General features: G+C 42.7%; 4 protein-coding genes across 8 annotated transcripts in view; 1 reads left to right on the top strand and 3 right to left on the bottom strand.

Moving 5' to 3' along the window:
• The window catches only part of scinlb (scinderin like b), a gene marked incomplete at its 3' end in the record, with an annotated part of 25,614 nt that extends 19,788 nt beyond the window's left edge, over positions 1-5,826 (bottom strand). Inside the window, exons 1-3 of one of the 2 annotated variants that reach the window (XM_079488989.1) lie at positions 5,696-5,826; positions 2,117-2,337; positions 1-73 (exon numbers count right to left, since the gene is read on the bottom strand). The exon at positions 1-73 is cut by the window's left edge and continues 82 nt beyond it. In XM_079488989.1, coding sequence (XP_079345115.1) covers positions 1-73; positions 2,117-2,297 — 254 coding nt within the window. In that variant the 5' untranslated portion in view covers positions 2,298-2,337; positions 5,696-5,826. Of the gene's footprint in view, positions 74-2,055; positions 2,074-2,116; positions 2,338-5,695 lie in introns of those variants that run through there. The other variant, XM_079488990.1, reaches the window with a different exon arrangement.
• A 7,790-nt stretch (positions 5,827-13,616) lies between these two features.
• ccdc18 (coiled-coil domain containing 18) lies at positions 13,617-48,389 on the bottom strand. 4 transcript variants are annotated; one of them, XM_079529124.1, is made up of 27 exons: positions 47,820-48,389; positions 45,092-45,293; positions 44,340-44,531; positions 43,743-43,852; positions 43,437-43,565; positions 42,927-43,023; positions 42,703-42,824; positions 42,211-42,499; positions 41,997-42,084; positions 41,647-41,680; positions 41,463-41,550; positions 40,817-40,927; positions 39,731-39,862; positions 39,127-39,261; positions 37,299-37,376; positions 35,885-36,001; positions 34,517-34,684; positions 30,505-30,647; positions 28,242-28,405; positions 27,543-27,756; positions 25,064-25,163; positions 24,772-24,888; positions 23,424-23,561; positions 21,773-21,910; positions 17,647-18,132; positions 15,863-16,627; positions 13,617-14,123 (listed from the first exon to the last, which is right to left on the bottom strand). In XM_079529124.1, exons 1-27 carry the CDS (start codon positions 47,918-47,920, stop codon positions 14,103-14,105), a joined length of 4,479 nt encoding a protein of 1,492 aa, XP_079385250.1. In that variant the 5' UTR covers positions 47,921-48,389; the 3' UTR covers positions 13,617-14,102. The 4 variants fall into 4 exon arrangements, with proteins under 4 accessions (XP_079385250.1, XP_079385248.1, XP_079385249.1 ...); XM_079529122.1 differs by having other exon boundaries at positions 41,463-41,680; XM_079529123.1 differs by lacking the exon at positions 47,820-48,389 and adding an exon at positions 46,259-46,505 and having other exon boundaries at positions 41,463-41,680.
• Positions 48,390-50,315: 1,926 nt separating this feature from the next.
• Positions 50,316-55,621, bottom strand: LOC306943277 (uncharacterized protein). The gene is made up of 3 exons (XM_079529511.1): positions 55,525-55,621; positions 52,696-53,070; positions 50,316-51,492 (listed from the first exon to the last, which is right to left on the bottom strand). Exons 1-3 carry the CDS (start codon positions 55,589-55,591, stop codon positions 50,729-50,731), a joined length of 1,206 nt encoding a protein of 401 aa, XP_079385637.1. The 5' UTR covers positions 55,592-55,621; the 3' UTR covers positions 50,316-50,728.
• Positions 55,622-58,613: 2,992 nt separating this feature from the next.
• Positions 58,614-66,081, top strand: LOC306943501 (uncharacterized protein). The gene is made up of 5 exons (XM_079529883.1): positions 58,614-59,226; positions 62,201-62,270; positions 64,421-64,530; positions 65,549-65,608; positions 65,796-66,081. Exons 1-5 carry the CDS (start codon positions 58,826-58,828, stop codon positions 66,058-66,060), a joined length of 906 nt encoding a protein of 301 aa, XP_079386009.1. The 5' UTR covers positions 58,614-58,825; the 3' UTR covers positions 66,061-66,081.
• The last annotated feature ends 6,008 nt before the right edge of the window (positions 66,082-72,089 follow it).

The raw sequence follows: 72,089 nt of genomic DNA, 5'->3' as shown, positions 1-72,089 counted from the left end.
CCGCCAAGAAAATCATCCAGCTGCATGGCAAATATGGCAGCTGCCCCACTCTCATCCTGAGAACACTCGTCCCCTGGAGAACACAACAGAGAACAGAGCCGAGTCTTCCTGTGAGAATGTATTCCAAAGAAAATTGTGAACGCTATCAAGATGCCAACTCAGCACTGCACATGTGTTGTACATAAAGATAATGTACCCTATTGTGCTGATTGCTGATTGTTTTTTTCCAATGGAAATATCCTAAAAAATGGGCTCGTATTATAATCGAGGACTAGACTATTTGACATTTAATATTCTTTTTCCACAAATGAGTCTTGAAAAATGGGGGTCGTCTTATAATCAGAGTCGGCACAATACGGTAAGTTGATTTCAAACTGCAGAGAGCATTGGTCCAAAATATACCCAAGATGACTTTATCTTCACCCTTGGAACAACAAGTTGGGTTATTAAACAGTAAATTGTAGCTAGACCGGTCTCAATGACCGGTCCTAAAGATTCGCTGCAATAAAAGCCCCTATAAAAGTCACCCTTCATGAACCCTGACACAGACACCTTGAACAAAAGTCAACAGCTCTAGGCTGGAGACACGTTACATCCATCATCTACCCTACTGAGATGCAACAGAATGTGGACTAAATTCTTCCAGAATATTCTGTGACTAACATTTGCCCCCGACAGAGGGATTAATTATGTCTGCACAGTTTCCACAGCAACAACAAATTGACAGACACATTGCAGCAAAGAACAGGGGCCTGTTCGCTTGGTGGCACCGGGGAGAGGCACTGTAGACGGGAACGACATATAAACATGTTGGGACTGGTGCCTTTTTCTTGTGGCTTATGATCTCCATATAATGACTAGCCTTCCAGCAGGATTCCAGATGTGTGTGACAGTGTGTACTGCCAGAATTATGTAACTTCTAAATGAGAGGTTTCAGTGCTGGAAGGAGGGCATTAGAGTGAATTAAATTGGAATGGCAGAGAGAGGCCCAGGGCAAATGAGGACAAGGTGGCATGGAAAAAACGTTTGCCAGGCCTGGGAAAATAATTTGGCTGATTGATTTAGTAAAGCTTGAGTTTCCCAACTCGTGATACTCGGGACCCAGAATACTGCTAGTTTTTTATTCCAGCCATCTAATCAGTGACACATTTAGACGTGGGAATGGGATGCCAGGTGAAAGCAATTAGCTACCTGGTTAAAAAGATAGAATCTGTCTGCAGTATAACCACTGCTTTTCATTGCATTCTCTATACAGTATACTGTATCCGAAGAGAGTGAACAGATCACAGGAGTGTCTCTTCATGGCAGATTGAAGATGTTTTTTTTTAACATAAACATTTATCTGTTCCCACAATTACAACCTTTGTAGTAGCCCTTTTACAACCTTTCCAGTAGTTCCTTTTGTCTTTGAGGATATGCTGAATGCTGATACAGAGAAGAATTTAACACACTGCTGTGAATTATCTAGCGGAAAGTTACACCAGCCTAGTAGTTAAGTGATGCAAACTGCTAGCCACTTCCTAAACTGAAATAGGTATATGTGGCAAGGAAGTCAACTTCCACTTCTCAGTATGAGCAAACACATTGCAAAAATGAAACAATGATAGCGCCTCACACCCCAGGTGAGATGCTGACTTATGGCAAGAGGTCAGCATCTCGTCTATCAGGCCAACAGCCATCTGTAGTGTGTAGTATAGCGTTTTATGGGATACCTATAATAACCCATTTTCTGTAATACCGAGATCAGCCTCTGTAGTCTATAGTATACAATATATTGTATATTGCATATTGTACAGTATAGCTCACAGCTTCTGTCTTTATACTTATCTTGATCTTGAGAATGGAATGATTAAATATGTTACTTAATACTCATAACATCACAAGACAGATTCTTTGTATGTGCAATAATACTGTACAATTGTGTATCTTAACACATCCACATGTGTTGTCAAATCTATAAAGTGACACAATTTTTTTTTAATCTATTCAACACACCAAAATGCAAAAGGGTGTGCTTGCATCTGAGTTGTGTGTACTGTATGTTACTTGTCTTACCCAGCCACATGTGGATGTAATTGGTGTGTACTGTACATGTACAGTATGTTACATGTCTTACCCAGCCACATGTGGATGTAGTGGGAAGGTGCTGCGGTGGTGTAGAGCAGTACGTAGGCATCTCCGGTGTAGAAGTTGCCGTACAGATTCTTGGGAACCGGTTTCAGGTCCATGTTCTCGATACGCCACACCTGCAGACCCGGCTCGCTCCCAGCGCCCACAAACTCCTTATGGGACACCATGGTGGCTCGGAGAGGCACGGAGGGGCTAAGATAGATGGAGCTGGGGTTGGGAGCGAGGGAGGGAGATATTACAATATTACAATAGGTGGGGAAAGACAGGAATGCAGATCTACAAGCTCATAACACTCATTTTCAGGATTTTCTTAAACAAACTTTGAGTATACAATTATTAAATATGTGTAGGAGTCGTATATGGTACAAAGGTAACTGGATTGTAAGGCCAGATACCTTGTCTCGTATGAGTTGAGGTGTTGTATTTTTTTAACTTTGTTTTTATTTCAGTTTAGGCAACTTCACAGAATTAAAAGCATACATTTTTCTTACAACTGCTTTTTTCTATTTTTTCACAACCTCAGCTGTTTCATACTTTCACAGAAAGTTATACCCTCATACACACAAACAACTTCACATACATTTACAAGTATTCACAATAAAACAAGGAAATAAAATACTACAAGTATTCACCATAAAACAAGGAAATAAAATACAAGTAGTGAGACAAAAACAACAGAGCGTCGACAACAATGGGAAGTGAACAATACTGAGGACAGACATGACTGGAGACAGAGGAAAGCGTATGAGCACATCAGAAGGTCTGGGGAGAAGTGTATTTGGTGAGTTGTTACTCGAGATTCCGAAACCTGCTATCTCATTAGTAGAGGCAGTACAGGACTCCACCTTTTACTAAATATGTTTGGTTGAAGCCTCAGGGCATATGTAATTTGTTCAGTTGAGGTGTTTTTGATCATAAACGCTACTGAAGGTCTTGAAAGTAGAGTCTCGAAGAGGACTGTGTCCCGTGTCCTGTGTCTTATAAACGTTTCGGCTATCCAGCCTTCATCAGTGTGATGAAGGCTGGATAGCCGAAACGTTTGTCCCTGTTCAAAATATTTTGAACTGAAGTCTTGGTGTGTGCGACCCATGATCGTATAACAGCCCTAAATTAAATATGGAGGTGGAAAAAACAAGATGTACAGTAGAACGATGGTGAGCAAACAGAGACAGGGAGAGAGGGAGGAAGTCGATACGACTACAGAGTGTGCTCAGTGTGATATTCAAATGTAGTTTACACCCCATAAACAAATCTGCGCTGCAATTCTAATACTGAAATATGACAAAGAGTAAAGAGAGAGAGAGAGAAAATAGTCCGGCAGCCAACAGGCTTCTTTTGTTTAAAGTGGGAAATTTGGTTTATAGTCTTTTCTGTTGGCCTAAAATATTGTCTATATACATACATTCATGAATGAACGGCCATAGACGTCATGACAAATGTGATGAGGTCAGCACAAAATGTGATGAGGTCAGCACATTTTGGGCAAGTGGCTATGGCTGTTTTTAGCCCAAGGAGTGTTTTTTGTGCCAAGCTAATGCTTGGAATGGATTCAGAATCATGAAAACCCCCTAGTGTGACATGTCACATCATGCTACTTAAAGCAAAAGGAAAGTTTGACATTTTTGCCTGCCATAGGATGGGGTCACAAGAAACCCCTATAAAAAAATGCCCAATACCGACAGCCGGTCAGCAAGTGGATTCACGAATGTATGTATATAGACAATATTTTAGGCCAATAAAAAAGACTATATACCAAATTTCCCACCCGTCAACACCCCAACAGCGATGAGAGTTGTAAAGTTGTCACAGATAGGCGGTATAAATACATGTGTTATCTTGACCAGGGGAAGCCTACCATATAAGGAAATGAGTGTGTAAGTAATGATTGCCACAACTACACAGGCTGGTTAATTCATTCATTATTTGTCACATATTGTCATGTTTTTTACGTCTACAAATTATAACTGTCTTGATATGTACGTAGGTTATGGCTTACGTGGCTTCCTTCTTGAAACAATACATGTACAGTAAGTTGGTAATAATACATGTCAATGTCTAGACAGTTCAATATTAATAACATTGACTGACTTTGACATCAAGAAAATGTGGATATGAGCTAATGCAAAATAAAGAAATAAATCCAAATATCTACAGCTTTAAAAATCTACATTAGGCCTAGTTGTATGGCTGTCGAGGGAATTGTAGGAAACCAACTGTTTGTTGTTGATAATTGTAGGTGAGCTAGTTAACACAGTTGAACACAACACAGCAATCCCTATAATCACCACATGCTTACATAGTCACTTGGCACAGTTGCAACTTGCATATGGCTGAATTATTCACTATTGATAGGCTACATGGGTGTCAATAGTAATCAGTAATCTAGAATAATAAATCTAGATTTTAGACAATGACGTAGGCCTATAGTAATTCATAACTGACGATATGAATAGCTAGCCCAAGATTTAGAGTGACTCTCGTAGAGTTTTTTTTCGATTCTGACGAACGTCAGAATCGAAAACAAACTCTACAAGAGTCTAAATTTTGGGCTAATGAATAGCCATGAAGGTAACTTATCGCTGTAACTTATGAATGTGAAATATAGGAGGGAGTTTAATAGCCTCAAATTGTGTCAACCCTCTTCCAAAAACCAAAACATTGACACTGCTATTTCATATTCACTATTTGAAAGATGTTACATCAATAGGCTAAGTGACAGCACAATTAAGCCTGCTAATAGCCAACCTTGTATAATATTTTTATGAAAATAAGTTTGGTTCACACGTTTAGGCCTACTCTTGAAAATGTATAATTTGGCAAATGCAGCGATAGGTTCTGCCAACCCATAAAGCTAACATTAATTAAGTTTGCCTCAGCTGTGGTTTTTGCTCTAGAAGGCAGAAGCAGCAATTTGTTCGTACTCTAAATTTGGCTTTCAGCTTTGTGGCGGTCGTCTGCTTGCAGAGCAAACTAACCTCAAAACTGAAACCTGCGGAAGATATAATGGAATAGAGAATAGAATAGATTTAGAATAGCCTAATAAAGTGCATAGCTGCTCTGCTCTACAATTTGAACTCTCGTTCGCTTTTCTTCAGAACCCTCCCATGGCTGAAATTACGTAATCAATCCAAACGTGTTGTAGTTGTAGTTATCGCAATTATCATTCTGCAAATGAGACATTAAAATGTTCAAACAGAAAAAAACGTATTATCTCCCACAAGACCATTTTAAGTAATTATAAAGATAACGTTTCTTATTTTCCCTATGTTTCCGCTCTTCTATGCGAAAGTGCTGGATGAATCAGCGTAATGAATGCAAGGCTGGCACAGCTGGAAATTAAATCATTTCACATTTCTTCAACTTTTAACCAGAATCGTATATATGCACAACACACGCACACCATATAGGACTATCCGTTATCTTTTTCCAACGTTTATGAAAACGATGAGGTTGCGTATTTGGTGAAGATTATAAAAGACATTGCTGCAAGCAGATTTTTCGAGATAAAGTATACTATTACTGAAAAGTCCCAAAGAAATGCGTTTTATAAACAGACATAACTCACAGGTTTAGAAGATGTTTTGCAGAGTTAGCGGCGGAGGGCAGGTTTTGAGGTGGAAGACGGCAGATGTGGAAGTGCCTTTGGGCTATGCTGTCTTGTGTTGGCTACTGGACAGAAGGGGGAGTGTTCAGTCAGTCTATGGGTCTGTCTAATGGAGGAATATAGCATTGATTGGTCGATTGTATCTTTGAAGATGCATCTAACCAGCAATACGGACAGAAAAGGAGAAGAGACAAAAGCTATAATGAATGATCTTGTTTGGTCTTGTCCATATATAGACTAGAGTCGACTCTGCCTAGACAGGAATGAATGACTAGTGAACAGTGAATTGAGTTTATGCATTGGTGAGAGAAAGTGAGTTTAAGAGCTAGCTCAATAGTAGGCCAGGCCTAGTATATTGTAGTCTATACTATACTACAGTTCAAAACTATTTGGACACCTATGCTGAGAACCATTTTCAGAGACCAGAGTATAGGCCTAGCCTATGTTTGTGTGAGCCCAGACAGCTGAATTATCTAATAGAAGAGATGCTAAACATTACAGTGTACAGCCTATCTAATTACTCAGTCCAAACACATAATTTGAATGGCTAATAGCAGCATGGGCCCACATCAACATCAATTCACAGTTTGACTCACACAGAGTAGGCTAATCCATAAACAAACCTAAAGGCAAGCTTGTACAAGTCACGCCCTCGCTTACCTTTCTTCTACCCTGGGACTCAGTGGGAGAGATTGTTTGCAGAACACGTCACGTACCTGCGAGACTAATGTGAATACAGTGTGCTGTCCTGATTATTATCACTGCAGTGGAGGAGCCCACACACACACACACACTTTATTAGATGTGTTTATATTCAAAGATACTGTATAATACCTGTATCCCTGCATGCCGTTCTACCTGTACTGTACATACTGTACATTTTATTTAATCTGAATCTTTTTTTTGTACTTCATTAAGCATTATCATTTTATTATCTTCTTAGCTGAGTATAGGCTTGTCGGCTGTGCCCAGGAAAAATGTACTAATGCAAAACAGCTTATTCTGTTGTTTCTATTGACTTGTGTTGAGTGACATAAAGTAAAGTAAAGTTCTTTGTTTACCCAGGGTGAATGGACTAAGCTCGAGATGCTTGTTTACAGCCAGACCCTCTACATCCTATAAGGGAGACACAGAGCCCAGGTGGTCTTGCTGTCCCCCTCTCTGGGGAAAAACCTCCATAAAAATAGGGACTCAGGGCAGCAGTTGTATGGGGAAAAAAATACATAAATACCATAATAAGGTATGGCGCAGAGTAAAAACTAATTTAACTATCTCAACCTCACGTCTAATTCATGGTGTTCACTGTTCACATGGCCGAATAGTAATTATACATAATACAAATAGGACTAGGAGATACAAGCGTGATGATAGTGATGATGCTGCAGGAAGTCTGTGAAGTCAGACGGCAGGAGGGCTGACTTCACACACACAGACTTCAGTCTGTGTGGGGGAAGGTAGCGGTCCTTCACAATGAAAGAGGCCCTACATACACAGCATGTCTGGAAGATGTCCACGATAGAGGGGAGAGAGACCTCTATGATTATTTTAACCATCCTCACAATTTTTTTGCAGGGTCATGCGTTCAGAGGCCTTGCAGTTTTCAAATGACACAGTGATACAGCCAGCCAAGGTGCTCTCATACAGATTCTTCTCATTCCTGGCTCTGAAGCTGTGGAATGACCCCCCCCCCCCCCCCCCAACAGTCTTGCAGACTCACTTATCATCGGAAAACGTGCCCCTTCAGACTCTTCACTCTACTCTGCCATTTACTCTAATCTTGCACTTTGTAAGTCGCTATGGATGATGGATCAGAGCATTTGCTAAATGCATGAATGAAATGCATTAGGAGAAATTAGCATAAGTCCGAAACAGAACTCAAATGATGTTGTAAGCATGCAGACAATAGGGCAGGAAACTCTCTGCACACTGATCTAAAACTCAAGACTGATAGCAATGGCTGCATTGGCTGATGGTTCTTACGCAGTGCCCAGTCAGCCTCACCCTTCTCTCTCTGACCTCGTCTGTGACCTGTGGGAGGTACCAGTAGAGGTCCACGTTTCTGATGTGGTCCTAAAACCTTTATTAGCATGCATGGTTGAATGGACTGAAAAGCCAATGTTTGAACTGTGAAGTGTGAACCCGTCTTCATCAGGGCATATACTAATGGCAAACAGGTAAGGCCTCGCCTCAACCCCTTTACAAAGCAGAAGCAATATAAACCATAGCTTATGTATTGTACTTCTCTTAGAGAGGAGTCCAATAAAGTAGAGAACAATAAAGTAGAGAAGTTCCAAAATGAAAGGAGCAGAAGTAAATACAGTAGAAAACCACAAGTATAGTTCATGTGTTGGTTGCTGATAAGGAGAGCTTCCCACCAGCTCACAGCACAGCACAACCGGAAGTTAACCGCCACATTGTGTGAAGCTTCTGAAAATCTGCCTCCTACACAGTCCATTTTGATCTAACAGACATGCCCCGTTTCCGAAATTAATAATAAATAAATAAATGTGAACCAGATGATTCCTTATAAGGAATCGGTTATCACATTTATTTTGTTCCTTTTTTCATCAGTTCATCACATAAAAACATGTTTTTATTTATGATCTCACATACACATTTATTATATTACTGGACATGGACACTGGAGAATCTAATTCCATCGACTACCTAATTCAAACCCTATGCTTAAAATTGTCCCTTGAAAAGTTATGCCCAGTAAAACATTCTCTTTCCAGGATATTACTCGTCATCATCTTGTGGGCATCCCTGGCTTGGACAATATGTCACAGTGTGCATGCAAATGTGCATTTCACATATTATGTAAACACATTTCAACTAAAAATATACCCAGTGGAAGGCTGACTGTGCAGCAGACCGCTGAGTAGAAGACAGGGGAAACATCTGTGGTGCACTGGTGCAAAAGGTGTGCTGCATCCGGCTGGCTTGGTAGGAATCCAAAATATCTATTTGGTCTTAGCTGTGTCACTGTGTAGATTGCCTGGAGCTGTCTGAGAGGTAAACATAGTGTCTGATGGTGCACGCATCGAATAGGGTGTGGCCTGACTGGCCTCCATTATGGCTCCATACAGCCATTGAACTGGGCTTCCTGGGAGCCAAAGTGGCACTTCTGCATGGGTTCAATCGATTCGAAAATAGAATTCCCAAAATAGAAACCATGAAATTACATTCTCACCGTTTCCAAATTTAACAAAACCTTCATCCAAATGTATTTAGCATGTGAAATCAGGGAAGTTTGGATCGTTTTAAACCACAAGGAAACCCTGATTATATACATATTCACTCATAACATGATTCAAAACATATTTTCATATAATACATTTTGCTCCATTCAGACTTAATATTGTTTGGTTTGATGAGTTCAAAGTGACTTATGATTTTGATTATAGAAGCATAATTGTTGGAAGGATGGTTGGAATTGCCAAATTGCTTTTATCTTTCTCTCCAGCACTTTGTGCTTTTTCAATCGAACAGAAACTCAAGCCCATTATGCTGCAATTGAGCCAGCATTACAAACTCTGCCAGCTTTTTTTTGCTCCTCAGTTGAAGGCAGCTCACCGTATCTGGGGCCAGATTGAGAGAAAGGGGTGACAGGGTGACATCATTCACACACCCACACAACAGGGTGAGGAATGCCAGTCTTCTGCCACTCTGGAACTCAGTGATACCGACCCAGAGAGAGGACACAATACAACTAGCACACACAATGGATCCAACTTTAATCACCACAGGCTCACACTGTGAATACCAGGGGCATCAGCAGGTTGCATTCACAGGAGCAAATGAAGCGCAAAGCTTTAGTTCAGTTACATTTGACGTGATAACATGATATGAGAAGTTGTAAAACTGTAACAAAATGAAAGGTAAAACCAAGTGCCTTAGAGTTTGGAATAGGAACTAGCCTACTTTTTTATGGCGCATACAGTTTAGAATAGGAACTAGACTACTTTTCATGGTCATACCTATTAGCTATCCACCCAAGTAAATAATATATGGTAAGAAATACTTCAATATCCAGTATGACATACTGAGATATGCATTTACCATGTCTCCATTTACAAACCTAACAATAAAACTGTACCTGTACTTGTGTGTATTGTGCATTTGTACTGTATGTAATGTTACACGTGTGTATTTCTATACAAATTCGGTATTGTATATGTGATGTTTTACTTATGTGTACAGGACCCCCTCTAAAATGAGATGCTGCATCTCAAGGTGCCATTGTGAATTCAGAATCTGTAGTTGGATGTTCAGAAAACATAATATACAGAAATGAGGAAAGACAACAATCCACAAACATGTGTCAACAAAGTAACTCTATAGCCTCAAGACTTGAGCCTATAGGTCAACAGATGGAAAAATAAACCTTCAAGGTATGTAAACAGGAGACAACAGGAGTGTCTTTTTTTTTTTAAATCCTCGACACCATCCTCTCAAGTAGGCTGCCATAAGCATGCCATAAGCATGCCATAAGCATTTTCAGCAACTATAACAAAGTTGTTGAACTTGAAAAGCAGCACAAGTCAGAGGTTAATAATATAGCGAAGCAACCAGTTTCCATGTTGTGGCATTCTTCTCAGGCATCCCTTATAAATACAAAGTAAAAAAAAAAGAAAGAAAAAACTCTAATACCAATGCAGCATATGCAAACTAGGCAAGGCAAATTTATTTGTATAGCACATTTCAACAAGGCAAGTCAAAGTGCTTTTCACAAACATATTAAAAGACAGAGCATCAAGATGATGTAAAAGAAACGGATGATAAACACATTTGAATTTAAAAATACAAAGTAGCGAGTAAAATAAATCACAAAACATAACCAATATACTACTTCAAGCAAGCCAGAGGAACGATATCTCTCCTCCGGGCAGAGAAGCAAACTCACTACTGTGAGCTGTCATAGAAACTGTTGCTGGGATGCAGGCTTGAAACCTTTTTCTATACAAAAGGTCAGTTGAACAAGGGAAAGGTTGGTAGTGGCACTCATGAGCCGAAGCTTGGAGATTGTAGAGTGGAATGGGAGGAGATTAAAATGAACTTGTCAAACATTAAAGGTTGTGTCAACCTTAGTTGTGTCCCTATTTCGGGTATGTCATTACAGGCAATCGGCTATTTTCAAATATCTTTGAATGTAGTATAAAAAAGTAATAAGTTGTTAGACCATACGGACTTGCTGAACAACCTTGCTTAAACCTATTTGTTTCCGTTGATAAAAATGACACTATGATTATTACATTATAAAGTTTAAATATGGTATGTATAATACGTATATTAAACAAAAGGTATAACGTGTATATAAGTACCATCTTTACCAAGTGCCAATTGCGTGTTAAAAAAAAACAAAAACAATCAAAGATGTTGTTTCTACCAGTTGTCCAATATTCATTTGGATCAGTTCAGATATACAGTATATCAATTTGGTCCATTAACATTGTTGTGGCGACATGCCGCAAAATCTCCCGGCACATACCGTTTGTCTATTTACTATGCTGGTAACATGGATGCTGTTGAAAACACTAACAGCCAAACTGTTCATTTATGGCTCTCATCAGCTGGCACAGATTGGTGTGGAGCTCAAAGGACATATAGAGGCTATGTCATATAGGCATTGTTAGGGCCCCATGGGTGCATGTCCAGTGATAAGACCTCATTGACCATTTCCATTGCACTCAGTTGCAGATAGCATGGCTCCACGATGACCATGACCTCCATATCACAGAAACATGACGACTCAAGAGTCTAAAGACAGAACAGGAATGATGAAGATTCGGCGACCAACCTTCTGCGCTGTTCATAATGTCTTTGTACTCCCACAATGTGATAATAAACCTGTTAAACACAGCTACCCAATGCCTTGGCACCTGTGGTACGCTGGCATATAAAGCACAGACAGCTCTAGACCTGAAATACCACCTTTTTCAGGGCAGACATCGGCATGCACAACTACCTGTAAAAATACAAACACCCTTCAGAAAGCAGATACATTTGGTGATGAGGAACCTGGTGATACCGACCCAGAGGAACCTAACAATAAGGAACCTAATCAGCTTTCATAGTTTGTCTATGTGACATACTGCAGGCTGCGAAAGTACACCACATCCTTTGTACCCATGTAAGCACAAATACACGCACGCACGCACACGCACACGCACACACACACACACACACACACACACACACACACCACAAAAGAGAAGATGGAAGTCTTGTGCAATCATTTACAAGCTTAAAAATGTTTGGATTTTTGTCAGAATCGCGGAAAGTTTGAATATTTGACGGTCCCGTTTTCATTTTTCACTGCACTGCAGTGCACTACAATACTTCACCTGTTACGCTATAAAAAAAATGCATAAAATGTAACCATGTGTACATTCCCTATTAATGCATGAAGCAATGGCGACATAAAAGTGGTTTGCTTTAGGGGTTGTCATTAGGATTAGTTATGCCCGACTTAAAATACCAGATCTACAAGCTTCCAATGTGCAGGAGTCATGATGATGATCCCTCCCTATGAGTGAAAGAGAAACAGCTGAATGAAAAGGACTACGCTTCTAACATGCTACATTTCCCAACCCAGAAACACCGAGTGAAGTGTTTGACACTAGTCATGGAGGGATTCCCCCCATAGTCTATGATTCCCCCTCCCTCCTAAACCTACAGGACAAAGTTAAGCAGGCTGGTCGGTTGCTAACAGCAAAGTATGCAGGGTAGACTACAAGAGGGAGGAATTGCGAATGGGCCTTTGTCGCAAGTGTCAAGAGAACACACACACACACACACACACACACACACACACACACACACACACACACACACACACACACACACACACACACACACACACACACACACACACACACACACACACACACACACACACACACACACACACACACACACACACACACACACACACACACACACACACACACACCAGAACCTTGCTCCAACACTGGATTGGATATTGTATATTGACAATGTGATAAAATTTCATCCACAACCATAAACTGATCCAACTGAACATATCTGACAGTAAGAACAAAGAGATTCAATTGAACTGTTACTACTCATTCTCTGATTTCTCTCGAGTCATAAATGAGTACCAACAGGCTACAGCAACATAACCAAATTATTCTCTCTCCCAGTCTCCTTCGATCTCCATTTCCCAGTTTAAGCATGGAATTACTGTCAGCTAGCTGAGGGATGTTTTCAAGCAGAGTGCATCCATATGAATTACTAAGTGCATAGTGCAGATATAAAAGACATATATTAATCTATCAAAAGTGGACCAGTAGCTGCAATGTAAAGGTTTGACAGAGATATAGAAAATACAATCTAGTAATAATACCCTTGTTGACAATCCCATGCTCACATGTTCACTAATGTCCTCTATGGTGTCTTTATCACCACAATACCACAGATTCTTTTCAACAAGCACAAGATACATGAGGGGTAAAACATTCAGCACATTGGATCTTCCAATGTGACTTTCATCACAAACGCAACAATTCTGTAGCCGAGCAAGAAGACATTTATGAACCCCTGACCTAGACTGTTGTGGTTATATGTCAACCATCCTCCTCAGTGTGTCCAAATCCAACCCAGTCAGCTTGGTTGTCATAATAGATTCATTCCACTTGACCTCATCTAGAGCTCTGACCATGAATTCCTTTTCTCAGATTGGAAACTCCTGGTTGCTCTGGTAACACAACTCCCACAGTCCCCAACAGACCAGGCAACAAGAATAAACCCACATTGGGTTCTGAATCATCCTCCAACTATCCTCGGGAGAATAAGTACAGTAGTAACCCTGATGGACCAAACACAACACAACACAACACGTACACAGAAAATATTTTGATAAAAAAACTATTTTATTCTATTAAAAAAAACTTAGCTTAAAATCATGTACAATTACTTACAAATATATAAAAAACATACAACATAAAATGCTACAAAAACAACAACTCTAAAATAGACTGTAGGTCATTCAGAGACTGATAGTCAAATCATCAGTAGTAGTTTGAGTCTGAGTGACAGGTATCCCAGACAGACAACAATGTTTGGCCTGTAGCTTTAATGTAAACCACACACATTAAAAGACCCAAATATAGCATGGAAAGTTAATAAATCCTAGGGCTATAAAATCTCAATCGCTCTCTCTCTTTACACACACACACACACACACACAGTGCGGCCACACACACACACACACACACACACACACACACACACACACACACACACACACACACACACAGTATTTTATGGTTCCTTGGTAGTAAAGGAAGTCCTTTCGCACACCTTTAAAACAGGAACACATACATGGTCTCTCGGTAGAACAGCTTCAGGTCTCATTGAGGTTCTTCTGAAAGTGAAACAAATGAAATGTACAGCAGTGAGTGAGACAGGAAGTTGTACGTCGTTTCCTTTCCACCAATGCTCCCCTCCGCTGTAATCGGCATGCAATCGTTGCACAAGGCTGTGGTCGGTGCAAAGTGACGTTTCTCAATAAATACCTCGAAGACAACCAGCCCTGCCATCACAGTCCTTTCTCCTATCTAAAGCCATCACCATCAATCACAATATATTTGTAAAGCTGCTGGCCTACACTGGGGGGGGGGGGGGGGGTTATCATCACTGGTGTACCAAGTCTCTGATGCCCACACCCTTTGAATTCCTCTCTTATCATCTGTTTAACTCATTGTTGTTCTTATAGACTTCAAAGGTAATTTGATAAGAAAATCACGAGTAAAACTCAGTGAGCTTTCGCCAAAGAATAATATACCGTGATTTGATCCATTGAATGTTTAACATTTTTGTTAGAAAAAAGGTATACATGTAACCATGTGTATTTCAATGTGGATCCATAGTGTGGATCTCGGACTTCATGAGCCAGTCTATGACACCAGTCGTTTTTGTCAAAAACGACTGGTTTTTGGCTGGGGACCCCCGGAAATGCTAAAAAACCCCCCATCATAAATACTGAAACCAGATATGATCGTTAAGGAAAGTGTATGCATGTATGTAGTGTACTATGTAAACTCTTAATTACCATTTTCCAACCATTTAGGTGTTTCTTTTCTGGGGACCTCCAAAATAATTTGGTGACCCCCCCCCCCCCCCCAGGTTGAGAACCCCCTGGTCTATGATGTCATTCCCCTAGAACACATCTATGACATATGAATCCAAATCTGGGCAAGGTTGCAGCCCTATCACTGCCCCATTGACTTTCATCATTATAAAATGAAAGATAAAGATTTAAAAAAGTATAAATAAAACGTGTGAAAGAAAAAGTGGGCCCAAGAAATGTGTTGCTGATCGGTCCAGTGGTTTGTGCGATTACCGTTTTATAGATGTCTAGTCTCACTGCCCTACTAGGCAGATTAAGTCTGGCTCCTTTCAATTGTGGGAGGACTTAACGGCAAAAAGTGGTGACGAGCCAACCAGATTCGTCTGGAACCAGGCTATAACCAACCCAGTATGCAAATATGGGGCGGGATATTGCAGAAAAAAGATCAAATGCTGAGAGGGACGAGACTAATATCCGTGATATATCCGTATATCCGTATCCAGTGATATAAGCCTATCTCACAGAATTTCCCCGCCCCCCTAAATACGCCCCCTTTCGGGGTTAGTGGTGATAGCGTGACGTCACTCCATAGACGCTCCATGTTAACAGAGGTAATTTAAGAAGTCTACAACTTTTGTTTTCTCAAGGTAAGGTTTGTTCTATCTGTTCGACCTGATTTACCATCTTGTTTGCTTCATAATAATATTGGTCTGTCACATTTTTACATTAGGAAATGTACTTAGATTCTCCAGAGAAAAAAACGTGTAAATGCTCATGTTAAAGACACCACTATTTAAGTGGGCGTGGAAAGCGGGCTGTGAGATAGGCCTATTGTGGGAGGACTTAACGGCCAAAGTGGTGACGAGCCAACCAGATTCGTCTGGAACCAGGCTATAACCAACCCAGTATGCAAATATGGGGCGGGATATTGCAGAAAAAAATCAAATGCTGAGAGGGACGAGACTAATATCCGTGATATATCCGTATATCCGTATCCAGTGATATTAGTAACACTACGTGAGGCTAGATCTTACCTGTAGTGTGAGGTTGCCTGTGGGTTGTGACTGCCCTGTGGAGCTCCACAGGGATGCGTTATCCTGCATGGCCAGGGTGTGGTTAACAAACCTCAGCATGCCCGCCAGAGAGCCCACCTCAGACTCCTCCTTCTCCCCCTCGCCCGATATCCGCCCCGACGCAGCCTCACGCTCAGGGTTCCATTCCTCCTCCTCCTCCTCCTCCTGGTCGTCTGCTTTCTCCACCATGTACGTGAGCGGGTTGAAGGAGGAGTTGGTGGTGCCGCTGGCGTCCAGGGCGCTCAGTCCCTGCCAGCCGCTGTCCGTCGCCGTGTGTGTGAAGGGTGAGATGGCGAGGGACGAGGACTCCCAGGACTGCTGCTGGTCCAGGGATTCCCTCAGGTTCTCGGGGAGATCCAGGGAGGAGTCGGTGCTGCTGCCGCCGCCGGACGGCAGCCACTCGAGGGAGCGACGGGCCTGGCTTGGCGGCTGATGAGGGCCGAGGTCGGGCAGGAGAGGAGGCTGGAGGTGAACGCAAGCGGTCGGCGAGGGGAGCGGTTGCTGGCCGAGAGAGCGCGTCGAGGGGAAGTGTGTGGTGGGAGAGGGGCTGGATCCGGGGGAGCGAGTTGGTGAGTGGGCAGGGGAGCGGGCGCGCGAGTGCTGAGCAGGGAATGAGTGTGTGCGCACATACGGGGGCAGAGGGGTGGTGGGAAGGGTGGAGTTGTGACGGTCTGAGGCTCTCTCCAAACTGGAGATCCTGGCCTGGAGACGGGTCACCTCAGACTCCTGCAGAGAGATATAGACATTATTAAACCCATTTAGGACGGGAACCCCTTTTGGGGCTTTTACCCTTCCAAGACGGGAACCCATTTTTGGGTTCTTGTTGCTATGTACAGCATATAGTAGGGATCGACCGATTATCGGCAACGGCCATATATATTTTATTAATATCGGTACAAAAAAAATTATAATCAGCCATGGAAAAAACAAACATATCGGTCGATCACTAGTATATAGCAACATAACATTTTTGTAATTTTTGAATAAATATTAGAAGCTTTTCAGAAAACCTACTGTAGTGCAGGTCAGGATTTAGAAGGCGTTTTTTAGAATCAGTACTAAATGGGTTAACAAAAGCAATACCTAGAGCACTGCTATCAGGTAAAACGGACAACTAGGAGCTGAAAAAGATAAGTGGATGTTTTCTTAATTCAGTGGGTTGTTGAAATTATACAGTGGGCTTTGAATTGGTTCCATGGGCCACGGGGTCATGAAACCTTATGAGGTGACAGGGATGTATTGTGTAAATATGAAAAACAGCCACAAAAGTTCAAAGGGTTTCCATTTTATGCTCCTGCAATAATCCTATAGTAAAATAATAGGACACCTTGTGGCCAGAAGCTGCTACTGCAGTCATGGATACCTGCAATCAATGGAAACTCGGCCTCAGCTGGTTTCACTTTTTGACTTTTCACCGTCTCCTTTTCAAGTTTCCATGAGAGAAACGTTCTACATCTTGCTCACATAATAGATTTAATAGTAAATCCTGTTCTTTCTATCGTCTCAATGTCTGTCCCAAAACTGTCTGCTGTAGCAACCAATTTTCCCTTCAGGGGATCATTCAAGCGGCCTGGAAATTTGGCTTGCAATAGTACTAAAGCATATCGTCACTGTCAGGCAGAAATTTTAAATATATATATAAATTATTGCCCTAACCCTATTTCATACTTGGTCGTACGAGCGTTGCGTAAAAAGTAGCGAAAATAGCCGATCTACAAGCTCGCAAGACATTATCAGACCTGTACCTTGATGAGCAGGGTCTCGTTGGCCGTCTCCAGGACTTTCTCCGTGCCATGCAGCTGGCTCTGGAGCTGAGACAGCTGGGCTCGGCTCTGATCCAACTGGGCCCGACACACCTCCAACTGGGCCTGGAGATGACCGTTCTGGGTCCTGGCCTGCTCGTACAGAGTCCCGACCTGCTCCAGCTGACTTCTGGTCTGAAGGAGCTGGGCTCGGCTCTGATCCAGCTCCGTTTGGAGTTCGGCGACGCGGGCCCGGGAATGCTCCGACTGCTTCCGGGTCTGGTCCAGGTGGCTCATGGTCTGGTCGACTTGGGCCTGGAGCTGCGTGGCGTGGGTCTTGGCCTGACGGCACTGGGCCTCGGCCTGGTCCAGCTGGGTCTGGCTCTGCTGGAGCTTTGCGGTGAGCTGCTCCTGGGAGGAGCGCATGGTGGAGGAGATCTGCTCCGAGACCTTCAGCAGCTGGCCTCGGGTCTGCTGTAGAGACTCCAGCTGGGGGGGGAAGGGGTGTGCAATGAGTGTCAGAGCAGTGGTTCCCAAACTTTGTCATGTCAAGGACCCCTAAAATGACACTCATTAGCCCCACGGACTCCCATTTGGAAATATATGCCAGGGACCCCCCCATAAGAGAAGATGTTTGCAGCTCTAGCGGTGATTCTCAACCTGTTTAATTTCAAGGACCCTCGGTTTGATATGCATTAGTCTACAGAGCCCCCCCCCCCCCCCCCCCCCATTTAATGGCATTTATCTCTGAGACCCCAATTTATATTGTAAAATCAATGTTAAATTTAACTCTGAGAGTGTACAAATGGGTTCCATTTGTACACTCTGAGAATTACAGACCCATAAGGGTCCATTTGGTTTAGCTGGGGACCCCCTGGAACTCCCTCAAGGACCCCTGGGGGTCCCCAAACCCCACTTTGGGAACCACTGTGGTGGAGAAGGAAAAGGTCTGTTCAGAAAGCCAGAGCAGCCTTTCAGGAGAGGTCCAGCAGAGAGGGATTGGATCTGTCATTCAGGAGAGGTCCAGCTAAGAGGGATTGGATCTGTCATTCCACCAACCAGGAAATGACGTACAGTACATGGTGCACTGATCTGTCATTCCACCAACCAGGAAATGACATACCTGTACATGGTGCACTGATCTGTCATTCCACCAACCAGGAAATGACATACCTGTACATGGTCCACTGTGACAAACACACTACCCTGTTGTTGTGTGATACACCACTTAAGCCCCATATACTTTGTTGAATGACAAATAGCGAGAATAGCTGATCTACAAGTTTGTTTTACAATGCAAGCGTGTAGATATCACAATTCCACCATTTGGAAATAGGAAATAGTAGGCTATAAAGAAAGAAGAGGAGGAAATTAGCTCTGGTCCATAGCTCTAATGCGTTGCATTTAGAGCTATGTTACTCTCAACTTCCGCCGCTTGCATGAATGCAGACCAGCCTCTCCTCTTTAGCGTAAATAAAAAGAACGTTTTTGCTACTCACCAAAACAAAGGCGGGTTGTGTCATTAGAAAGCCTACTTTCCTTAGTGGACGCACTCTGAGCCCCCCACCACACGTATAAACTGTACTTTTTGGCCAGAAAGGGATTTTTTTTTCACCGGAGGAAAAATATTCTCTATGAGGCAATTCTCTGGGCAATATCGGTAGAAGGCGCAATGGAGTAACTAAAAGTGATTTTCTTCCCGGTGGAAACAAAATCCCCTTTTGGCCAAAAAGTACAGTTTATACGTGTGGTGGGGGGCTCAGAGTGCGTCCACTAAGGAAAGTAGGCTTCCTAATGACACAACCCGCATTTGTTTTGGTGAGTAGCAAAAACGTTCTTTTTATTTACGCTAAAGAGGAGAGGCTGGTCTGCATTCATGCGAGCGGCGGACGTTGAGAGTAACATAGCTCTAAATGCAACGCATTAGAGCTATGGACCAGAGCTAGGAGGAAATAAGATTGTAAATGGAAGGAAGGGAGGATGATATCATGGGACTGGTGGATGAGTGAATGAGGTGAGGACTGGTGGATGAGTGAATGAGGTGAGGACTGGTGGATGAGTGAATGAGGTGAGGACTGGTGGATGAGTGAATGAGGTGAGGACTGGTGGATGAGTGAATGAGGTGAGGACTGGTGGGTGAGTTAATGAGGTGAGGACTGGTGGATGAGTGAATGAGGTGAGGACTGGTGGATGAGTGAATGAGGTGAGGACTGGTGGATGAGTGAATGAGGTGAGGACTGGTGGATGAGTGAATGAGGTGAGGACTGGTGGATGAGTGAATGGGGTGAGGACTGGTGGATGAGTGAATGAGGTGAGGACTGGTGGATGAGTGAATGAGGTGAGGACTGGTGGAGTGAATGAGGTGAGGACTGGTGGATGAGTGAATGAGGTGAGGACTGAGGACTGGTGGATAAGTGAATGGGGAAGGGAAATTGAAGTAAAGAAAGAGAAGTAAAACTATTAGTCAGGGCCAAGAAAATAGGGAAGTAAAGGCTGAAGTGAGGTTAACAACAGGCTAAGATAGTGTATCAGTTGAAATCAACAGTTGAGATTAGAAGACAGACATTGAATAGAATAGAAAAGCTAACATAACGTGGTTATAGATGAACAAAGAACACAATCTGATATATCAGCTTGTGGCAATTAAAACTGTCATGACTCTTGCATCTTACCAAAGTTATAAATATATACCGTATATATACGCCTGTGTAAAACTCAAGAGTTAAATTAAGATGCCTTTCTTCTAACCAAAGTAGTGGATTGACTAATGCACTCTTACAGGCACAAACAATCCAACTGTAAACAAAAACAAAAACAAACATGAACTAACTACTAGGCTTCTAATAAAAACTGCTGTATGAAATAACATCCTTTGAACACCGTTTCAGAGACATAGCAAATGTAATTCTTATTAATCTATTACATTTGTGTGTAAATATAATCCTGACCGGAGTTGCTCATTGTGGCTGCAATGAGCCAATGAGTTTCTAATGATCTAATAATTTAACTAGGCTATTGCATCAGGCAGACCGCTGTCAGATAGGGAAGGGGTGGTGTCGCTAAACTGTATTGTTTGGGCCTTTCATCAATCAAATAAAATAATAACATTTGTTAAGATTATTGAACCAACTGATGCACATTTCCCTCTTTACGTAGTGCCCGCCGGCAGTTGTGATTCCATAGCCTGAGAGGACGTTCGGTTGACTAAAGGTCGTTTCAGTCGGGAAGCGACTGACGCCCCTTGGTAATCCATTTTCAATGAGAGGAGTTGAGGGGCATTGATACGAGCGTGTGGTCATGATTCCATACACGCGCCTAGACCAGGGGTTCTCAACGTTTTTGGCCGGGGACCCCCGGAAATGCTTTGGCAATGTCTCGGGACCCCCGCCCCGCCCCCTCCCGACCCCCAATATAAATTGACTGCTACAATAACCTTAAACCATTTTGGGCGGGAACCCCTTTTGGTGTTTTAAGCATTGTTATAATTTAGCTATTGAAAAATAGCAGATCTACAAGCTCATAGCGCGCCACAAAGTGGCGCGCTACGAGCTTGTAGGTCTGCTATTTTTGAAAAATCGTGAAAATATATTTTTTTATTTTCTTTGAAAATAATTTGGGGACCCCCTAAAATAATTTGGGGACCCCCTAAAATAATTTGGCGACCCCCCGAGGGGTCGCGACCCACGGGTTGAGAACCCCTGGTCTAGACCTGGATTATGATCAGCCTTTTCTTTTCACGCTATGCGGCCCACGCCCCTCATGTGCAGATGCGTTGCTGATCCAAGCGAGAACGCCTGCGTCGGTCACTCACTCACCATCTGAAACAGCCTTAATTCAGTCACTCAGTGACTCTCACGCCCTCTCAGAGTATGAGAAGGCAATGGGGAGTGGCGGACTCCCCATTGGCTTAAGTCACTACAAGCGCAGTGACTGAATATATACCATACAAAGAGGCAGTCCATGCTGAAATAAGATCAGTAGTAGTAGGGAACACAGGTTCTTCCTCATAATATGAGGAAGAACCTACTACTACTACTACTACAATATATATTATATATTGTACTGATGTTTGATTTTGTCTGCCTTGCCCATGGAATAAAATAATGTCATCGCAATGCAGTCATCATACCTCGTTACTGTGTTGTTCTCTCTCCAGCTCCAGCTCCTGCTGGAGGGAGGCGACGCTGCCCTGCAGCCTGGCATCGGCCTGCCTCCAGCGGGCCTCCTTCACAGCCAACTCCTCCTGCACCACACGCAACTGACGCTCCTAGCAGGAGGGGAGAGATGGCAGCGTGTTTACCGTGACAAATGATAGACTACTGGTATAACGTAAGGAAAATAATGTCTTTACGTATGACTGTCGGGCAGAAACCCGGGAACATGGCGGCGCGACCGACGCTTGCTGCGGCCACTCCTCACAGAGACAGACAGACAGTGCAAAATAGGGTATCAGACTTGACATCAGGGTTGCGTACCGAGTCCCCTATTGTTCACTCTGCTTACACATGACTGCAGGGCCAGGTTCAGAAGCAACCACATAATAAAGTTTGCTGATGACACCACCGTGGTCGGCCTCATAACAAAGGGGGATGAAGCTGCCTACAGAGAGGAGGTCGAACAGTTGGCAGCTTGGTGCAAGGCGCACAATCTTTCCCTCAACAACAAAAAGACCAAGGAAATGATTGTCGACTTCAGGACGAGAACCAGGCCACAACACCATCCTATGACCATCGATGGCTCAGACGTAGAGAGGGTAGCAAGCACTATATTCTTGGGAGTGCTGCTGACGGACAACCTGGCCCCGAGCAGCAACACCACTGCCATCATTAAAAAGGCCCAGCAGCGTCTCTACCCCCTCCGTCAGCTGAAGAGAGTCGACCTGCCTGTCCCAGCCCTGACCATGTTCTATAGAGGCACCATTGAGAGCATTCTCACCTACTGTTTTACCTCCTGGTATGGAAACAGCACAGCTGAGGAGAGAAAACAGCTGGACAGGACGGTGAGAACAGCTAGTAAAATCATCTGTACCTCGCTGCCCTCCCTGGCAGACATATACAAGCAGAGGTGCATGAGGAGAGCAAATGGCATCATTGAGGATGCCACCCACCCCTCTCACAGCCTGATCTCCCTTATGCCATCTGGGAAACGGTACAGGAGCATCAGTGCCAGGACGGAAAGGATGCGGAGCAGTTTCTTTCCCCAGGCAATCAGACTCTTGAACTCTAGTATCCCTGGCAGATAGACCATGAACTGATGACATGAACTCTATGTTCAGTTTTTAAATGTTTTTCTTATTCTATTTATCTTTTTTATGGACTCCTGTAGTTTTTTAGGACTTATTTATATATATATGTCTTGCACTTGATATATTTATTATTGTATGAGCCTGTGCTGTCTCTTAACTAGGAGAAACGTAATTTAGTTTTGTTCTGCTGCTGCAGTTGGAAAGAATGACAAATAAAGCAATCTTGAATCTTGATGACTGAGAGACTGCTTTAGACTAGGGAATGATAGAGTAATGCAATTAACATGTGGATAAAGTGTGACAGAGTTGATTTGATAAATACGTTTTTTGTTAGTAAAAACATTTTCTTTTTTTGGGTCTACTTTAGACCAAATGGCCAAGAGGCCATAGCCGGTAGTGTCCATTAATATAGTGAGGAATTCTACATCATACTGTATCTATAGATTGTTTTCAATGTATTGCAAATAATGAATGTGTAGTTGGTGTGGTGACTGTATACGGTTAGTTGATGATATAACTGTGCATTTGCCTCTACCTTCTCCTTGACCAGTTGTTGACTTGTTTCCAGGTCTTCGGCCACAGTCTCACTGTGAAACTGGTCTTCTTGCAGCTCCTGAGACACAACCTGAAGCTTCTCCTGACACACATGCAGCTGCTGACTCAACTCCTGACACTGAAACACACACACACACACACACACAGTTAGCTATTGTGTTATTTTTTTAGGGCTGCATATTTATTTATTTTAGCCATTTGTTTTTCTCGTATCATTTTTATCCCACGAATTTGCAACCTATTTTTTCACCCGGTGTCAATTATCTAATGTAATTCTTGGGCGCTACACTTCCTCTGCCAACCTGGGGGGGGGGGGGCAGCGGACCTGACCTCATGCTTCCTTCTATGCATGAGGAGTCCAAGGTGCTTCTTTTCCCCCAGTGTTGATTTCGTCAACTAAAACTAAGACGAAAAATGTTCGTCGACTACCTTTTTTTCTCTGACGAAAACTAAATGGAAACTAAATTTAAACTAAGCTATGATGAGTGACTTAAACTAAGACTAAATATACTGACAATTGTCAACAAATACAAACTTGACTAAAATGTTAAGGAGGGACTAGTGGACAAGAGATCCAGTCATTTTACACTTGGTTGCATGCTGAAAATAGCAGATCTACAAGCTCACAACGCGTCACAAGCTTGTAGATCGGCTATTTTCAGCAAGTGTAAAATCAGTCATTTCGACAGCATCAAGGCCCGCCAAAATACATTTGTTATTTTACTAAAATCTTATGATATTTAGTCAACTAAAACTAGACTAACACTAAGTCATTCCAGGTGACTAAAATGTGACTAAGACTAAATTAAAACTTTTCAAGAGACTATGACTAAAGCTAAAATCTAAATGTACTGCCAAAAACAACACTGGTTTAGTGGTTCCCACAGGCGCCCCCGGCTGGCCAGGGGGAGGTGTGGGAGGGGAATATTTTATATTTTAGCCTTTTGGACAGTGGTTCTCAACATGGGGGTCACCAAATTATTTTGGGACGGTCCCCAGATGATTATTTTCTCAGTCAACAGTACAAGGGCATCTGCACATTTATAAAGTGACAGAAACATCTGCTGCAGCCTGTTTAATGCAGTACCATTTCTTTTAATTGATTTCCAATGAAAGAAATAACATACTTTCGCATAAAGCCAGCATATCTTTCCACTCCCATGCTAACCTATTTGCGATAAATTGTGCGATTAAGTAGATAAATCATTTCATCGTTGGACAGCACTAGTTATTTTGTTCTCACGTGTTTTGGCTGCTGTGTGTGTACTAAGCGTATAAAACAACCAGCTTGATTTGGTCCAAGTTGTGCGGACGACCTGGCTCCTAACCTTCAGGTTCTTGTCTCTTAGCTCAGCCTCTCTGGCCTCCAGATTCGTCTGGAGACACTCAACCTTCCTCTCCATCTCCAGCTTGTGGTCTCTGATGGCCGCGTCCAGCTGGCCCAGCTGAGGCAGAGAGAGAAAGGTGGTGGTGCGGAAGAGGACGGTGAGGTTGCAGAGAGTCGAGGACAACATGCGGAGAGAAGGGAGGGAAATATATTTAGCCATTTCGTTATATTATGCATACGTTTGTGAATATACAAGCGTGTGTGTGTATGTGTAATGGGCGTGTGCCTTGTACCAGCTTGGCTCTCTCTTGTAGCTCCCCCTGTCTTTCCTTGAGGGCATTGTCCATGTCCAAGACCTCATGGGTTCTTTCCTCCAACTCCCTCTTGCTCTCCCTGTGCAAGCACACGCACACACACACACACACACACACACACACACACACACACACACACACACGCTCTCACACACACACACACGCACACACACACACACACGCTCTCACACACACACACACACACACACGCACACACACTATAGTGAATTGCGGACTATAGTGAAATAGTCAAACTGCAATAACTGGCAGGGACGATTTAACAGAGCCCCTGTGCGGTTCATCTGGTGGGGATAGCAGTCTGTTCGGGGAGTGTGTTATTCGTCAAAGAGGGGAATGTTCAGGTCACAGTGTGACCAAAACGGATTACATTTGTTTGCTTATTGCACGTATACAACTAGTACTAGATATTAGACTGTTCTGGAATAGACTGGCGTCTGAGTAGACAGCTGACATGCTGCTCCTATTGGCTGTGTGCCCTGAGAGAAGGTACAAGACAACCCATAAACGGGAACTAATAGATAAGCTCTGCTAAACTAACTAACTGATTCATATTAAGTTATGAGAGATACGCCATGGGCGGTTCTGTTCCACTTAGTTAATCCAACACTGAGGCTTTCGCTGTGTGGAACTTCCCCACCTCGGGTGCTTGTTGTACTGTACTTGTACCACAGTGTGACAGTGTTTATGGCAACATGTATTGAAACACAAAGACGTTTTGACATGAGCCATGGTAAGGCATTTATGAAGAGAATTCAAGTGCCCACAAAATTATTAACAGCAAATATAGCACATGAGATAGAAATGAAAATGATTAGCCGACATTATAAAAAATCGGAACCGGAAAAAAACATTAGTTCACAGATACAGTTTCCATTTTGTAGATTTATGATAACCCATTAACATTCTCCAACATAATACAGCACGGTCTAGACTAAGCATAGAACTTGCTGTTTAAGTGGGACGCTGAACAGTGATCACAATTTAGTATGCATGTATGCACTTTGACTTATGGCCTATTCATCATAGTCCAGTTTTTGGTGAAGAGGTGACCACCGAAACGGTGGTTAGTAAAAACAGAGAGGTGTTGTGTGAGCGGTGACCACCGCAGCGTGACGTGCTATAGTTTTCGGTGGTTACCTCTTCACCAAAGACTGGGCTATGAAAAGGCCTTTATGCTACATGCACGCTATACATGTTTGACCTGCAAGACATGGGTTCCCAAAGTGGGGTCCGGGGACCCCTGGGGGTACTTGAGGGAGTTCCAGGGGGTACCTAGCTCAATTATAGATTAACTATCTATAATGAACCAAATGGACCCTTATTGGTCTGTAACTCAGAGAGTGTACAAATGGAACCAAATGGTCCATTTGGTTCCATTTGTACACTCTCAGAGTTAAATTAACAGTATTAAACAGTACAAATTGGGGTACCAGAGATATAAATGCCATTAAATGGGGATCCGTAGCATAATGCGTGTGAAACTGGGGGTGGGGGGGGGGGGGGGGGGTCCATGAAATTAATGTTTCGGAATCACTGCTGGAGCCGTAAAAATCCTCCCTTATCGGGGTCACTGGCAGAATGTTTTCAAATGGGGGGTCCGTGGCCTAATAAAGTTGATTTGGGGGTCCTTGACACGAAAAAGTTTGGGAACCACTGCTGTAAGACCATGGGCGTCCCTGAGGATGTTTGATGTAAATATACAACACGTGCATCGTTTTCTTTTTAATGATAAATAGTTTAAGAAGTGTAGTGTTGGAAGCGAGTTACTCTTCACAGACGGTGAGCCTCTCGTCACCTTAAAGGGATAGTTCAGATTTTTTTAACTTAAGTTGTATGAAATACTTGCCATTAATATAGTGGTTGCAACTGTATTAATTGATTGCCCGAGTTCTGCTCTGGTTTTGGTCAATATTATGTAGTTCCGGTCATTTTGGGGGGGGGGGGGGCACTGGGGCCACGCAGTAAAAGTAAATGAATCCACAAAACGAACGTAATTTGTATTGTTGACCTATTTCTAAAATATTAGCGCGACTTTCGTTCAACTTTGACCCCTTTATCACATGGAACTATTTTTTGGGCGTAGTGATATGGACACAAAAAACATAGTTCTGTGTGACAGAGGGGTAAAAAAATAACGAAAGTTGCACTAATATTTTAGAAATAGGTCAACAATACAAATTACGTTAGTTTTGTGGATTAATTTACTTTTACTGCGTGGCCCCCAGTGCCCCCCACAAAATGACCGGAACTACTTGATATTTCACCAAAACCAGAGCAGAACTCCCACCATGGGACTCGGGCAATCAATTAATACAGTTGCAACCACTATATTAATGGCAAGTATTTCATACAACTTAAGTTCAAAAAATCTGAACTATCCCTTTAAGTGTGCATAATATCCGGGCAGATTTCAGTGTTCGGCGGCGTGTTCCCTCACCTAAGCTCCGCCGCCGTCTTCTCCAGCGAGGCTTGCCGCTCGTCGGCAGTGGTTTGGGTCCTCTGCAGCATGTCCCTCAGCTCCTGGAGGTGTTCCAGCGTTCCAGACAGCTCGGCGCGCACCGCCTGCAGTTGTCCGTCCAGAACCTGGGCCTGCTGGGCGGTGTTCCGTCTCTCGGCCTCGCTTCGGAGGAGCCTCTCCTCGAGATCCTCCACTGGGGGGGTGGGGGGGGGGGGGGGGACTTTAATCACTTGATTTAACCCATTAAGACCGGATTCTACAAAATGTCTTCTAAATCATGATGCTGTTTCTATATCAGTGGTGCTCAAACTATTTCATGTCAACCCCCAAAAATTATATGAAATTGGTCACCGACCCCCCCATCTCAAAATATGTTGTACCAGGGACCCCCCCCCCCAGAAGCAAAGATAGGAGTTAAAACATTATAATAGCAGATCTACAAGCTCATAGAGCCATGTAGATCTATGCACTTGTAGATTTTGCTGCTATTTTTCAACAGCAGAAGTATAAAATCATGGTTAAAGTGGAAAACAATGGTGGTTAAAAAGTTATGGCGACACAAGATGCGTCCTCAGGTCTAAATGGGTCCTCTCAGCAAGACTGGTGGTGTCTCGTGCATCAGCGGTCTCTCTACTAAACGTCCCCCCCCCCCCCCCCCCCCCCCCCGCGGCCGCGTACCCATGTCCTTCTTCTTGTCCAGCAGGCTCTGCGTGTGCTGCAGGCTCCGCTCCATGCAGCTGATCTGAGAGGCCTTGCCGCCCGTCTCGCTCCTGAGACGACGCAGCTCCGACTCCATAGAGGACAGCTCGCCGCGACAGTCCGTCACCTCCGACGTCAGCTTGCTGCAGCAGAGGAGAGAGAGGGCGCCCAAAAAGGACGTACGCAATACCGTTATGGCAAAAGAGAGTCAACAATGCGCGTGTCTGAAATCACTTCAGGTGAACGGGGGTGAAACATGCAGCACAATATGCATACCACTCCGGGAGTGTGACAGTGCAGGATGTGTACACACACACACACACACACACACACACACACACATTAGGGCATTCACTTCTAGTCATTTTTACTAGTTGACTAGTTGCCTAGTTTATTATGTAAAAAATAAAATAAATTAAAATAATAAACTATATATATTTTTTTTAAATAAATATTTGTACATTGAAAAACTGTGTACATGGTGACTATAACTATAATCTACCTGATCTTGAGGCCTACAAAATCGGGGAAAAAATACAAAATAAAATAAATAAACTTTGTTTTCTTTTTTTTTTATCAACTAGTCAACTAGTACCAACAAGGTCGACTAGTGGATTTACTAGTCGACTAGTAAACTAGTCGACTAGTTGCTTAATGCCCTAACACACATTGCACAATGTAATCCATGACCACTGGGATATAATAATACTATATGCCACACCATCTTCAATACCCACCTAAGAGTGAACATGGCTCCCATTGTAGTCGCCCTAGTAGAGCAATGTTGCTGCACAAAGAGAAACCCCGGGAGAAGTACTACCGTCCGTCCTACAGGCACAATGGAATAGGCTAAGAATAGATGCCCTTTAATGGCTTCCCCCAGACAATTTATTTAAAATAAACTATAGTAACACTAAGCCAGGGGTCTTTAAGAATGAAGTATAGCTTCCCCAACAACACAGGCTCACTAGTAGTAAATCTGAGAACAACAGATACAAATTTATACGCCGCTGTATGGAGTGGAGGGATGGGCTAGTTGAAGAGACACAGAGACCTAAGAACACACATGTGCTAAAACCACACAAAGTGCCAGTCATAAGATTGTCTCACGGGCACGGGCCATGCCCACAGGGTGGCATCGCAGCATTTAATTGCCTGGGTCACAGGCTGGGAAGTTATAGAACATTGAATAGTCACTCCAGTGTCAGTTAAAATCCCCTTTCACTCTGTGCCGATTGTTTTAATAGTAAATGGTCAGAAGGCAGCAGGCAATTATGCAGGCAATGTATGAACAATCACCCCTTTCAACAATACCTCCACACGCATCCACAACCTAGGTGTCATCTTCGACCCTACCCTCTCATTCCTCCCCCACGTAAACCACGTCACAAAAACAGCATTCTTTCACCTCAAAAACATCGCCCGTCTCCGCCCCTCCCCGACACCCTCAGCTGCCGAAACCCTCATTCACGCCTTTATCTCATCCCGACTGGATGAGAATATTGCAACAGCATCCTCTATGGCATCACCGCAAAAACCTTCAACAAACTACAATACGTCCAAAACTCTCAGCCGCCCGCCTGCTCACCTCCCTCCAGTCCTCCGTGACTCCACTGGCTCCCCGTTAAACACAGAATTGAATTCAAAGTACTCCGCAGCATCTGCAAGTCACTGCACAACCTGGCTCCCCCTACCTCTCCGCTCTCCTCGAGCCACACGCCCCCATCCCGCTCCCTCAGGTCCAGCGACGCCGGCCTCCTTGTGATCCCCAAGAAGATCAGGCTCAAAACCTGGGGCGACAGGGCCTTCTCTGTGGCCACCCCTACCCTCAGGAATGCTCTACCCAAACACATCCGAGATGCCCCCTCACTCCCCACCTTCAAAACCGCACTGAAAACCCGCCTGTTCAGAACTGCATTCCCTAGCTGATGTGTTTTCAACTTGTTACATGTACTGTTGTATTGGGTTTTATTCGTTTTACTCGTTTTACTAATAAAGTTGTCCTTTTCTTATGCTCTTTATCCAGAGAGACTTAAAGTGACTTATCGTGTCTTCTGTCGCAAACTTTGATAAAAGCTGTAAAATCAAATCACCACCACTATGCACGTCACAAGCCTACGATTCCCTCCACTGCAGTATGTCCGTACGTTTGTTTTTGATCGCAGGTTGCAAGCTGAGCTCTGGTCAATGTCGTGTCAACTCTACCGATATCCCCGGCGGGCACAGTTTAGTTTACACTTACGTGACGGACTCAGAGAGCTGTTCGCTTAGCCGCTTCTTCTCCTGAACGTCCCTGTCATTCTCCTGGGCCTCCGTCTCCCTCCTCCTTACCCCCTCCTCCAGGGAGGTCCGCGCACGCTCCAGTTCCTGCTCCAGAGCCGACACCTTTAGGAGAGAAACACAACTTGCTCACAGACACGCCTTCCTATAGCGCACGTCTATGTCACTGGACTTCAGTCAAAATTAAAGTGAAATGAAAATATGAAACTTATCTAGGTAAGAAAAAAAATCACACCCGTGTGAAGTGAGTGGTGCAACTCCGTGTGGGGGTTCCTGGGGGGGGGGGGGGGGGGGGGGGGTCTGCGATTCATATCAGATTCCGAATGCCGAGAAACATCCTATTTCAAATGCAAGTTCGTGTTTCATTCAATGCATAATATAAATAACCAGTGTTACATAATCAAACGGTGAAATACAAACCTTAACCCATTTTGGGCGGGAACCCCTTTTGGTGTTTTAAACATTATGTTGTAATTTAGCTATTGAAAACCTACGAGCTCGTAGTGGCGCGCTATGAGCTTGTAGATCTGCTATTTCTGAAAAATCGAAGAACGACTGACATAGAAACATAGCTTTTTTAGAATCTGATCTCAGGTCAAAAAAATAGAGCCTCATCTGTGAGTTCACCAGTCTCTTATCCAAAGCAGATCTTTATAGACAGGCCAGAGAACCTGGCCCCAGGCCACTGTTCTTGCATTGGCTCGAGCCAGTGAATGGAGATTATTGTGCTTTGTTTTTTTCCATAAATGGGGCACTTCAGAAATAAAGCACAACCAGCAGCCAAAAATATGGCGTCCTCCCATATCATTGAAATCACAAGCTATAATTACTCCAGCTGACTTCACTAAATATTCTCTTTATTTTTATTGATTAATCATGTGTCTTTGCTAATTTGAGAATGATTTGACTTTCATGCGACTAATCTCCTCCCCCCAGGCTATCGGACAGGAGGGGAAGATAATAATAATACAACAAATCATTATGTATATGTTCAAAACAGATTTCTGTTACTATGCCTAATAAATATGCTGTATGTATCACAGTATCGGCACCTAATTCTGGTTAATTGCATGTGTCCGTTTGTTCCAGGGGTCATCAACATGTCCGTACAAGACTGGCAAGACTTGTCCATGTCTGTGACATTTTTTTATGTTGGTTATAATGTCTACAATATATCAAAATATTTAAATAATTAGTTTGAATTATTTTGGTGACTGGTGAAGTGTCGGGATGACATGCTCATTAATGTCAGGTGAGGATGCAAGACAAGACAGACAGCTAGAAGTAATGTTTGCTAATAGCTGCCTTTCATTGTTGCTCTTTCATTGTTCCACTGGCATAATTCCTTACATCACACCACCTACCGGTGCGCATGTTCTAAGACTCTCATCAACATTGAATACTTTACCTTAACGGAAACCACTACTACTCTTGGGAGTAGTGGGATTGGGATAGAGTGAATTAACACAGGATTGACCTGTTTATTAAGCTACTACTAATGAGTCAAGACATCAGTTAAATGAGTTTGGGAACAGACGACACAAAAGACATATTGACATAGTGTATAAAGGGAACTTGGTGGCAAACCATAAATCATTTGACTAGAACTTTCCAGCAAACAGAGAACTGAGAACAAGAAATAAAGAACTGAAATCTCAGCCATATGTATTTGTGTACCATACATGGAACTGGATAGAGCTCTCTCATCATTAAAACCACTTTTCCGTGTGAAAATGCACAAATGTGCGTGCATGAGGTGTGTGCACGCGCATTTTGCGGCTCGCGCACGCACGCGCATTTTGCGGCGTGCGCGCTCTTACACATGCGCACCCCCTCCTAAACGTTCAGCACCTCCTACTGTAAATACCTTCCCGCGGCCCTGGCGACTAATGGACCCCAATCAGATATACACTCTCACTGTGCATAATCCGATTGGGGTTGGGGTGCTGCTAAGCAATGCTCTGAGATAAGTTCTTAGTTGGTAAAGAAGAGGCAGTCTGGTAATCAGGTCACCGGTCCATCTCTCGACCTGTGGTCTATGTGCTGAAGTGTCTCTGAGCAAGACACTTAACCCATAACTGCTCCCACAACTACTCATCGTAACCATCCGAGTAGGACAGGCGGCATCAGTTGGATGAACCTGAAACAGAATTTTCCCAGGCAGGACTCTAAGGGGCTGTGTGCACCAAGATGTTATTTTTTCCCCCCTGACCGCAGCAGCATACGTTTTGTATTGTTTACAATCTGTGTGAATTTGTGTGTGCGTGTGTGTGTTAGTGGTGTAAAGTAACTAAGTACATTTACTTAAGTACTGTACTTAAGTACAATTTTGAGGTACTTTTACTGTATTTAACTGGAGTATTACCAACTTTCAGTACTTTTACTTCTACTCCACTACATTTCAGAGGCAAATATTGTACTTTTACTCCACTACATTTATTTGAAAACTTTAGTGAACACCCTTGTCGCCATGACTGCGGGTCATGGAAAATACTCCAAAATCCATCTTTTTGACAAATCCGTCCGGCGTCCAGATGAGAATAGTGATTTTATATTCCATTGCGGCCGACATATTACCGTTTCTGGCGAAAGATAAACAACATGGCCGGCTGCTAGACTACAATGTGCTTTCCGTTTCGTCTTTGTGAAGCGTGGGACACACACGGAAGCGGGGCTTGATGTTGATGTGAAGCATGGCGCCGAGGTACCACTAGACCACTAGAGGGCGCAGCTCTCAAAGTGTTAATAGTCACTGGAGCATCTCAGACAGTTTAAGCCCATTTAAATTCACAGGGTGCAAGTAAAAATTGACAACGGTTCGGTCATATCTTCGTCAGGTGCCGATACATCGAAACGTTGTCAATTTTTACTTGCACCCTGTGAATTTAAAAGGACTTAAAACTGTCTGAGTTGCTCCAGTCAGTGCCTTCCTTCCTCTTGCTACCTGCCTACCACAGGCACAATGCGTCACATTGCGACACATTGTGAGCTTGTAGAGCTGCTATTTTCAAAAGATTCTTTATACATTTGAAAACTTGAAATGAGACGTTCTACTTTTGGTACTTTAAGTACATTTTGATGCCAATAATTTAGCACTTTTACTCAAGACATTTTTGATTATCGGACTTTTACTTGTAACGGAGTAGTTCTACTTTGCAAGTATTGATACTTTTACTTAAGTAACACATGCAAGTATTTTTTTCCACCACTTGCCCAAAGGTCATGCCCACTTGCCCAAAGGTCATGCCCACTTGCCCAAAAAGTAAATTGTCCATTATAAAATGACAGGTAAAATTTGAATTACAGTTTAATTTAACACGTTTTACTTTCTGAGGCTGTGTGATAAAAAACAGTCATACCTCCATTTGTATGCCAAATACCTACATAGCTATGAATAGGACTATGACTATGGGTTCACACTTTTAAGTGTAGAAACAGTGAAAAAAGAACATTATAGGTAAACATCTTAAGTTCTCTTGAGATGCACTCTTAAAAAGGAGAATTCCATGCTAGAAGGCTTTCTTACCTTTATTTGTAGTTGTTACGTCCCCACCAAAGAGGTCCAGGTGTTATTTTGTGCAAAAGTGCATTATTGGCTATTTCCCCTAATATACGGTGGGGACGTAACAACTACAAATAAAGGTAAGAAAGCCTTCTAGCAAGTTCCCTCTCAAACAAGCACTTGCCCCGTCGGGCAACCTGAAAGCATACTCTACCTGCCTGAAAGTTTTATTGGCAACCATTAGTGTCAATGCCTGGTGTGTGTGTGTGTGTGTGTGTGTGTGTGTGTGTGTGCACTGCCGTTCTCAGACCTGTCTGTGTGTGTGTGTGTGTGTGTGTGTGTGTGTGTGTGTGTGTGTGTGTGTGTGTGTGTGTGTGGGTGTGTGTGTGTGTGTGCACTGCCGTTCTCAGACCTGTCTGTGTGTGTGTGTGTGTGTGTGTGTGTGTGTGTGTGTGCACTGCCGTTCTCAGACCTGTCTTTGAAGGACGCTCTGACTCTCCTCCAGCTCAGCGATGCGGACGCTGCTCTCCGTCAGCATGCTCTGCTGCTCCTGCAGGGACACCTGGAGCTGCAGGTTCTGCTCACTGGAGCTCTGACACGCCAGGCTGGCCCCACACAGCTCCTCCTTCAGAGAGGACATCTGGAGAGGGGACAAGTCAGTGCACAGGCACACTCTTTAGCGCCACGAAGATGCCAAAAGCCGCTCGTGGCAGGCGTCTCTTCCTGGATTTGAGACAGCTGGTGGATGGAAACTGAAGCTTGCGTGCGGCTTCCATTTTCTGCAGGGGGGCAAGCTTTTCCGGGAATCTGGCCGACGTGGGTGGAGCTTCATTTCCATCCACCAGCTGTCTAAAAACCAGGAAGTGACGCCTGCCACGAGCAGCTTTTTGCCGCACATGGAAGCCCAAGTGTGTTTACACCCAGAGAGAGAGAGAGGGGTTGAACAGAGTCGAGGAAAACATGTGTGCAATGAAAAGGGTATCTTTGAAAGACAATGGACAGGACAGACAATCGTCTGTTTGTTTTCTTTTCTTTTTGTTTTTTTAGGGACATCACAATCATATTATACAACCATTTTTCAAATAGTGTTTCTTTGTCCACATGTTTTTTTCATTTTTAGACAGGAACGAAAAAAGAATAAAAATAAAATAAAATAAAGCATATGGGAGAGATGGATGATGTGTACAGAAATTACAAGTACAATACAATATAATACTCATAGGGAGACATAAGGGGGTATTTGAAACTGTGAGCAGTAATTAAAATAAAAACAGAACCAAAAAAAAGAGACATGAGTAAGACCGAATCATTCAATCCTTGCCGCTACAAAATCTGGTCGCAAAGGAATAATATATTCCACCCAATTAGACCAAAACTTTATAAATGTCTCCTTCTGCAGTCTGAGAGAGAAAGTGATCCGTTCCATATTATAAATATAATTTACTATATCTATCCATTATTTTATGGTGGGGGCCTCAGGAAGCAACCAGTGTCGTGTAAATACTTTTCTACATAGACAATCGTCTGTTTCATGACAAATGTTGGTCATGAACATGGCGTCATGACTAATATATATATATATATATATATATATATATTTTTTTTTTTCTTTCTTTTTCCCCCCGCATTCCTAAGCCACTAATTTGATGACCAGCAGTGGTTCCCTATATATTATGGAGACGTAGGAATGCGACAAAAACTCAACAATCTCCATGAATTCAAGTCTCCATGGGGTGAGTAATCGATAGAAAAAGTTATTTTGGGGTAGAACTATCCCTTTAAAGTGGAAAGAATCATAGGCGCAGTAGAAAGTGCATGTAATTATTGTCCAGTTCTGCACCTTATTGCTCTGTTGCTGCAGCTCAATGTCATAGTTGTGTTTAATCTCCTCCATCTGCTTCAGGTAGGAGCTCAGCTCTTTCTGACATGCTGACAGGGATGCATCCAAATCACACACCTGACAAAACACAAACATATAAAACAAATTATAGCAAAATTTCGGATCAAAGGTTATTTCATGGCTTTTTGTGTGGGTAGCCGAGGAGTTCCGTGAGGTGCTGCAAATGTGACTAACATATTGCTATTAAACACAAGAATATATATTCAAAGATTTGCGTCACATTTTCACGATTTTCCAAAAATAGCAGATCTGCTATTTTTCAATAGCTAAAGTATAACACAATGCTTAAAACACCAAAAGGGGTTCCCGTCCCAAAATGGGTTAAGCAAGAACACAAATGTTGGCAATACATTCATATACAGTATACAAAGTAGTTATCATGAATTATACGTAAGCTAAGAACGTAACAGTGGAATATCTAATATCATCAGTCAAGAACAATAGAACATTTCCTGCAGTCCTGCATTCCATGGTTTGAGTAAAGTACCATCCAATTCAGAAGCCACACAGCTGTTACAGACCTAGAACTAGAGGCCTTGCTTGCACAGAATGTTTGTGTAGTTCTCTTTCTCCGAGTATGGCTAGAAGAGGTACTCTGACGCGGGTGGGGCATGGGTCTCCAACTTCCATCGTTACGACTCCGTGCTCTACAGCCGGGCACCGGTCTAGTTAGCTGAAAATAGCCAAGCTTATAGCGTGCTACAACATGAGACGCTGTATATGTGTATGTATATATACACGGTTATATACATACACACAGTCTATAGCAGTGGTTCCCAAAGTGGGGTCCGGGGACCCCCAGGGGTCCTTGAGGCAGTTCCATGGGGTCCCCAGCTAAATGATAGTTTGGAACCAAATGGGCCCTTATGGGTCTGTAACTCTGAGAGTGTACAAATGGAACCAAATGGACCCGCTCTCAGAGTTAAATTAACATAGATATTACAATATAAATTGGGGGTCCCAGAGATAGGATATTGGGTTTTGCTAGAGAACAAGAATCTTGTCTTATGGGGGTCCCTTGCATATCTTTTCAAATGGGGGTCCGCGGTCTAATTAAGTGTGATTTGGGGGTCCTTGACATAAGTTTGGGAACCACTGGTCTATCCTATAGCAACCATTGTCTCTTCCATTGCCATATACAAAACAATGATTGTCGTTACATGCAGCTATGCTGTTAGACAGAGAACTACACAATAATTTCATGTAAGGGCTCTATTCTAATCTTTAAACTGTAAACACATAGTGGCTTTAAAAACATCATATCAAACCGCACTGTCAAGGATTTCCAGCAACAGTTCATGCATGCTCTTATTTATTGATGCGTCTAGATAGACAGGTAGCGTTTTAGACCGACCTTGGTGGCAGACGCCGCTGCCTGCTCTTTGAAACTCTGGAGTACCTCCTCGCTGTGTCTTGCTTCAGCCTCCCGCTCCTTTCAAGAAAACACAAAAAGAAAAAACAACAACACTGTACTGTAAAAGGTTATGTATGGTATGGTAGTAATACAATCTATGACCGTGTTTTAAATACGATTGCTTCAATCCGGCAAAGTTCCGATTTTTGAGGTATGAGTGCATTTGCTCATTGTTGCCTACAGAGGTCACCAGCCCTTGTAACAATTTCAGCTCTGACAAAACGTTTTTGCAAACTCTTCACATTTCTTGACTAAGGTCAGAGGCAGGGGCAGGGTTCTATCAACAGTATTCTAGAATTTCTCTCATTTTCTAAGATAAAAGGCCTTCTCACAATGCAGTATACAGTTGGAGGCCATCGATATTGTCCTTTTCTTTTTGCTGAGGTTTGCGTGATCTGCGCAAAAGGACAGTTAACCCATTTTGGGCGGGAACCCCTTTTGGTGTTTTAAACATTGTTATAATTTAGCTATTGAAAAATAGCAGATCTACAAGCTCATAGCGCGCCACCGAGTGGCGCACTACGAGCTTGTAGGTCTGCTATTTTTGAAAAATCGTGAAAATATTTATTTCAGAAAACTGGAGGATTTAGAAGGATTTGAGGTCAGGCCTAAATGGGTCAAATGATAAGGGACAATATCGGTGGCACCCAACTGTAGGTAATAATATGTATTCTTTGTAAATACTACGGTGGACCTCTATTATATATCTTTTCAGCTGCTCGACAAGACCTTTTAAAAAACATGGATAGTGCCGTCTATCATGGCCATATTTGACTGGAAACAAGTTCTTGAGCTTAGCCCAGATACCCTGGGTAAATATAGTAACTTTGCTTTGCTTTGCTTTGACCACATTACTTATTTTTAACCTTGAGTGGTGCCACATTATTTTTAGGCCATACATGGGCAACAGGCTTCACTTTCACTTAATGTGGCCCACAGGTTAATATCCGAATATTGATATTATATTATTTATTTCAGCTGTTACAATTCACATGCAAACATGACCCGCTTTAATTACTTCAGTCTATTAGTATTGCTGAATGACTAGTATTAGAATTGTATCGCTATTTTTGATACGACAGTATATGCAATCTGGAGTGAGTGTGGAACTACGTATAGTGGCCAACTCGAGTCGTGACAAATCATGACAATAAACACAATATTTTGGACCAAACAAATAATTACAAAGAAGAAAAACAAGAAAAAAGGTGTTGTAACCTGCCGTTTTCTTCTTCTTTCTAATTATTTGTTCGGCCCGAAAAATTTTGTGTGTTGTCATGATTTCTCACAACTCGAGTTGGCTTTGTACGACGCTTAAAAGGACTTTAAATAAATATCTATAAAGATCTTGTCATCTGAGCCATGCAATGTCAATGTGGAGCAAATGTTTGATCGGTAATCTTTAACCCATTTTGGGCGGGAACCCCTTTTGATGTTAGCATTATGTTATGCTTTAGCTATTGAAAAATAGCAGATCTACAAGCTCATAGCGCGCCACCGAGTGGTGCGCTACGAGCTTGTAGGTCTGCTATTTTTGAAAAATCGAAGAACGACTGACATAGAAACATTTTTTTTCAGAAAACTGTCAGGATGTAGAAGACATTTTTAGAATCTGATCTCAGGTCAAAATGGGTTCATCTACGGAGCAACTATTGAAGACATCTCACCATTATTTGGGCTTACATGATTACATCATGTCTACACAAAAAACCTCTAGCAAAGACTCATTGTGCTTTACGTCAGTCAGGTCCATGGAGGCTGTTCTGACCTGTGTGAGCTGCTCCAGGCAAGTCTGCAGAAGGAGGACATCGTTCTGTGCCACTTCTCTCTCCCTCTGGGCTGAACTGAGCTGTTGTTCCAGCTCAAACACCCGAGACTGGGACTCCTCCACAGACAGCTGCAGCTGGAGGGGAAGACGAGATACTTTGTTGTGTCATTGAGACAATTCTATCCCTGGAGAAAAAAAAACGTCTATCTCTGAAATAATTGGTTGCAGTTGAGATTTACCTTCAAGGTATATAGTAAATGGTTTTTTTTCCAGCAGCTCGCTTTTGGTTAATGTAAGAAACATGCAAACAACACCATCCCTTATTAGCACCTGTGTGAACCCTAGTTCATAGGTTTAAATAAGGTTGTAAATTACACACACACACACACACACACACACACACACACACACACACACACACACACACACACACACACACACACACACACACACACACACACACACACACACACACACACACACACACACACACACACACACACACACACACACACACACACACACACACACACACACACACACACACACACACACACACACACACACACACACACACACAGAGAGAGAGAGAGAGAGAACGTACCACTTCTGCTCTGTGCTGCAGCTCTGTGCACTGCTGAGAGTAGGATTTCTTACACTTGTCCAGTGCCTGCTGGTACTCCCTCTGCTTCTTACTCATCATTGACTGGTAATGCTGCAGACTACTGGTCTGCTCCTAGAAGACACAAGGCATGACGAACAGACAAGACATGGATTAAAGCTAAATAAAATCTCACGACTGAAAACGTTTGCATGACCAAGTCCTAAACGCGTGATTTGTGAGACAGCATGAGAGGAGCTGCACCACGCACTAGCGCTGATTCCTAAACAATCAACACAATATGTAAAATTATGATGTTTTAGTAATTATTTATTAATATTGATGTAAAATAATGATGTTTTAGTAATTCTTTAGTAATATTGATGTAAAATGATGATGTTTTAGTAAATGTTTTGTAATATTGATGTAAAATTATGTTTTAGTAATTTTTTAGTAATATTGATGTAAAATGACGATGTTTTAGTAATTTCTTTGTAATATTGATGTCAAATGATGTTTTAGTACTTTTTTTGTAATATTGATGTAAAATTATGATGTTTTAGTAATTATTTAGTAATATTGATGTAAAATGCGATGTTTTAGTATTTGTTTTGTAATATTGATGTAAAATTATGTTGTTTTAGTATTTTTTTTGTAATATTGGTGTAAAATGATGATGATTTAGTAATTTATTTGTAATATTGTCCCTGCTGTCAACCAGGTTAAAGAAATCACAGAGTGAGGCTTTAAGCTTTGGTTATATCCGACTGAGAGTATTACAGAGTTTATGGAAGATGCTTCAGAACATATTGCTAGTTTGACTTTGACCACATCAAATGCTCTAAAATAATAACCGAAAATAGACGATCTACAAGCTCTCAATGCATAGCATCATTAGCATGTTTTCGCTGTGCAACATGCCTCCACAGAAGACATGATGATGGAATAGAAAAAGACTGAAATCAGTCGTGGCGACTGAGAACATTAATCCATGTACCAAACTATTAAATCTTGTATAAAATGTACCAGTGTGAATGTGTCTGTCTTATATGGAAGTCTGTCTGTGTGTGTGTGTGTGTGTGTGTGTACCAGTAGCTGTTTCTCCAGTTCTGTATTCTTCAGTGCAGACTGACTGTACGCTGATGTCTTCTCCTGCAACTGCTTCTCCAGCGCCGCTACACGTGCACTCTTCCTCTTCACCTGGAGAGGCGTGCACACACATACACAGACATGTGATTGCACGTGACAGTTTTCAGACAAGAAAGTAGCACACAACCCTCCATCCCAAGGAAACCGATTTATTTTATAAAATAAGAAACTTAATTCGTTAAAATCAGGCTGCTTGGTTAAAACCAAACACCTAAAAGAATTTGAATGCAGGAAGAGTTGAGGAGAAGAGAATGGCTGGGGATAGCGGCTGAATTATCCCATTAAGGACTGGAACGCACCAGTGTCACCTTAGCTTTTAACCACTTTAACCATTATTTTAAACTTTAGCTATTGAAAAATAGCAGATATACATACATAAGCTCATATATAAGCTCATAGCGTGACACCGAGTGATGGGGGTCGGCGGCTAATTACATCATTTCTGGGTTCCTTGACATGAAATAGTTTGAGAGCCACTGAAACATAGCTTTTTCAGAAAACCGTCAGGATTTCCATTACATTTGTAGAATCTGGTCTCAGCCCTAAAATGGGTTATAGATGTTTCTAACAACCGTTTCTCCCTCACCTCCTTCTCTGTGTTGGCAGCCTGGCTAACTTTCCCCATCAGCTCGGTGTGGAGGTTCTGGTAGTGGGAGGCTCTCTGGTCCATGGAGCTGTGCAGGGCGGAGATCTCCTCCTGGGCCCGACTCAGACGCTCCTGGAGCCGCTGGGCCACGCCACTCTGCCTGCACCGCTCCGACTCCATGGACTGCAGCGCAGACAGCAGCAGCTGGTAGCGCTCGCCTGCAGATGAGATGCATGGGGGCCGCGGTGAGGGACAGAGATGTGGAGGAGTGGTAAGAACGAGTGGAGAGGAAGATGGCGAGACAGGGAAGGAAAGATACAATTATGTTCTTTCTGTAGGATACGCCCTAGAGAAAGACAATAATAGTATCAAAAGTATGATATGAAATGCAGCAACGACCTGTGCGCCCAATGCTTTCACAGAGTTTTATTTTACTATACGAGCAGGATTATTTATTGAAGTTTGAACTCACAAAATGAACACACTCACGAATGAAAGTAACTATATTTTGGTCTGGCAACTGTGTTACAATACCTGGCTTAGACATGGCTAGATGTGTAGTTCTGTAACAGTCCACTGGAGGCATGAGGCAGGGTCTGGCACATAATGGCCCCTCAGGACCCTGCAATACAAAAACGACTAAATCATGATCCATGTGTGCTTAGTACAACGGCATGAATTGAAACGTGTGAGCGCTACAATTGAGGGTATGTGTGCATGTGTGTGTGTTCACATCTCCCCCTCCCACCTCCTTCAGATGCAGCAGGGCCAAAATGGCTTCCAGGCTCGCCAGCTCCGCTTGGCTTTGCTGGGACTCTCTGTGGCTCTGTGTCACCCTCTGTTCCTGCGTCTGGCTCAGAGCCCGCAGCTCATCCAGTTCTTTACGCAGAGGCGCTAGCTCCCTGCCCTCCACAGCCCGCTCCTCCAGCTCCCTCTCCATGCGGGAGGCCCGTCGCCTGGCCTCCTCCAGGCAGGCCTCGAGGTCGCTTCTCTCCGCAGTCAAAGTCTTGGCCTGTCTCACATCCTCATTCAGCTGGCTAAAAATTGGGGCGACAAGAGACTATACATTTTATATATGAGAGTGACCCAAGCGAAGCAAGTTTATTTGAAAAGACGTAATGAGTGATCACGAAATGAAATCTATATTTTGTCCACACATAGTATTAGCAGATTAAAAAAGACTTATTTAATCTCCTATTGAGGAATGGGGGTGCGGGTCATTCAGCAGAACATGGAATACCTAATGACTTGGCTCTGTTCTGCCTGCTGCCTCTCCAACGCAGCACACTTGCTCTCCAACTCCTCTCTCTCTCTGTCACACTCAATCAGACTCTCTTTTAGTCTGCCCTCGCTCTCCGCCACCTGCAACATATAATTGTCAGAGCAACATCATCTCCATCACTGCTGATGCACTCGCATTCAGAAGAACTGAAGAGAAGCATGCCCACATGTGAATGAGCGTACCTTCTTTAGCTTAACAGATACAGTGGCCTTGTATTCTTTGTAAGCTTCTTTGAGTTTCTCTGCATTTTCAAGGGCTTGGTTCCTTTGCTGCTCAGCCCTGTGAGAAATGAGGTGGTACAGCCATTATTGGCTATAATTCACATGGCAGACATTTTGTTCAGCAAAATGGCCAACCTTACCGACATTGTCAACAGGTCAGTGTTACACCCGGCACCAGGGTAGAAATTTCTCATTGGAAGAAATGAGACCACCGTCACAAAATTGCTTGCTCAGGGTAGGTTCTCTGTTCTACATGTAAAGTGTCTTGAGACAACACTAATAAAAAAATGAATAGGAACATATCTACCATGCAGATTGGTTAAAATAATATTTTTATATTTAAAGTAAGTTTGTAGTTTTAAAGTAACAGACTGACAGAAATTGGAGCATGTTCAGTTCAGCTAAATACCCCATTAACAGAACCTTGGTAAGTACGATTGCAGCAACCAATTTGGAGGATGCATATCTAACCGTTTCCCCACTGCTGTCCTTTTGTCCAGCTCGTCTTTGATAGCACTCAGCTCCTCGGTCAGTCTGGTCGCCACAGTGTCGCTCTGGGCTGCTGCCTCCTGGCCCTGCTCTGCGCTCAGCTCTGCTGCCCTGGGACAACCACAGAACACACACCACAATCACAGTCTTTCATCTAGAATAAAGATATATTAAGTCCACTAACTGGAAACTCTGTAGCTTCCGGAAAGAGACACGTGTTTTAGAAGATTTACAACAGTACTTGTCAGCTAAGAATATTAACAACAGCAAGTGTGGTTGCGAGGTTACCTAAGTTGTCTGGCCAGAGACTCCAGCTCGGCCTCCAGGTTAAGGATCTGTTCACTCATGACAGCCACATTATTGCTTCTGACGCCTATGCTGGAGCCCAGGACATGGAGCTGGACACACACAGATGTGATCTGATCATCTCATCCAAGCATCAAGTTTACAACAGAGTTTCGTTTTATTTTTTATCAAAAACCACAGTTTTTGTCACGTGTGTGTGTGTGTGTGTGGTAGTGTGTGTGTGTGTGTGTGCGTGTGATAATGCAGTGGTTCCCGAACTTTTTCATGTCAAGGAATTTGACACTAATTAGCCCACGGACCCCCATTTGAAGAGATAATGCCAGGGACCCCCATAAGAGAAGATTTTTACTACTTTGGCATTTCTATCTCTGAGAATTCAATGTTAATTTAACTCTGAGAGTGTACAAATGGAACCAAATGGACCCATTAGGGTCCATTTGTACACTCTCAGAGTTACAGACCCATAAGGGTCCACTTGGTTCCAAACTATCATTTAGCTGGGGACCCCCTGGAACTCCCTCCCTCAAGGACCCCTGGGAGTTCCCGGACCCCACTTTGGGAACCACTGACATAATGTACCTGGCTCTTGGATGAGGCCAGTCGGTACTGCGTGGCCTCTAGGTCACTGATAAGCTGTTTATTCTGCATGGTCAGACAGGCGTTCTCCTGACGCAGGCAACCCGCTTTGTTTCTGACAGGGGCTGAATCCATCTCCAAAGACCCGGCCTTGCGTGATGCAGAACGGCGGAAGGATGGATGGCTAGAGGGGACCTGCAGAAAAGAGACGGAAAGAAAAGGGTAAAGATGAAATAAATGAGGATGTGTGACTGTAAACAGGGATGTCATTATGTGACCTGAAAAGAGACAAACATTCAGTGATTCAAATACCCTGCATCCTTAAGACTCACTAAATTGAGAAAGGACGCAATCATGTCACCCTCCGGGGGTCCTGGGAGGCTGGGACAATACTGTACTCCGTATTGTACTCATAAAATGTCCCTGGGACACATCTAAAAGACCACCACGTGGGTCCCATTAGTTACATTGAAAACCTATTTACATCACTGAACATTTACTAGTAAAGTGTCCCAGTCGACAAAGACAATAGCTTTTTGTAATTCAAAGTATAGGATTGTTGTGATATTAAGTATTGGCAAGAGCTTCAATCTACATTCACCACTGAATATAATTATCCATAGCAATAATCGTCATCAGGTTCCCCAGCTAAGTAGATGGCCATGAACAGCTAATGGTGGGTGAATAGCTAATGGTGGGTGGGATACGAGTATGAGCCACCCACCTACTGTATACTTTTACGTCTATGATCTCACCATAGACTTGGAGGGAAGAGAACTGAGACTGACAGCAGCTGACAGCAGCCTCTCAGACGCTCCGCCGACAGACTTCTCCACACTGTAGCTGCCAGAATGGGACAAAGGGCCATCAGGTTTCTGCAGGTCCTCTAAAGTGAGACGACCGGGCAACCCAATGGGTGTACTCTGGTAGGGAGGCTGCTCATGGCCTCTTGATTGACTGCAAAAGAGGTCAAGATAAATTACATATGGAGATAGATGGAAGTGACTGACAAGTGAGTAATTGAATCAGTAAGCACCATAACAAGTTTACAAACAACAGTTTACTTTACAACACCATTGTTTAAATGTAAGACAAGTGTATGTAATTTATTGAGTACACAGTGCACATTGATACTAAGGTATCCGGAGAACTCGCCAGTTTGCCAACTCGCCGCGATTTAGTGCATTTTAGTTTCACTTCACCTTGATTTAAATTGCATTGAATTGAGAGAGAGAGAGAGGATAGTTGTTTAGAGTTAACACTAGAGAAAGTTGAAATGCTGAAAGTTTAAACACCGAAGTACCGAAACAATGTAATTCATTTGTAAACAATTCCTGAAATGGTAGGCCTACTTATCATTGGTATTCACATACTCACCTTTTTATCATCATCTAGCTGACCAATTAATTGCACAAAATAATTTGATCACTTTGGAAATTAACTATAACATCTGTGAGTTTGACACACACTACACTGATGAAGACAGCATGTTAGCATAACGATGAAGACATTGATGAAGAATTTTCACCGTGGCGACTTGGTAAACTGGTGAGTTCTCCGGTATCCCTTTGATACTCCAAGCTTACATAAGGGGACATAGAGTAAGAAGTATTCACAACTCTTGTCAAATAGGCATACTCTCGCCCAAACCACTAAAGCTGTACAATCACAGCAAACTACCGGGTAAGTGCATCTGAAACATAGAAGCCATGTTCTGGCTTCTGGGAATAAGTGTACGATTATTTATTGTGTACATGGAACTACGGCATTATGAATACAGAGCATAGAGATAATTAAAGGATACTCATGAATACTTTAATGTACTTACAAATTATACCCTTCTTGACATTTGAAGCTGCCTCGTTCAAGTGTAACAAGTGCATAGTACATAACTGCAGTACCGTATTTTAGTTACCACTTACCAGTGAAGTGTACCACTATCTGCTGGGTTCTTCATTGCAATTACAATAACACATTTGTCCATTTGGAAGCTCGAAGAGATTCAAGTAGATATGTACACCATTGTATAATGCTTTACTTAATCTCAAATGTGAATTTAGATTTCATCTCAGATTATGTATCCTGGACATAATATGTATTGACTTGGGCAAGTACAGTAGAGCAGTGATGTAAATAGGGTGCGTTTTGCGTCCCAAAACGCACTTTATAGTTTTGGGACGCTAACTCAGCTGAACCTCTGCGTCCACGGGATGCACTACTGTACTCAGTCAGCATACACAGTAATAATAATCCACGTGAGAAAAAAAAAAGAACTCGCGGGGGAAAAAAATGCGGTAAAACAATAATCTACGGACACGATCATTTTGCATGCCCGCATCCGACCTCATCCTATGTTATAAAAAATAAAATCCACGTAGGAATCGTTCTTGTAGAACCACTAGTCTGTAACAACATTGTCAACACAGCGCGCTGTGCGCCGCCATGTTGGCTCTGACTGAGCGCACTCAGCGCAGCCTCTAGACTAGAGCTGTTTAGAGACAGAGAGTGACGACAATGGAGTGATCAGTGACGCATGCAGCCCCACGAATAAGCAGTGAATGGAGATGTCGCAACTCTCTCAACTAAACGGCGCTGCCTCTGACAGAAATATTTAGGGGAACATGTTTTAGCGTGACAAGCAGACCCGATTCAATGGGAAACACACATCGTGTAACACACGCCGATATTTTGACTAAGTATAATAATTGCAACTGCAAACTACTTTTGGTTGGTTTAAGCTATGTTAAATCCACTGTTGCCCACTATTAGTATTACTTACTGAGTTGTGCTTGCTAATACTACTAGCCTACATAAAAATATACTGTATAGGCCTATTTGATATGTTTATATATTTTTGTTTTATAAAATAAAATAAAAAATGTTTTATTATTATTATTTTTGAGTGGTGCAACCACTCTTTTACAGAGCTATGTGTGTGGGTGGGTGGCTGGGTGTGAGCCCGAAAACAGCATGGTTGTTTTTCACCATCTGTGCGCAACCTAATGCACACACAAACACACACGCACGTATTAACTGTATGCTTTCGGGGGTGCCAGTACATTACAGTACAGTAGAGGGGCCGCCACACACGGTAACTCTGTCATTCTCAACCGTTTCGGACGCGACGCGGCACCGGCCTGGGCGTGTTCCTGGGGGTCTGGAACACCCCCCCCCCCGCGAACCCCCACACGTTGCATCCCCTCACTTCACACAGGTGTGATTTTTTTTGGGACTCATTAGAATTTTTTGGGACTCATTAGAATGACCACCTGTGCATCCCGGGACTCATTACATTGAAAACCTATTTACATCACTGGTAGAGTATAATTTGTTGTTACATTTTATAACTCAATCTAATGTACACTGTACCCAATGAGCTAGTAACCACAATGTTATTGTAAATCATGCAAAGTGTTACCAACTATTTGATTTTAGGCTTTCTCTTCAAGGGGGCTATCTATAGATCATAGCTGTCACTCTCACCTCAGTTGTTCTTCCACACTTTGAAGACTGAGCTCGGTGAATCGAAGCCGGTTCCTTAAAGTGGCCACATCTTCGTTAAGATTCTCCTCGTTTTCAAACATTAGTAGAAGACAACTCCTAACAGCGTCGCATACTGTAGGTTACTTTGCTACGGTGAGCAACTTAACAAAGCTACCGTTAGTAAACGTGTGCGTGCAGGCAGAAATGAGGAATAGATAACAAACGGAATACAAGATTCCCAAGACAATGACGGTCAGTGACGGACGGTCAAAATTGAAGAGACAACTTATTAGCTAATAAAATAGCCAACTTGGCAACTGTAAACAAAGCACTGCCACTGTGTCAGATATGAACAGGTTGGTATGTTTGGGATGGCACCAAATGGCCCAACTAAGGCCAAGTAAACGTAACAGGCATGCTTTAAACAATTTACTTGCCAAGTTCCTGGTGTCATAAAACACATTAAACCGACTGCATCTTCATAAATCTATTAATTTTATCCACGCCAGCCTGCCAAAGTTGTATCTTCATTCATATTCCTCCGGGGATACAGTCTACGCATCAACAACGCGCTTTCTGATTGGTCAATAGATCACGTCTGTAAAGTGATTGGTGCAGAGGTTTATGATCATGTTTGTGATGCCCAGGGGCCGGGAATAGTGGCGCGTTCTGGTCAGAGCCATTTAATAGAAGAGTTACGATATTGAGGGGGCAGAAACCGAGCGCTCGAGCGCTGTCCATGATGCAGCCTGGAGAGGGACAAGGCGACAAGCTGGAGTTTGAAATACAGTTTTCAACGAGGGCGGCGCAAATGAGAGCAATTTTAGGCATGTGTGCAACATGCCAACTGTTTTTAAAGTATTGTACAGTAACAACTAACGTCTCTGTAATGTATACTAATGTTTATGTTGTTCGATTACTACAAAACAATCAAAAATAAAGGTTGAGTCCAATGCATTTCTGCCTACTTCCGGTCCAGGACTTGTACCTATTTGTTGAGGACTGGCCCCATGAAGTGAAAGGAGTCTGCGTAACTGTCTATACTCTATGGATCTGCGGTTATGGTGAACTGTCAACCTATACAAATCAAGGCAGTGTTCTTTTGGCAGATATTAGCCCGATATACGACTTCCGGTGGACGATCTCTTCAAACTAAGAGTATTCCTAGAGTAAACTGAGCTTTTTTTTAACCTTTTATCTCTGTTATTCCCACTGTTCTGCCCATTTTAATGCCTTTTTATGCCTGTTTTTTTTTTACTTTTCATTGACCTTGCTCTGTTTTTAATGTTCTTAGCACTTCATGTACTTTGTATTTGAATGTGCCTTGATTTTTATGTTTGATATGCTTAGTTTATTTTCTTCTGTAAAGCACTTTGCGCTGCACTCGTGTCATGAAGGTGCTCTATAAATAAACTTAATAAAGTTTATTATTATTATTATTATAAATGCTAACCGCTAGCTGGCACAGAAATGAAGGGAGATGCAACCACTTAAAGAAATGCTGGTCTGATCTGTCTGCTGTTATCTATACTAGCACCTAATAAAAGGCTTAAAATGTCCATGCTGCTCCAGTGTCCTCTCCTTCTGCAACTTGTGTCCTTGTTCCTGTGATGCACCGGAACAGCCATTCTAGGCTTGAGGCGTGTGGACTCCCTTTGTACCAAGAATTGTACATTTTAAAAAGGTATTTAACTTTAACACTAAAACACTAACTAAAACACTTCTGCGCTCATTTTCACGTCTACTCCCGCTTGCACTCCTTTTTATTGCAATGCATTCATTGTTCATTGTGGTTTACAATATTTACATGCAGTTGTTTTGATTGACATATACAAAACAAAGTACAACAAAAAACAAAATTGCATGAATAGAAAAAGTGCCCTTCTGGGCACAGGTCTCCACCAGGAGGATAGGAGTGTGTGTGATGTTTGGCAAAATGTGTAGGAGCAATATAAACGTGTGTGTGTGTGTGTGTGTGATGCGGCTTGGCCTGTTGTAGCGCCACCATTAGGCTGATTTGAAAACGGTCAAGTGGCATTTCTTCCAAAGCCTAGTGCGAATATGCATGCACAGTTTCACCACAATCGGACGCTGCGTTGAGTAGTTGTGGCGATTTGTACAAAACGGGTACAAAGCGGGCTCCTGAAAAGTTTAGAAGCCAATCGTAGCCAATGAGGGTGGATTATGAGAAATCAAACAAACCCGTCTTGATCACATGACTATGGAGAGCATGTGTACCGATTTGCGTGAAATTTGGATAAAATCTGAAGGAGTAATATTAGAAAATGTGTTTTACATATGTCAGCCTCCTGGTGGCGCTATAAAGAGCAGATGTGAAAAATTCCAGGCATAGGTTTTTCCTTGGCCTCTAGGGAGTTGGCATACAAAGTTAGCCACAGATCCGTGCCATTAGAGGTAAAAACACTTTTCGGACAGTTATAGCGCCACCATGAGGCTGAGTTAAAAATGTTCATGTGGCATTTCTTCCTCGGCCTAGTGGGAATGTGCGTGCACAATTTCACGGAAATCACACGATGTGTTCATGATTTGCAGCATTTTGTTTGAAACTGAGCACTCCTGCGAACTTTGGAAGCCAATCTTAGCCAATCAAGATGGAGTCTGAGAAATCTGAAAGACCCGGTTCGTTGAATGGCTCTAGAGAGACTGTACCCTAACAAAAAACATGCAGTTTGGCGGAGGGTGTGAAGAGCCCAGGATCACATTAGATAATTGACACAGGGGTGAAAAATGGGTTACAAAATTGTGGGATAAACATTATCAATACTTATCATTCCACTTCAAAGCATTTCATTAATTCTAAACCTTTTCCAGGGCTGGAAAACGTTTATTATTATTATTATTATTATTATTATTATTATTATTATAATAATAATAATAATATATATTTTTTAAACATCCTGCTCTTCAGCGTGGTGGACACGCTGGTGTCTCTTCAAGTCACCTGAATGGCTGTAACTCTTGTCACAGTGTTTACAGTGATAAGGTTTTTCTCCAGTGTGGACACGCATGTGTGTATTAAGATTACTTGACTGCAAGAAGCTTTTGCCACAGTGTTCACACTGGAAAGGTCTTTCCCCAGAGTGGAGACGCTGGTGTGCCTTCAGGTGACTCGATTGACTGAAACTCTTGTCACAATAATTACAGCGGAAGGGTTTTTCTCCAGTGTGGAGAAGCTGGTGTCTCTTCAGTTCACCTGCCGTATTGAAACTCTTGTCACAATCATTACAGTGGTAAGGTTTTTCTCCAGTGTGATCATTCTGGTGTCTTCTCAGAGCATACGAGTATCTGAAACTCTTGTCACAAAGTTTACACTGGAAAGGTTTTTCTCCAGTGTGGATACGCTGGTGTGTCTTCAGCTTACCTGAATCAATGAAACTCTTTTTACACAGTTTACACCGGAAAGGTTTTTCTCCAGTGTGGACACGCTGGTGTATCACGAGATGAAGTGTACGAGTGAAACTCTTGTTACACTGTTTACACCGGAAAGGCTTTTCTTCAGTGTGCACACCTCCACTTGTCTCTCCACCACCACCATCATCACTGTCTTCAGTGATCACTCCACCATCATCACTGTCTTCAGTGACTTCAGTGTCGGATTCAATTTTAACTTCAACTCCAGAGCAGTGTGAAGAGATGTCTTCAACGTCACTGGCTAGGAGCAGAGAAATAAGATGTTAGTCAACACTGGACTTCTAAAATTTAAATACAATTTTCTATCTTCCATGTACAAAGCTTTTACCTACCAAGACTCTACTAAATAAGCACATTATTATTATTATTATTATACTATTATTATTATTATTATATTATTATTATACTCAAAACCAGGCTTCAAAGTTTTAGCAAGATTCATGAGATATGCCTGTTCAAAGTTTGCATTTTCAATTCAGCGCTATAGCGCCACCCTTTGGCCAAAGGTCGTGGACTCGTAGGCTTGGCGTCCTCACCGGTTGGCATAGCCCTCTACCATATTGCCAAGTCTCGCGAAAACCGTGCTGAAAAGTGCTGTAGGCTATAATGGTTTATACAGCACTGGTGTAGGGTCCATTGGGCCACGCGGGCCTACTTTGTCAGCCCGTGTGCATGCAAATTTCTGTTTAGTATAGCAAACCACAAGATGCAAGCCGCCTTTGTTTTAAATGGTCCCCCAAGCCGTTCACACTTCACACCTATCTAATTTGCCCAGTCAATCATTTGATCCACGCTACGCACCTGTTATACAGTAATTTATAGTGAATCACACCAGAATTATTTGCAATACATACTGTAGGACTGCAGGGTCTGACATACTTTATGTATTTTCCTACAAGTACTTCTCTAATCTACTTTCCCATCCAAACACCTCCTTGGCCTGTCTAGGGGGTACCGTTGCCAGTGGTGCAGCGTATACATTTCTCTCACAATATACTTCTCAAATCATTTGCATGTGTTGTAACATGGAATGGAATTGAACACTTTAGACAGATATCGGGTATACCCATAGGCATACATGGTTGCATCAGGTTTTCCAGAGCCACAGATCCGACCGCTATGCCCATAAATGGTGATATGCATATATGTGACCGACTACTAGTAATACAAAGATGCTTATTATGCATATGGGATAAGGCGCCATGCGAGGTAGGGCCATGAGTCTGCAGTGCTGGAAATGAAATAATCTCAGATCTTACAGATCGCTACAAGCTAACAGCACATTATATTTAATCGCATGTCAATTTGTTGTTTTTATTGTTTTGCATGTGATTCCATACAAGTTTGTGTGAAATGTATCCTCCTCGCACTCCACTACTTGATTAACACAAAAGTAGCAAATGGTCATGAAACTTCTTACAATGGTTACAGTGGAAAGGTTTACCTCTAGTGTCGATACGCTGGTGTGTGCTCAGGGGACCTGACTCACTGAAACTCTTGTCACGCTGTTCGTCATCACCGTCTTCACTGGTCTTCTCCCAATCATCACTGTCTTCAGTGACTTCAGTGTCAGATTCAAGTTTAACTTCAACTTCAGAGCAGTGAGAGAGAGAGTCTTCTTCTTCATCACTGTCATTTTCTTCTTCACTTTTCACTGCTAGTAATGTCAACATTGACCCATCAGGGTGCTCTGGTCTTTGAAGTATCTCCTCCTGTTCATCTTTAATGTGTGGAGGCTCTGGTTCCTCCTGGAGCAGACTGGAGCTCCTCTCCTTTTTAATAAAATCCTCCTCTTTACACACAACCATGTGCAGGATGTCTAGGAGCAGAACAATTACAACAGTTAATACTAGATTCCTAAAATGCAAAAATATTCTTTCACTTAATCTCGTCACAAAATGGAACAATTATAGCCTGCTATAGAGGCTATAGCTAAAGGAAACCACTCACAGTATATTCTTTATATATTTTTGAGGGGTGCTAGCCCAACTTTGAGTGTTTGTGTAAACACAAACGTAAACCACAAACATTATAGACAAAAGTGTGTAAACACAAACATTGAAGACAAAAGTGAGGACGCAAATTGTGATTGGCCAGAATGAGATGATGCATGATGATAAGAGCGCCCCTCACTTCACATGGGTGTGATTTTTATTTATACATTGTATTTTTGAGGGGCGCTAGCCCCTCCTATGTCCAGCTTTTAGTGTGTGTCCTAATGTTTTGTTCTACACAAACATTCAATTCCCATTGACAATGAATGGACAATTTTATGTCATAGTGTAAACACAAACATTGCGTAACACAAACATTGATATATGAGGCTTTCAACTCTCAACTGTAAGTAAGAAGTCGGCAACGATAAGCCTCATTTGAGGCTTTATTTTTTTTATAATTTTTATCCCACGATTTTGTAACCCATTTTTCACCCCTGTGTCAATTATCTAATGTGATCCTGGGCTCTACACACCCTCCACCAACCTAGTCCCCATATATGGGGGACATGGGGAGAGCAACGGGCTTGAACTCATGCTTCCTTCATGCCTGAGTGTCCAAGTTGCTCCTTTACACCTGACAGGGGGGAGTTTCCCTGGTTGGACGTAGCACGTGGAAGGAACATGTTATTCCAACCAGTTCTTTTCCCCTCCATCAGGCGCCCCGGCTGGCCAGGAGGAGGCAGTTTAGAGACCAGGATTACGGCATGTTTTTTGTGAGGGTACCTACCCTAGGGGACACGGGGAGAACATGCAAAATCCACACAGAAAGGCCCTTTCGCCAACCCCGCCTCGGGTATGGGCACTGATGACGCGGAGGAGGAAACACGCCGCCAGCACCCACAGCGCCCGAGCGGGAATCGAACCCAGGACCTGTGAGGCGACAGCACTACCAACTGTGCCACCGTGCCCCCCCTTTTGAGGCTTTATTTGAAGCTCATTTTTGAGGCTTTATGAAAGCAGTGACGCACAATTAATTATAATAAAACAGTGAAACACCCGACCGTATAACGGTAACATCAACACTTAAACAGCACCTGACACAGGCATTACCTGTCCATCAAATTAAAAACAATAAACCAAAGCAGCACAGCACACGCTGTCAATTGTAAACGAACAGCATTTTGCTTCTCTTGCCGTAAAATTGAACTGAAATAAACTCCATGCCATCATTTATTCGAGGCTTCATGAAAGCACTGAGTTATAAAACACCATCCACCCTACCGTAACATGAACTCTTAAATAGCGCGTAATGAACTCTTAAATAGCGCCAGACACAGGTGTTCACTACAGCTGCCAACTTGGGATAACATTGTGTGTTTTCTTTCCACCCCGACAGTGGTCCGAAAGGCGCTTTGGATTTGTCTCTTAAAAAGTCATTCAGTTCACTCCCTGCAGACGGCCTCTCGTCCTGATCTGAGTCTCCCTGGGATCCATCTTCATCATCGTCGTCCATTGAGAGGAGGAGGTGTCGTTCTCTCTCTCGGTCCGTTTTAGCCCCCTTTGCCGATGAAGCCGTGTCGCTGGACTCGCTGTCGGTGTCCATACAATTATTGTGTTTTTTATCACGAAAAACGAAAATAATGATAATCGTCCCATCCCTAAAATAAAAGAGATTTGACGAGTCAAAGGAAAGTAAGTGTTTGACTTCTAGTTGGTGGAATGTGAAATAAGGTCACAGTTCACAGGGCTAACCTCACAAATTGCTGTACCGATCAGCACCATAATTCCTCGTGCACGGAATTGTTTTTCCCTGATTATAAAGTGCAGACTGTAATCTGTGAAATGCTGTGTCATGCATTACATTACATTACATTACAGTCATTTAGCAGACGCTTTTATCCAAAGCGACTTACAATAAGTGTATTCAACATAGGTAGGGAACAAAAACTACTAATCACCAGAAGTCTTTAGTGCATTTTCTGCAAAAACAAGCAACCAAGAGTATACCTAGCGCTAAGGTAAAAGTGCAATATATCAGCTACCTATTTCCTTAAACAGATGAGACAAAATAGCTAAATCAAATGAGCATGAGCTAAAACAATTAAGTGTATCGACTAAACAAGATCCAATAAACAATACAACAATAGAAAACAAGCGTTCGTACAACTAGTTAACAACAAGTAGGTCAGGCAGAGAGGAAGGGTAGTGTTTCCTGAAGAGGTATGATTCGTGTACCATTAGTACACGAATCATCTATACTTCTGTGTTATTATTGTAACAGCTCTACAACTGAACAGAAAATAATATGAAAGAAAGGGAGAGCACATGAAACGTACTGAGGTGTGGGTGATCTTCAGGTTCCTGTTTAATAGAGAGAGCCCTGGCTGAGTCTGGAGAGTTCATCTTCACCTGCGGTTTGGACTACACACACTGGTCTGAAATGAAGGAATGGAATGAGGACTTTAAAAGGGATCACTGTCAAATAAGACTTATATGACTTAAAACATTATACTTGCGCTCTATAACTAAAGTTAGAAATAAAATAAAAACCAAGATCAGTATAACCAGTTTAAACCACACGTCCCAAACTCTTCTCCCTTCTGGCCCCAAAACTGTGGAATGCACTTCCCGTTGCAATCAGAACTGCAGCATCACTCCCGATCTTCCGCCGTAGTCTGAAAACCCACCTTTTCAGACTCCATCATGGCCCATAGCACTTACCCTACCCCCCTTAGACAGCACTTCTTAGACTTATATAGCATTTGAAACAGACTTATAGCATGTCATGTAGACAGCACAATAAGTGCATTGTATGTAGTCATAGCACTTCATAGTATATATGTACAGCATAGTATAGCATATATGTATAGTTTATATGTATAGTGTCATTATATAGATATGTTCTAGTTATAGTTTATATGTATAGTGTCATTATATAGATATGTTCTAGTCACGTTCTTAGCTTACGCATGTTTCGCGATAAATGCATTTTACATATGTGATGTATTCCCATGCTTTTTGTTCTTGCTTAATGTAAGTCGCTCTGGATTAAGAGCGTCTGCTAAATGCCTAAATTGTAAATTGTAAATTGTAAACCTATTATGTAAAGGTGACCTGAAAATAGCATATCTACAAGGTATTGGATAATGATGCATTGCGATGAGACACATTGTGAGCTAGATCAGGTTTTTAACTGGAAGAAATGGGATGAACAACATGGTGTGGTGCATTTGCCCATATATATAAATTGTCATGTTTCCTCCGGACTGGTACTTGTCTTCAGTTCTGATGCTTCTTGTCAGAGATAGGCCTACTTCTCTCAGAATGTAGCGTACTGAAGTCATAATTTGTCATGCATGTTTGTCCTTCAATAAATTCTAGTTAAACGCAAGGACAATGCCTGGTCTCTCTCCCTTAATTTTCGGCCCGAGGGGTATAATTAGTAATTGCTCCCACTGGATGACACCTGCGAGACAACACGGCACTGCTGGTCTCGGACAGGGACAAACTGCAGGTTGAAAATGCCCTCAGCTCTGAACTCGGTAGAATCTGCACCTGGCTCGCTGATAACAAACTATCTTTACACCTGGGAAAAACTGAATCCATTCTCTTTGGATCTAATAGTAATCTCAGCAAGGCAAATGGCTTCTTGGCTTCTTGGGTGACAATGTTATCACACGTAAAGATGAAATTACCTACCTAGGTTCCATCCTGGAGGCTAATCTTTCCGGTGATAAAATGGCCACCAACGTAATCAAAAAAGTCAACCAAAGAACAAGATTCCTTTACAGGATCTCCTCACTGGTCGACAAAAACACCTTGAAGACCTTAACAGGAGCCCTTGTACAAGGCTTCTTTGACTATGCATGCACCTCCTGGTACCACAGCACCTCAAAGGCCCTTAAAACTAGGCTCCAGACCTCCCAAAACAAACTGGTCAGGCTCCTACTTGGCCTCACCCCCCGAACCCACCTCACCCCTGCCCACTTTGACAGACTGGCATGGCTTAGGGTCGGCGACAGAGTACAGCATCCTGCAATGGGTCTGGTCCACAAGATTCGATACTCCACCAAGATACCCATGTACCTGTGTAGATACTTCCTTAACGTTAACGAAGTCCACACCCACAACACCAGAGGGAGTGCAACGAACCATGTTCAACCCAGATTCGGCACAAACAAGGGACTACATTATTTTCGCTCCTATGCCACCAAAATGTGGAACGCCCTACCAACAGTCATTAAGACATGCAAATCCCTTGACTCCTTCAAAACCGCTCTCAAAGGGCACCTACGGATGGCTGCAATTCGAAACTGGCCCCCGTAAAATCTGAATCCCCCCCCACCGACCCCCCCCCCCTTTTCCCCTCACTGTATATGTTTCTTTTCCCTTTTTACCTCCATTATGATGAATTCCTGTACTGTTCTTTGTCTATATAGAAGTGTCTATTTGTAAGTCTCTAAATGTTTTGATGAATTGAACATGGTGGACCCTGTTGTAAACAAGTGTAATGCTTAAAGGTCCGCTGACATTCCTAGAATTCCTATTGCTGGTATTGTACATCACGTGGTCTGACTGAAAACAGTTTGAAACCCTTGAAACCACGCGCGACGCGCTACGGCGCTAGCAACAAGTGGCTACTAGGTCAGGCTAGCGTTTTTGACGGTACATTTAGCGTCATATTGGCTATAAATGTAATTGGAAAAAAATATTTTTTCGCTCGAATCTCTTAGTTAGAATGCAACTGAGGTTGGCGTGGGGTTTTTTAGGGGAACTGCAGCACAATCGCAAATTTCGGGCTCGAGTCCCACGTTCCCCCGGTCACCAACACCCCTGTCTGCCCGCTCTGAGACCCGCAGCCCTGCAGCGTGACTACGGACTATCTGCTGTTGCCTCTGCCCGCTCTGACAGCGCTCATCGCCGCAGCGCCTGTCTAATGTACCGCTGTTCTCTTCCCTTCCTTTCGTCCCCTCTCAGCCACAGGACGAAATGTATACCCTCTGCAATACCGTCCTTAGTTACCACAACATTGTTCAAGTGAACTTGTGTGTTTGTTTATTCATTGTAAATAATAATCAATATCGCTATGACGAATAATATCGCCCTGGTTGTCCGAGCCGCTCCGCGGGGTTGAGGCAGCATTGCCCCGGGCCCGGAGAGGCTGCTTAGCCTCTGATCCCCGCAGTGAGAGCTAGTCATGCAGGCATACTATAACACACACCCACACACACTCTCTCTTTCTCTCTCTCTCTCTCTCTCTCTCTCTCTCACACACACACACACACACACACACACACACACACACACACACACACTCTCTCTTTCTCTCTCTCTCTCTCACACACACACACACACACACACACACACACACACACACACACACACACACACACACACACACACACTCTCTCTCTCTCTCTCTCTCTCTCTCTCTCTCTCTCTCTCTCTCTCTCTCTCTCTCTCTCTCTCTCTCTCTCTCACACACACACACACACACACACACACACACACACACACACACACACACACACACACACACACACACACTCTCTCTCTCTCTCTCTTCAAATGCCGTAGTTACCACAACATTGTGAACTGTGTGTTTGTTTATTCATTGTAATAGTCAATATCGCTATAATGAATTCACACACAGCTCCGCCTCCAGCGACCAATCGGCAATCGCACTCTTGGCCAGCTCCACCCTCAGCCCAGAGAAAGCAGGAAATTCAAAATAAAGTCAAAATGGATCCACAGGACGAAATCTTGGAGAGTTTTTTTGAGGAGTTTTCACCTCCTCCATCACCCCCGCCCGCAGAAAACAGCGATGAATACGAGGAAGAGGAAGGGTCAGACGAGCAGGATGTGGAGGAAGAAGAAGAACAAGAACATGAATTTCATGATGTCCGCGGAGTCAGGCCATACATGTTCGAGCCTCTGCTACCTCCTGCTAACGAGTCCGACGGTGAGGAGGGACGTGCAGCAGCAGCAGCAGCAGCAGAACCTCCACACCCACGAGAGCATCTCGATGTGTCTATCTGGTAACGTTCCTTTTATAATCAATTATTTATTGCCTATGCAAAGTATGCATGATGAGTTTGTATCTTAGTGCAATAACCCATGTGTATTATTGTATGGTATAACCAGAGAAGTGCCAAACGGCAGAACTGGGATATCAGCTTACACTGTGACATGTATGATAATTCTTACTTTCTGACCTGATCAGGCACGTGCAGAGAGGGGGTTAGGGGGGCTGGAGCCCCTGCCCTTTTGCCTCAAAGTGCCCTTTTTTATGTGGGGGTCAATAAGGGCTTGTGGGGGGGGGGGGGCAATAAGGGCTTGTGGGGGGGGGGGGGGGGGGGGGGGGGGGCAATAAGGGCTTGTGTGGGGGCCAATAAGGGCTTGTGTGGGGGGCCAATAAGTGCCATTGGCCCTTCAAAATGAACATTTGACAAGTAATGATAATTGTCTCCACCAGGCCGAAGGCATGGGGAGAGAGTATGTTTTGCACTCCGTCCGTCCGTCCGTGTGTCCGTCCGTCCGTCCGTGTGTCCGTCCGTCCATCTGTGAACAGCTAATCTCTGGCACCGTTGGCTTGATCGCAGCCATACTCTGCAGTGCTGCACACACACTCCCTGAATGCCAGAGCTGAACCTCTGCCCCAAAGTTTTCACATTGGCCTGTCATAGCGCCACCAGGAGGCCGCTTTGTGTAAAACAAATGTTTTGACAGTACACCTACAGATTTTGTCCAAACATTACGCAAATTGGTACACAGTCTCTCTAGAGCCATTCAACGAAACGGGTCTTTCAGATTTTTCAGACTCCATCCTGATTGGCTAAGATTGGCTTCCAAAGTTCGCAGGAGTGCTCCGTTTCAAACAAAATGCTGCAAATCATGAACACATGGTGTGATTTCCGTGAAATTTGGCACGCACATTCCCACTAGGTCGAGGAAGAAATGCCACTTGAATATTTTCAACTCAGCCTCATGGTGGCGCTATAACTGGCCGATTTGTGTTTTTACCTATAACTGCACCGATCTGTGTAAAACCATGTATGCACACTCCCTAGAGGCCAAGGAAAAACCTTTGCCTGGAATTTTTCACATCTGCTCTTTATAGCGCCACCAGGAGGCCGACATATGTAAAACACATTTTCTAATATTACTCCTTCAGATTTTATCCAAATTTCACGCAAATCGGTACACATGCTCTCCATAGTCATGTGATCATGTGATTTGTTTGATTTCTCATAATTATCCATCCTGCTTGGCTACGATTGGCTTCTAAAGTTTTCAGGAGTAGCCCGTTTTGTACAAATTGCCACAACTCCGCAACGCAGCGTCCGATTGCGGTGAAACTGTGCATGCCTATTCCCACTACTAGGCTGAGGAAGAAATGCCACTTGACAGTTTTCAAATCAGCCTCATGGTGGCGCTACAACAGGCCAAGTCGCGTCACACACACACACACACACACACACACACACAAACAAATAAACATGTTTATATTACTCCTAAACATTTTGCCAAACATCACACACAATCCTATCCTCCTGGTGGAGACCTGTGCCCAGAAGGGCACTTTTTCTAGTTCCACTATCATAATTAATTGTCTCCACCAGGCCGAAGGCATGGGGAGAGAGTATGTTTTGCACTCTGTCCGCCCGTCCGTGTGTCCGTCCGTCCGTCTGTGAACAGCTAATCTCCGGCACCGTTGGCTTGATCGCAGCCATACTCTGCACACACACTCTCTGAATGCCACAGTTGAACCTCTGCCCTAAGGTATTCACATTGGCCTCTTATAGCGCCACCAGGAGGCCGTTTTGTGCAAAAAAGATTTTTGGACAGTACACCTACAGATCTTGTCCAAACATCACGCAAATTGGTACACAGTCTCTCTAGAGCCATTCAACAAAACGGGTTCTTCAGATTTTTCAGACTCCATCCTGATTGACTAATATTGGCTTCCAAAGTTCGCAGGAGTGCTCAGTTTCAAACAAAATAACGCAAATCATGAACACAACGTGTGACTTCCATGAAATTGTGCACGCACATTCCCACTAGGCCGAGGAACAAATTCCACTGGAACATTTTCAACTCGGCCTCATGGTGGCGCTATAACTGGCAGATTAGGGGTTTTACCTCTAACTGCACGGATCTGCGTAAAACTTTATATGCACACTCCCTAGAGGCCAAGGACAAACCTTTGCCTGGAATTTTTCACATCTGCTCTTTATAGAGCAGAGCTCTTTATAGCGCCACCAGGAGGCCGACATATGTAAAACACGTTTTCGAATATTACATATTTTATCCAAATGTCACGCAAATCGGTACACATGCTCTCCATAGTTATGTGATTTGTTTGATGTTTGATTTCTCATAATCCATCCTGATTGGCTACGATTGGCTTCTAAAGTTTTCAGGAGTAGCCCGCTTTGTACTCGTTTTGTACAAATCACCACAACTCCTCAACGCAGCGTCCGATTGCGGTGAAACTACATGCATATTCCCACTAGGCTGAGGAAGATATGCCACTTGACAGTTTTCTAATCGGCGTCATGGTGGCGCTACAACAGGCCAGGTTGCGACACACACACACACACACACACACTTTATATGTGTTTATATTTCTCCTAAACAATTTGCCAAACATCACACACACCCCTGTCCTCCTGGTGGAGACCTGTGCCCAGAAGGGCACTTTTTCTAGTTATACTTTTAATGTGCTGGCTGCCATCAGTCAGTTTTAGTTTCAGACTAATGAGAAAGTATTGCTTATTTTACTGTCCAATGACATGAAATGGCACAAGGGACAGACCACACAAAAAGACCACCCCCAAAAATCGACACGCGCCCACACCTTTTTTGGGGTTTGAGCCCCTGCCCCCTCAGTGCTCTCTGCACGGCCCTGGACCTGATTGTTATACTCTTTAGTCGTGAAGTTATTTGCACTTTTCGTTTACACAAATCAGTGCAAGCCCTCACATTATTGTTTATGTGCTTATCATTCAGGTGTACCTGTGGTCACTGCCAGAACATGGATGCTGCAATAGACAGGGTCTGCTGTAAAGACCATGACAGGGTTAGTACTGTTACATCAAGATGACATGTACATATACATATCCTTCTACCCTAATGGAAAGGGGGTACACAAGCACATGGCCGTTACAGCACAGGACTACAGTACAGTACAGTACAGTACAGTACAGTACAGTACAGTACAGTACAGTACAGTACAGTACAGTACAGTACAGTACAGAGGAGTGCAGTACAGAGGACTACAGCACAGTACAGAGGTCTACAGCACAGTACAGTACAGAGGACTACAGCACAGTACAGTACAGAGGAGTGCAGTACAGAGGCCTACAGCACAGCACAGTACAGTACAGTACAGAGGAGTACAGTACAGAGAAGCATGGTACAGTACAGTACAGTACAGAGGAGTACAGTACAGAGAAGCATGGTACAGTACAGTACAGTACAGTACAGTACAGTACAGAGGACTACAGCACAGTACAGAGGACTACAGCACAGTACAGTACAGAGGACTACAGCACAGTACAGTACAGAGGAGTGCAGTACAGAGGCCTACAGCACAGCACAGTACAGTACAGTACAGAGGAGTACAGTACAGAGAAGCATGGTACAGTACAGTACAGAGGAGTACAGTACAGAGAAGCATGGTACAGTACAGTACAGTACAGTACAGTACAGTACAGTACAGTACAGTACAGTACAGCACAGTACAGTACAGTGGAGAACAGTATAGTACAATACAGTGGAGAACAGTACAATACAGTACAGTACAGCCCAGCAGAGTACAGTACAGTACAGAGGAGTACAGTACAGAGAAGCATGGTACAGTACAGTACAGTACAGCACAGTACAGTACAGTGGAGAACAGTATAGTACAATACAGTGGAGAACAGTACAATACAGTACAGTACAGCCCAGCAGAGTACAGTACAGTACAGAGGAGTACAGTACAGAGAAGCATGGTACAGTACAGTACAGTACAGTACAGTACAGTACAGTACAGTACAGAGGAGTGCAGTACAGAGGACTACAGCACAGTACAGAGGACTACAGCACAGTACAGTACAGAGGACTACAGCACAGTACAGTACAGAGGAGTGCAGTACAGAGGCCTACAGCACAGCACAGTACAGTACAGTACAGAGGAGTACAGTACAGAGAAGCATGGTACAGTACAGTACAGAGGAGTACAGTACAGAGAAGCATGGTACAGTACAGTACAGTACAGTACAGTACAGTACAGTACAGTACAGTACAGTACAGTACAGCACAGTACAGTACAGTGGAGAACAGTATAGTACAATACAGTGGAGAACAGTACAATACAGTACAGTACAGCCCAGCAGAGTACAGTACAGTACAGAGGAGTACAGTACAGAGAAGCATGGTACAGTACAGTACAGTACAGTACAGTACAGTACAGTACAGTACAGTACAGTACAGTACAGTACAGTGGAGAACAGTATAGTACAATACAGTGGAGAACAGTACAATACAGTACAGTACAGCCCAGCAGAGTACAGTACAGGACAACACAGGAGTACAGTACAGAGGAGTGCAGTACAGTAGAGAGGAGTGCAGTACAGAGGAGTACAGTACAGCACAGAAGAGTACAGTACAGGGAAGTACAGTACAGCACAGGGAAGTACAGTACAGAGAACAGTACAGTGCAATACTAAGGTATGTATTTACATAATGTGTATACTAATGTATGTATGTACATAATGTGTATACATTATGTTACAATTCACTATTTAGACATGTGTCTCTAACAAACATACATACATACATACATACATACATACAATTAGGGATACATACAATTAGGGATACATATACATACATACATACTAAGGTATGCCATCTGGTGGCTAAGGAACCAAACACATTCTCAGAAGTTGAAGCCGTTTTAAAGGACCCACTTTTAGGCCAGTGCAACAGAGCATGCTCTTGCCTTTTTTTAAACCTTACCCATTTTAACCAAATACATACAATTAGGGAGTCTTGCTCAAGGACACTTCGACACTAACTCTGGGGGAGCCCGGGTTCAAACTGGCAACCTTGCAGTTACCATCCGGTCACTCTACCCCTGAGCCACCGCCACCCCTTACAGAACAATGTAAATTGGATATGTGTATGTGCATGTGCTGAACATTCTGCATTGTTGCATATTGTTTATTTTGCTCTGTTCTGCAGGTTATGGACAAATGCGCTGAAGCAGAGCCTGATGTGCCTGAGTGCATAACATTACACCCTGGATTTGCGGCGTGTTGCTTATCTCCATGGGTTCAACAAATGACTTATAGGTACGGTGGAGTCACATGGTACATCTGTGGAACAGAATACTGGGGTTGAACTGTAGTAGAACTCAGAATTACCCAGGGGGCAAACCACCCTTTTTTTTTTAGGAAACCTGCATTTGCCATAACATACAAAGTTGTCCTCCAGAAATAATATCTATGACCCAGTAGGATCACAACCTATATGGACAACCCGGTCAATTTTTGGGCAAAAGGTCCAATATGGCCACCACAATATTAGCCCCCATTAGTTATAATGGGGGGTGAATAGGGCAACATTTTAAACTGAGGGATATTTCCACGAAACATCACAGGTTGATCAATGATATGAATACGATTTTTTTTTGTATTGAAATGTTCCATGAAATCCAATATGGCCACCACAATATGGCTGCCACAATATTAGCACCCAGAAAATAGGTTTGGCTCTAACTTCTGAATCAGATGAGCTAGAAATGCAAACTTGGTGTATATTTCATGGTTTCTGACCATGAGAGACTCAATGGAATAACTATTTTTATTATTGGGTGTGTCTGGACCCTTGTTGTGCATATTTACAAGATGGTGGCTACCCAAAATAGTGCTTTACGATGATTTCTACCATGATTGTTGACTGTTTTGGCAAACACAAGCAATATTAATCCAATGCATTTTGTTTTTTATTGTCCATTCTACAACTCTATTAGGGAGAGACTTTTTAATAAGATAGATCCAAATCATGAATTTATATGGTACTTCGAGAAACTGAATTTTCAAAAGTACACCTTTTCATTTGCCTCATTCCTTGAAAAGGCCTGGTCAATGAGGAGGAGGGACATTTACATGTAAAATGGCCTTGTTTGTTTTCATTTTTTGTTCAAATACTGTACAAATATGTATTCATGTATTTACTAATGCATTTCGGAATATGAACAGGAAGGACTGTAATGTCAGTTGTTTTCAATGTACCTTCATATAATCCCATATGGGATGGGCCAAAGTGGCATGACACGAAAATAAATATTTCATTCATTCATTCATACAGTGTTATGCATCAACGGTTCGGCGAGGGGTTCCAAGGTGAAGAGGAGTTCTCAGAGGACGAGTGAGTATACTATAAATAAATAATTGTATTTCTGTAGCCATTGTTCTAGCCAATTTCCTCTCGGAATCAGTGCTTGTCAAACCATTTCACTTTTATGATGTAATCAAAATGCAATGTCCTTTCCTTTCCATGTGCAAGAGTATTTGTAGTAATTCATTTTCGCATTCATGTCATTGATTCTTTTTAGGCGTTACCGGTACACAGCATACCGCTCATTTGTGAGGTGGTGTTGGGGGTACCTGGGACAAGGGAACCGGAGGGTCGTCCCATCCTGTGCCGTCACCCAAATTCGGGCCGCTTATCCTTCGCCTGCCGGGCAATACACAGGATTCAGGCTGCCTCCACTCCACACACACCACCACAACAGACATCCTCCCCACACGCACACACGTTTGTTGTCACTGCTGTTTTTTTTGCCCATTATTTTTTATTTATATGCTTTACTGAAATAAAGCTTGTTCAAATGTAACACATTACATGTTCCTGGTTGGGTTTTGTAATCTAAAACGCAAGAGGTATTGAAGTAAAAATAGTAGTAATCAATAGTCAGTGTTGCAGCAGCCCGAATTGAAACGGACATACATTTATTGGCATGAGAAAACATACCTTTTCTTTGCCAAAGCAAGTGTCAAAAATATACAGTACAAACACAGTTGAAAATGGGGAAGTATATACAGTTGGACAGGGTAGAGCATTGAATAAATAAGTTATGTCACGTTGAATCGTTATATACATGTTATGTACAGTACATGGCAAAAAATAAATTGAACAAACTAATCTTTGACAGTTCTGGGCCAATATATTTTGCCTCAATTGATAGTACACGAAAAAATAAAGCCTCAAATGTAACCCATTCAGGACAGGAACCCCTTTTGGCATTATGTTATACTTCAGCTATTTAAAAATAGCAGATCTACAAGCTCATAGCGAGGCACTCGGTGCTGCGCTATGAGCTTGTAGATCTATTTTTGAAAATTTGGTGCAAATCTTTGAATGTATACCGTTTCCCAGCGAGCGTTTTAAAATGCTTCTGGGGAGATGCCTAGAACACCATTTTCAAATGGGGGGGGGGGGGGGGGGCAAATACAGATACATCTGGGGGTCCTTGACACGAGAAAGGTTGAGTACCACTAACCACTGACAGAAACAGGTTTTTCAGAAAACTTAGAATCTGCCTCGGGTCTAAATGGGTATGTGTAATAGTCTTGTTTCACAATCAAAATAATATTGAGACATCTCAAAAACATGAAATGTATGTACAGGTTGAAGTAGAACTAAAGACACTAGGCGAAAATTGCATGGATCAATATGAAAAAACATATTAATACACCCCCCCCCCAAAAAAATGATAGAAAATGTTTTTCCAATTAAATCTAGGAAAATATATGTTCCGGAAAGGCGTCATTTTCAAGATGGCGTCCAATATGGCTGCCAGGAGCTTAAAATGGCTATAACTAATACTAATTCATCATTATTTGGGGCTAAAGGAATGTGGCTAAATCAGTGAAAGTGATCAGTTAATTATAGGGATGTGTCTTTGAGACATTTTGGCTGATATCGATATCCGATATAATTAATTGCTAATCTCATGTGCTAAAGGTCAAGTCAATGTCGATCTCATAAGCAGGTGTGTCCAAGCATGCAGCAGATACAGTATGGTCACTGGTTGACATGCACAGTATTCACCTTACCATTGATATGCAGCTGTTTGTTGTTGTAACCTACAGCAGGGGTATTCAACTAGATTGAACTGTAGAAGGATGGTGTGTGGGCTGGTGTGGGGGGACGCACAGCGTGCACGCTTTACTGAAAATGTGGGGGTTCTCAAAATACATTTTGTGCTCAAACACAAAGATGTATACATTTGTGCACAGTAATGAGCAGGATAATATGTCTATACAGCTATATGCTAGCTAAGATATATGTAGACCTATTTGACAGTGCATACATATAATTGCCTTCAATGAGCAACACACACACACCCTCTGCCCCACCCACCCCCTCTGCAGTACTCTAGTCTAAAGTGACTGTCTCATTTGAGTAATTTCTCTCCAAAATCCCTTGAATATGATGGAATATGATTCAGGATTACTGTCATTATGGTAATCTCACACTTCATATTGCACACACCATACCTGTAACTTTCATTAGCAAGGAAGAAAGGGAAAAAAACACCTTCAGTGTTGATGATGGATAATGCATTTGGTCATGATGAGGCAGGCAGGCATCATGTCCCTGACGCATGCTCCGTGAATAAACTGACGTGCTTGCCTTGTTGGTGTATTGAGGTGTATCGGGTGGACCTACAGTATACAGTACAGAGCATTAGAATGGGACAGTCCTGTGCAACCTCATATCCATGTGCAAAGGCAAGATCAGAGCACAAAATACTGGCAGGGAACTCCCCAGACTACCCTGATGTGCTGGGTGAGTTGGGTGTCACAATGTAACAATCTGTTGCTCCTGTTGTACCACGACAGTTGTACTCATATACAAGTGGAATGTGGCAGACCGCCAAGCTCAATTTGAAAGTGCGGGTGATTTCACACAATTTGGATGGGAGATCCACATTTTGCTAAGGGTGACCTGACACCTGATGAGATGTTCAAGCTACAAATGAGAAGTGATGTTGATAATAAAGAGGATATACTTTTGACGATGAGGTAGACCAGGATTTGGGTAAGATATTGCTGCCAATCAGGAGGGCTAGGGGGATGTGGTGGGTTGATTTTATGATCCTGATTATGAGTTGAAGCTTACATATATTGAATGTAGTTGCAAAAGATAAATATTATCATATTTTCTTATGCTATTATTACAAATACCAGTTCTTGTGATGTTATTGACAGTTATTTTTTATAATTGAAGTTGTTATAGAAATAGTTGTTTCTATTTAATGACTGGAGACCGGTCGCTCTGACACCGATTGTCAGTAAGTGTTTTGAGAGACACAGAAAGCTACCACAGATGCAATGATATCACATTTGTCCTAGCACTAGGGATGTATACCTTCCCAAAAATCACTGAGAATTATTCAGCCCTTTGGTACAGATGACCCCAGATTTGGGGTCCTGGCTCACGGACTAGGGGGGATATAGAAGTGCTTGAGTATACTAGCAAAATTTTATCTCAAAAAAATATTCTGAGCCTTGGGTCTGAGAGGCTAAATCTCATCAAAAGGCTATTTCTCATCAAAAGGTGGAGGTAGGTGAAAAGCAGCAGTACCCTTGTCACATGACAGAATCTGAAGGGCAGCTAGACAGCAAGGTGATATGGGTGCATGGACACATTTCACGAACTGTTTAGGGAGTGCTTGCATGGCCAGACTAATATCACTGCGTAGATAGTGGTGAGCAAAATGTAATTCAAACAGGGATTTGTTTTTCCTGTGGCAGATTTGTCTGTTTTCCAGGCTAGTGCAGAGAAGGGTGGACTGGAGGACTACATGATGGGAGAGTTGGTAATGACTGCATGTAATGCAGTTGGTAATGACTGCATAGCTGGGCATATCATGTTTTCAGTTTTTTCCAAAAATGATGTTTTAGCTAATTCAACATAAACAAGGCGGAACCAGGGCGGAACAAGGGAGAAAGAGCCTGCTGGTTAGTCAGTCAGAGACCAGTCAGAAGGCTGACAAAGGGTGATTTTTTTGGCCATGTACATACAGTATGTATAAATACACAACAGGCAAAAAAAGAAGAAGAAATTAACAAACCAATCTTTGACAGTTGGCCACACTGGGCCAATATATTTTTCCTCCAAAAACAATAAAGCCTCAAATGTAACCCATTCAGGACAGGAACCCCTTTTTGTTATTATTATTATTATTATATGATTATTATTATATATATTATATATATTATTATTACTTTATATATTATTATTATGTTATACTTCAGCTATTTAAAAATAGCAGAACTACAAGCTCATAGCGAGGCACTCGGTGCTGCGCTATGAGCTTGTAGATCTATTTGTGAAAATTTGGTGCAAATCTGAATGTATACAGTTTCCCAGCGAACATTTTAAACTCAAATCTTTGCTTCTGGGGAGATGCCTACAACAACATTTTCAAGTAGGGGGGTCAGTGGCCAAATATCTGGGGGTCCTTGACATGAAAAAGGTTGAGTACCACTAACCAGTGAGAAAATGTAATTCAAACTGAGGAATTTTTTTTCCCTTGGCAGATTTGTCTGGTTTCCAGGATAGTGCAGAGAAGGGTGGACTGGAGGACTACATGGTTGGTAACCAAATGGACCCTTATAGATGTTGATAGTGTGAATTTAGAGAAAATGTAGAAGAATTGTTATTTTCATCAACGTTTACCTGTTGTGGTACCACATCAGTACAGCGTGGAAATGTGGAAAATCTTATCCAATCCTAACAAAATATTATTTTAGTCTTAGGTCTGAGAGCCCCCCCCCTCCCCCCAACACAAGGGTTCAAGTGCTCATCAAGGGTTCAAATGATATAGGTAGAGGCTTATTGCTTTATATTCATAGATCATTAGAAGTTAAAGAAGTTACATTGGCAACAGAGTTTCAAGAGAATATTTTGGTGGAGATAAAATGTAGCAACAATGAGAATTTGATTGTGGGTTTAGTTTATAGGTCACCAACAGATAGGGGTACAGAGATCAAGGAATAATAATAAATAAAGATATAAATAAATGTAAATAAATATATAATATATAATAAATAATAATAATAAAGGAGAAAAACGCTCTTGCAAAAAAGGCCATGAAAAGTAAAGATCCAGAGATCCAATATATATAAATATTTATAAATAAATACATACAAAAATGTATAAAATACATACATAAATAAATACATACATAAATAAAGGACAACAATTAAAACATCAGTAGGAGTCAATCAAGACAATAAGAACTCCCCAGAGAAGGACTCGGATAAAGTAGAAATACCCATAGCTCTATACCCATAGACCCATAGCTATCATCCACATCTACAAGACTCATAGCTCTCACTTCAGTGATTATGAAATCACTTGAAAGAATACTGTTACATCTTGTTAGTATAACCAAAGAAAAATTCGACCCGTCAGTTTGCCTATAAAAAGGGTTGCGGTACAGAGGATGCGGTTGTGACACTGGTCCACTTAATTACAAAACACCTAGATAAGTCAAATAAGAATCATGCGAGAGTGCTATTCTTAGACTTTTCTTCAGCTTTCAATACAATACAGTCTGATATACTAGAGTCAAAAATGGTACAGTTGGAACTGAATCCATACTTAATTCACTGGTATGCTTCTTTTCTTACTAACAGAGTACAGAGGGTGAAAGTGAACACAACCCTCTCATCAGCATTAACTACCGATGTTGGTGCTCCCCAGGGGTGTGTGAGCTCAGCTGTACTTTTCACCCTTTATACTGACAGCTGTCGTATTGAGGAATGCCTGTCTGAATGTCGCACTGACACACCAGACCAATACATTCTAAAATACTCAGATGATTCCGTTTTATTTCTCTCCTAGATATTTCCAGTGATCCTGGACTGCACCAACACAGAGTAAATAAATAAGGTGGTTGAATGGAGTGATAACAACGCTCTCATCATTAACACAAAAAAGACAGAAGAGACTGTTTTTGGTACACCACCAGAGATACACAGATCCCCCATTACTATTCATGGTGAACCGATCAACCAGGTATGTTCGTACAAATACCTAGGAGTAGTAATAGACCATCTATTGTCATGGAACGATCAGATTGATTCAGTGTGTAAGAAAACAAAGCAAAGAATCTACTTCCTTCGCCGTCTAAGATCCTTCGGTGCTAGTAGACGGATTCTTCTTTTGTTTTTGTCTCCACCAGGCCGAAGGCATGGGGAGAGAGTATGTTTTGCACTCCGTCCGTGTGTGTGTGTGTCCGTCCTTCCGTCTGTCTGTGTACAGCTAATCTCCGGCACCGTTAACCCGGTCGATGCCAAACTTTGCACACACACTCCCTGGATGCCAACGATGAACCTCTGCCCCACATTTTCCAGAACGGCCTGTTATAGCGCCACCATGAGGCAGCTTTTCACATTTTTTACCTAAAACTGCACCGATCTGCGTGAAACGTTGCATGCACACTCCCTAGAAGCCAAGGGCAAATCTTTGACCTGCATTTTCCGCATCTGCCTTTTATAGCGCCACCAGGAGGCCGACTTTTGTACAACACATTTTTTGATATTACTCCTCCAGATTCTGTCCACAAATCGTTACACAGTATCTCTATGGTCATGTGCTCAAGTCGGATCTGTCCGATATTTCATATTCCATCCTAATTGGCTATAATTGGCTTTCACAGTTTGCAAGACTGCCCCGTTTTGAACAAAAGCCTCAAATCATGAACGCAGCATGCAATTTACGTGAAATCTTTCACACATTTTCTTACTAGGCTGAGGAACCCTTTTCCATTGGCCTGTTATAACGCCACCAACAGGTTGATTTTTGCAAAACACATTTTTGGAACAAAATG

The sequence above is a fragment of the Electrona antarctica genome, assembly GCF_951216825.1.
Source record: "Electrona antarctica genome assembly, chromosome: 19".
Taxonomy (NCBI): domain Eukaryota; kingdom Metazoa; phylum Chordata; class Actinopteri; order Myctophiformes; family Myctophidae; genus Electrona; species Electrona antarctica.
This window is presented reverse-complemented; position numbering and strand designations above follow the sequence as displayed.

Bases quoted from the DNA above. Each gene is read 5' to 3' on its own strand.
- LOC306943501 (XM_079529883.1), top strand. From the start codon at position 58,826: ATGAATTCACACACAGCTCCGCCTCCAGCGACCAATCGGCAATCGCAC. The intron at 62,271-64,420 runs GTTAGTACTGTT...TCTGTTCTGCAG, and splicing joins GCTGTAAAGACCATGACAGG to GTTATGGACAAATGCGCTGA. The intron at 64,531-65,548 runs GTACGGTGGAGT...TCATTCATACAG, and splicing joins GTTCAACAAATGACTTATAG to TGTTATGCATCAACGGTTCG.
- LOC306943277 (XM_079529511.1), bottom strand. From the start codon at position 55,591: ATGAACTCTCCAGACTCAGCCAGGGCTCTCTCTATTAAACAGGAACCT. The intron at 53,071-55,524 runs GTACGTTTCATG...TTCTGCTCCTAG, and splicing joins TGAAGATCACCCACACCTCA to ACATCCTGCACATGGTTGTG. The intron at 51,493-52,695 runs GTAAACCTTTCC...CTCTGCTCCTAG, and splicing joins CCAGCGTATCGACACTAGAG to CCAGTGACGTTGAAGACATC.
- ccdc18 (XM_079529122.1), bottom strand. From the start codon at position 47,920: ATGTTTGAAAACGAGGAGAATCTTAACGAAGATGTGGCCACTTTAAGG. The intron at 43,566-43,742 runs GTAACCTCGCAA...TGGTTGTCCCAG, and splicing joins TCTCTGGCCAGACAACTTAG to GGCAGCAGAGCTGAGCGCAG. The intron at 28,406-30,504 runs GTAAGTGTAAAC...CCTCTGCTGCAG, and splicing joins CAGCTCTCTGAGTCCGTCAC to CAAGCTGACGTCGGAGGTGA.